This window comes from Calliphora vicina, chromosome 2, assembly GCF_958450345.1.
Source record: "Calliphora vicina chromosome 2, idCalVici1.1, whole genome shotgun sequence".
In the NCBI taxonomy this organism is placed as follows: domain Eukaryota; kingdom Metazoa; phylum Arthropoda; class Insecta; order Diptera; family Calliphoridae; genus Calliphora; species Calliphora vicina.
The window spans coordinates 8,805,353-8,877,441 of NC_088781.1; the positions used below are offsets into that span (position 1 = coordinate 8,805,353).

Sequence of the window (72,089 nt, forward strand, 5' to 3'; positions counted from 1 at the left end):
TCGCGTGACTTCGGTTGACTTCGGTTGACAAATCATTACCTCGATTTCCGTTGACTGTTAAATACAGAGTCTTCTACGAATGTTCAAAACAATGACTCCATTTGACTATTTAATACGAAGATTTTGATTAATTAATAACTAGAAATTACTTTAATAGAATTATCAATTAAGCGAGTTCCATTTAGTGTTAATACAGCAACTTCGGTTGACTATTTTTTTTCACAGATACTGTTGACTTTACGGTTGAATCAATACAATTCAACCGGCTTTCCCATCCGATTTCAAAGATTTTAATATTTTTGAAAAGCCTTCAGCTAGGTCTTCAAAAAACATGCTTGCGTGTGCTAATTATATCAACTAATTTTCGAGTTATAGGCATTTAAAAATTGAAATTTTAAAATTTGGCTACACCTTGGCCCGCTATTTGAAAAATATAGGGATTTTTGCTCCAATTTTTAGGAATTTGGGATTGCCTTCGACATTTTGACAAGTTTTTTTGCACCTTGTTATTTAGAATGACGAGCTTAAAAAATTTTGAAAATTTCATTGAGTTTCGTTAATAAATAAAGATTTTATTACATATTACATATTCATTGAGTTTCTAAAACTAAAATTTATATCAAGATTTTAATAGGATTGCAAATATTAGGAACAATTTGATCCATATTTATTTTTGGTCTTACAAAAGAAATTTCAAGTCAATATCTCAATTAGATTCAAAAATATTCCACTTTAAAATTAAGTCCTTCAAAAATATTGCACTTTTTCATAGTAAAAAAATTTATACAAATTTTGTATAAATTTTTTTAATATTTTATTCAACACAAGTCATTGGTCCTGACTCAGTCACTATGAAACATTTTCATAATTGATGTGAAATATATTTCATGTGAGATGATAAACATAAATTAACTATAGATAAATTGTTTAAAATTAAACATATCTTCTAATAATATTCTACATATATAAGTCCTCATCTATTACTAATCCAAATTGTATGTAGATCGGACCAGTACTTCAGTCTAATTTCTTGTCATTTACCATGCAATCACTCCCACTGTTTACTAACAAAACTCTGTCATTATTTTTTTTCGTTTTTCTATTTCTTTTGCAATATAAATATCAAAAAAAAAGAAATCTTTCATTTAAAACTGATGTTAGTGGCAGTTTTAAAAACAAACAATTTTGTCTTTAATTTCCACAGACTCTGAGCGGAAGTAATATTTGGCAAAACAGTGTAAATATATAAAACTGCCAAGGAAACATTAACAGGACACAGACATAAAGCTTATTCAAAGGCAATTCAATAGAAGAACAAAAAAAAGACCCATAAAATCTTAGAAATTTTTAAAAAGAATTCTTTTATACACATTTAACCGCATTTTTCGTGAATGTCAGTTAAAGTCTCTGCCGTGAGATGAAATATACTCTATAGCAATTTTTTCTACTTTATTCTAACATCAATTTGGTTTGTTTTTTTTTCCCAGAATTTATTTCATTCTATAGATTTAACAGCGAGTAAAGTATATAGTTTAAACCACAAAAAGGAAGGAAGTATTTCATTTCCGTTACGCGAGCAATTGCAACTACATTATGTACAAACACTTGCTCATACACAAACGACAAATAGACGGATAGACTAGATATACAAATGCACATACCCGGTCTGATCTCTCTCTCTCTGTCTCTCTTTCAAATATAGAGACAAATAATAGATTGCATCATTTCGGCTATAGACTATGCAACAAACAAAAACCAAAAATCCTTTAGTTACTACAACTATTTACCATTCATCCATTTATCCACACATTCATTCTCCATGCTCTCTGCCAGTCCATGGCTTTGAATACCGCATTAGTTTCCGTTAATTTCATTGCTTTTCAAGTTGAAATTAGAGAAGGCGGCAGTGGTGGTTGCTCGTTTTATGCTGCAATTTTTCTGTTATTTTTTTACAACTTTTTTTTTAGTTGGTTAGTTTTGAGGTAGTTTTAGTTTCCTATTTAAGCTTAAAATTCCTCTCTCAAAAAAAAAACCCATCACGAATGCACTTCCATTTTCGGACGTGCATGTCATTCAAACATTAATCTTTAGGCTTTAATGTTAAACATTTAAGCTTAAGTTTTGTTGTGCGTTTTGTTTTTTTTTTGTTGCTGCTTGTAGGTTTCCATGGGGTTAATGGATGCTGGTAGCTGGATAAAGTAGATGGAAGTGCATTAATTTTTAGAAGTTAATATTTTTCTATAATAAAATATTTTATTCAGCTACTTAATCTTTGTAGTGTAGAATGGATTAAAGCAACAACTGATGATGAGCATGAAAATATTAAGTAACAAGAGGTAAAGTTCATTCACTCGAGTAGTCTTCGGCTGATTATTCAATTCAATGGCTTCAGTCGATTAATAAATATAGGGTCATTGCTCGTCTATTCAAAGAAATCAACATCGGTTGACATTTTAATAAAACAACATCGGTCGGTTCAATTCAATGGCTTTAGTCGAATATTCAATACGAGATCGGTATGCTGCTCAAACTAGAAACTTGACTCTTTAAAACAGCAGCTTCGTTCGACTGTTCAATTGAATTTAATATTCAACAATGCATATGCTATTGATGAATATATCAACTTAGCTTGATAGATTGCTCAATATAGCCGATTACTTAGACAACATATTCAAAGTAGTAGCTTTAGTCGACTGTTCAGTTCAATGGCTTCATTTAAATATTCAATAATGCATCTTCATTGCCTTCGATTTACATAGCAAAAGAAGTTGGCTGCTAAATATATAAATATATTGACTTAGGATGACTTCTCAAAGCAGTGGTTTCGGTATGACTGCTCAATACATTGATTTCGATCAACTGCTCAAATTAATGACTTTACTGCTCAATATTTTGTTTCCATTACCTCTCTTGAGAGCATAAGGCTTTCACAAAGCATCTCCATATTACACGATTTGTTGCAGATACTTTCGTGTCTTCCCATGTACTGTCCTAGTCCTTGGAGTATCTGACCATGGCTTCTTGAGCCTAGAGAATTCCACTCTATCACCATCCTTGGGATTCTTTCTGATAATATGACCGATCCACCTCCATTTCCTACGTTTTATTTGGGATGGTATGAGTTCTTCGTTTGTAAGATTCCAGAAATCCGCGTTGTTAGGCAAGAATATTCTGTAGATGAATACCTGAAGCTTTTGCGAGATGATGTTGGATACTAAGCAGCTTTCACTTCCGTAAAACAGAGTAGACTTTACACATGTATTGAATATTCTAAGCTTGGTTCGTCCGGATATTTGTGAGCTTCTCCATACTGAGCCTGCTATATACGTTTGTTTCAGCGTCGCCATTTGTTATTACTTTACTGCATAGATAGCAGAAGCTTATATTCAACTGGTTGACCTTGTCAAGTCCAATATTGCGAGCTTATCTTCGACTTTTGCTTGCATGTTGGAGATTTTGTGCGAAAGTAGGCACATATAATCCGCATAATCCAAATTTACTAATTGGCGTGAAAGACTCTATGTGATTCCCCTTCTCTCTCTCTGAATAGATGTCATCCAGAACTTTAGTAGATAGCAGGAGTGATAGGGCGCATCCAAAAGTCGTGTTTTACTCCAGCGTTTGTGTGAAATAGTTGACTTATATTTCCGTTGTGAAGAACTGAGTGCTACACATCATCGTACATAGTTCTGCTGATTTGAGTTATTCACTGAGGTATTATTTTTCTTCTAATGCTTTCCATATGTCAGTCCGTCTGATGGTATCGAAGTGTTTCTTGAAATCTACGAAAAGCTTGAACTGCGTACTATCCGCCATTCTACAGATTGTTCTATATAATGTGTAAGGTGTTGAACTAGTCTATGCAGCTTCTATTTAGTAAGAAACCTGCCTGTTTATCTCGTAGATTGTTCTCCACATTACTTTGCAGCCTTCCTGTATTATGAGTCATAATTTATGACTACTATTATCTTGTGTTAAGCATAGTAATTCCTCTCTAGTTGTTTCAATCTTTCAAATCGTCAATTTTCGGTAACTTAACGATGATGTCATTCTTCAATGTTGGAGGTAGCCTTTCCTCATCGCATACTGATGTGATGTACCGGTCGTAGAAGTTCTGCTATGGTTTCGATGTCAACCAGAAGAATATCCTGACTTGCTGTCCTGTTATTTCTTAACTTCCATATGGTCCCCTTATCAAACTTATACTGGGGGGGGGGGCTTCTTGATGTTCTTAGAATATTTTCTGCAGGACTATTGCTCAATATAGGGACTAAGATTCACTCTTTAAAAACATAGTTTCTATGCTTCCCTCGACTGTTAAATTCAATGCTTTCAATTTCAACATATCCCATTGACTGTTCTACTTTAACTTCAGAATGATACATTGAGCTGATAGGTGACAGCATTGGTTAACTGTTAAAAACTAGATTTCTAGTGGCTTTAGTCTACCGTCCAATTCAATGGCTTCAGATAAATATTCAACAAACCATTTTCGATTGACTTTTTCAAATCGGCGTAAGTTGAAACAGTTGGATTTACTGTTCAATACATCAACTTTGGTTGGTATAGCGACATCGGTCGACTTCTCAATATTGTGGCTTGAGTCAAATAAATATTCAATACAGCGTCTTTGATTGAATTTGAAAAATATATTAAAATATAGACATCGGTCGACTCTTTACATAGCTGCTGACTATCTAATACATCGACTTCTGTTGAGTCTTCAATACAATGGCTACTCTCGACTATTCAATAAAAATTTTTCGATTGACTGTCCAAGTCTATTGCTTATTTTAGTATTTTATGTTGGCTTCTCAATACAGTTCTATACACTTTCTTCTTTTGATACAGAGACATAGGTCGACTACTCAATATAGAGGCCTTTCAATTCATTGGATTCAAAGGATAATATTTTATTGGCTTTCACACACAATTTGTTTCGATCGATGCAGAACGCTCTCTCTGGAATACGCCTCACTTCAGAACAAAGTATGCGAAATTGTCTTGATTCGTTCTTGGTCTCAAAAGATGGAGCAGTTCTTTTAGCGCGAAATCCATAGGCTGACAGCAAGATGGGGAAATATAATAGCTAACAATAGACGATACTTTGCATAAATTTATATTATACAAATGTTTCAAAATAAAAGCTAAACATTTTAAATATATAATAAATAAAATATAATAAAATCTTAACTTCTGTTTTTTTGCTTATTGGCCAAGTTATTAGCGAATTTAGAAATTTTGAGTTTTTATATAAAAAATCGATTTTTGTTAAGAAATATTAGTCATCACAGATCGAGCTCATTTTTTTAATTGAACGCTTATTGGCCAAGTTATTAGCGAATTTAGATATTTTGAGTTTTTATGTAAAAAAATCGATTTTTGCTCAGAAATATGAGTGATCACAGATCGAGCTCCTTTTCTTGATTAATCGCTTATTGGCCAGGTTATTAGCGAATTTAGATATTTTGAGTTTTTTTGTAAAACAATCGTTTTTTGTTAAGAAATATGAGTGATCACAGATCTAGCTGCTTTTCTTGATTAAACGCTTATTGGCCAAGTTATTAGCGAATTTAGATATTTTAAGTTTTTATATAAAAAAAACGATTTTTGGTCAGAAATATGAGTGATCGCAGATCGAGCTGCTTTTCAATTAAACGCTTATTAGCGAATTTTTATATTTTGAGTTTTTATATAAAAAATCGATTTTTGGTCAGAAATATGAGTGATCACAGATCGAGCTCCTTTTCTCGATTAATCGCTTATTATCCAAGTTATTAGCGAATTTAGATATTTTGAGTTTTTATATAAAAAATAGATTTTTGTTAAAAAATATTAGTGATCGCAGATCGAGCTCGTTTTCTTGATTAAACGCTTATTGGCCAAGTTATTAGCTAATTTAGATATTTTAAGTTTTTATATAAAAAAAAAAGATTTTTGTTCAGAAATATGAGTGATCGCAGATCGAGCTGCTTTCTTGATTAAACGCTTATTGGCCAAGTTATTAGTGAATTTAGAAATTTTGAGTTTTTATATAAAAAATCGATTTTTGGTCAGAAATATGAGTGATCAAGCTGCTTTTCTTGATTAAACGCTTATTGGCCATGTTATTAGCGAATTTAGATATTTTGAGTTTTTATACAAAAAATCCATTTTTGGTCAGAAATATGAGTGATCACAGATCGCGCACTTTTTCTTGATTCAACGCTTATTGGCCAAGTTATTAGCGAATTTAGATATTTTGAGTTTTTATATAAAAAATCAATTTTTCGTCAGAAATATGAGTGATCACAGATCGAACTCCTTTTTTCGATTAAACGCTTATTGGCCAAGTTATTAGCGAATTCAGATATTTGGGTTTTTATATAAAAAAATCGATTTTTGGTCAGAAATATGAGTGATCACAGATCGCGCTCTTTTTCTTGAATAAACGCATATTGGCCAAGTTATTAGCGAATTTAGATATTTTGAGTTTTTATATAAAAAATCCATTTTTGGTCAGAAATATGAGTGATCACAGATCGAACTCCTTTTCTCGATTAAACGCTTATTGGCCAAGTTATTAGCGAATTTAGATATTTTGAGTTTTTATATAAAAAATCGATTTTTGGTCAGAAATATGAGTGATCAAGCTGCTTTTCTTAATTAAACGCTTATTGGCCAGGTTATTAGCGAATTTAGATATTTTGAGTTTTTATATAAAAAATCGATTTTTGGTCAGAAATATGAGTGATCGCAGATCGAGCTGCTTTTCTTGATTAAACACTTATTGGCCAAGTTATTAGCGAATTTAGAAATTTCCAGTTTTTATATAAAAAATCGATTTTTGTTAAGAAATATGAGTGATCACAGATCGAGCTCCTTTTCTTAATTGAACGCTTATTGGTTAATTTTGAGTATTTATAAAAAAATCGTATTTTGGTCAGAAATATGAGTGATCACAGATCGAGCTCCTTTTCTTAATTGAACGCTTATTGGCCAAGTTATTAGCGAATTTAGAAATTTTGAGTTGTTATCGATTTTTGTTAAGAAATATGAGTGATCACAGATCGAGGTGCTTTTCTTGATTAAACGCTTATTGGCCAAGTTATTAGCGAATTTAGAAATTTTGGGTTTTTATATAAAAAATCGATTTTTGGTCAGAAATATGAGTGATCACAGATCGAGCTCCTTTTCTTAATTGAACGCTTATTGGCCAAGTTATTAGCGAATTTAGATATTTTGAGTTTTTATATAAAAAATTCGTTTTTTGGTCAGAAATATTAGTGATCACAGATCGTCTAAATCGTTCCGGGCGTTCTCCACTGATGCAATTACCAACGAACGACATTTGATTTTTATTTATATAGATTCTTTAGTATGGTCACCTTTTTAAAAATCGTATACAATTTGTATTTATTACAAAATCTCTTAATCTCTCTTATTTTATTAAAAGAGAAAAACATTAGCAATAGAATATAGTACAAGTGATAAGGCAGTTGAATTATCATTGCAACACAGATAAATACAATTCTTATCTTATCAATAGATGAGCTACACTATACACTAAATAATTAAAGTTATGCCAAGCATTTAGTTATTAAATCTTACAAAATAGTAATCAAAAGACAAACATTAAAATACTGGGAAATTTGGTTATAAAGAACACCTAATGACTTGATATTTATGCTAACAATTGATCTACGGTATTTGTCATATTATACTAATATTGAATTAAATATTAGAGAAGTAGAGAAGAACACCTTTAATAAGATCGCACATTAAATTAGAGCAAATCTAATTTAAATTTACAAATCTATTTAGCATTACAACTTTGGAAACCAAAAATAAAAAAGTAACCCAATATTAAACAACTTTGTTTAAATATTATTACACTACACAGTTAAAATAACATTGCACTGATTTCAGCCGTAGTATTATTATTATTTATTTTTTCTTCTTATCAATTTTATTTTACCAGATAACGATTACTCACTCTTTTGTTATCACGAAATAGCACCAAATTTCAAACAAATTTCAGTTAACTTTTGTAATTAAACGAGACAATACGAATATTTATAACGAGAAAAACTATGTGAAATTTTATGTGGAATTAAAAAGAATTAATTCTACTTTTTTAATTAAATTACTTTCAATAGATATAAAAAAAATGCAACCAGAACAATGTTTTTAATTAAAACAATTATTATATTTGTGTATTTAACTTTTACAGTTTATGGTGAAACATTAATAAACAATTGCCCACGATTTTGTAAATGTGATTCATATCTGCAGTTAAATAGAGCACAATGCAGGTATGATTATTAAGAGAAAAATAGCAAAGAGAGTGTTTAAAAGAATGAGCTCTTTTTAATTGGAGAAAAGAGAAATTTTGGTGATAACAATGTTTATAAATAAAGTGCATTATTAATTGTGTATAAAGTTCGAGAAAATTTTAAATCTTCAGGTTTAGGTTTTTGTAAAGATTAAGATAGGAAGGATGTGTGAAAAATAAATGTCCAGCCAGATTTTTCAATATAGCAAATTAAAACAAGTAAGAAAGTATGCTGGGTCAAGTCGGACCATATATCATAGCCTACACTGAGTAAATGAGTAAAACATTTTTCTTTCAAAATTTCAATAATTTATTTCTGGAGTTTCGGCTTTATATGGAAGCTATGAGCTCATTTAGACCGATCGCCATGAAATAATTGGGTTTATGACTTAAAAATGCGGGATTTACAATAGATGGCGTATCTTTTGAACGATGTTTTTGTTCTTAGGATATTTGATATAGGGCTGTTGCTCAACATAGGGACTAAACTTGACTCTTTGAAACCATTGCTTCGGTTGACAGTTCCATTGACTGCTAAATTCAATGCCTCAGTTTCAACATTCTCTATTGACTGTTCTACTTTAACTTCAAAATGATGCATTAGCTGATATGTGACAGCGTTGGTTAACTGTTAAAAAAATCGATTTCGGTTGATTGTTATAAAGCGACATTGGTCTACTGTTCAATTCAGTTGCTATTGTCGAATATTGAATAAAACATTTTTGTTTTAATGCAGAGTTAATACAGAAATATCGGTCTACAGCTCAAACTAGGGACTTATGTTGACTCCTCAACACAGTGGCTTCGATCAAACGTTCTATTCAATGGCTTCAGATAAATATTCAACAAACCATTTTCGATTAACTATTCAATATATCGACTTTGCATGCAAAATCGATGTAAGCCAAAGCAGTGTCTTCGACTGTTCAATACATCAACTTTGTGTATTCGATCGACTGTTCAGTGTAAGGGCTTCAGCCGAATATTCAATACAGCGTCTTCGATTGAATTTCAAAAATATATTGAAATAGCGACGTCGCTCGGCTCCTTAATATAGCGGCTTAGGCTGACTCTTCAAAACAGTGGCTTTAGTTTACTATTTAAAATGCGAGATTTACAATAGACGGCGTATCTTTTGAACGCTGCTTTTGTTTTTAATAACTTATATGTCATTTTCAAGGATAAATATCTGTCATTCATTCTCTCTTAGTTAATGAACATTCCAGTGTAATCAATGAAGTTTTTTTTTCTTGACACGGAAGACAAAGATCGCCCAGGCTATCCACAAATTTTTGAAAAGGAAGAATTGGAAGCATTACTCCATGAAGTTTGTTGTAAAACTTAACAAGAGCATTAGGAGCTACAAGGGCAGCAATTTTGAAACATATGCGAGCAGTAAGTTTTGCCCAAAAGCATGTAAATTGAGTACCATGCGAATTGAAGCCGAGAGACCTTTTAAAGATTTTGCAAGTCCGAAATGATGTTCTAGCTACAAAAGAATCATTACTTGCGATGAAAAATAGATCCATTACGATAACCCGAAGCGTAGAAGATCGTACTTGAAGACCGGCCAACCAGCCTGATCGACACCAAAGCCAAATATCCATGGCGCTAAGGTAATTCTCAGTATTTGGTGGGAGAAAAAGACCATCACATCAACTGTACCAGTTGTAACCAGTTGTTTTGGCTCGGAATCCACATGCTGCCAGAAAGATGGGAAAAGTTTATAGCTAACAATGGCCAATATCTACAAATACAATATATAAAAGAGTAACGTTACTGACTGATTCATCATCGCACAGCCCAAACGACTGAAGCTAGAATCATGAAATTTTAACTGTGGATTCCTCCCTCCCGAAAACGATCCGATATGAACGGGTAAATTCGGTAACCTTATATCTTTAAAACTAATAAATATACAAAAAAACTGAAAATTGCATGTTACTCTATTTAAAAAACAAGTTGATAGGTGTTTCGAACTTTTTCGAAATTCGAATCTTTTAGGGGAGAAAACGGGTAAAAACTGTATTTTGGTACTTTTTTGGCACCCTATGTATATTTTAAACCAATAAACATAGAAACAAATTTTAAATTGTATTCTTTACTTATCAAAAAATAAAAAATATAGGTTTGGTACTTTTTGGAAAATCGCACTTGAGGGATAAAAATTGTGTTTATTTTTGGTACTTTTTATAAAATATGTTTTTCTATAATTCAACATAGACATACGAATATTTTATTATGAGCCACCACGATACAGAAATTTATTTGAATAAAATTTTTCCAACGCAATGGGGATAAAAACTGGTACCAAAAAGGGGATAAAATCGGGAAAATACATTATATTTGAAATTATTAAGCCAATTTTAATAACTTTTTTAACATTGGTTCCTGGATTCAACCAAAAATTAACTAAAGGTGTATATTGGTCCAATTCTGGGTAAACAGTTTAGTACTTTTTTTAAAACATATTTTTTCTTGAGCACATTAACACAGATTTTAATCGTTTGAGACATGTCTGTAGCATAAACAATTTTGGAAAAATGGAATATTTTAAAATTTCAAACTTGAGAGGAGTTCAAGGAGGAAAATGGAAATTGGTACTTTTCTCTTAATAGTACTTTTTTAATATTTTAAATTATTTCACTTATCGTCATTAAAGTTAGCTATTATGTATCTGAGTGAAGTTAGTGTTAGCAATAGGGAATAATATTTAGGTACCAAAATGTGTGAACTGAACTATAGGTACTTTTTTTTATTATAATGGTACTTTTTTTAATTTTCTATAATAATGGACTTAGAAACATGAAATTAAGCATATATGGTTCTAAGTAAGTGTGAATTTTAGGGGTAGACTTTTTGGTACTTTTTCTTTAATCGAATGGTACTTTTTGTAATTTCTTCACCAATGAGCATAGAAACATGAAATAAAGCTTACATGGGCCAGAGTGGGTGGGCATCTACAAGTGACTGCTTTTTGGTACTTTTTCTATATTATAATGGTACTTTTTGAATTTTCTATAATAATGGACCTAGAAATATGTAATTAAGCGTATATGGTCCTATGTGAGTGAAAATTCAAGCGGATACTTCATGGTACTTTTTCTTTATTATAATGGTACTTTTTTTTAATTTTCTATAACAATGGACTTAGAAACATGAAATTAAGCATACACGGTCCTAAGTCAGTGAGAATTCTAGGGGGAGACTTTTTGGTACTTTTTCTCTATTCGAATGGTACTTTTTGTAATTTCTTCACCAATGAACCTAGAAACATGAAGTAAAGCTTATATGGACCGGAGTTAGTGGGAATCCACAAGTGCCTGATTTTTGGTACTTTTTATATATTGTAGCGGTACTTTTTGAATTTTCTGTAATAATGGACATAAAAATATGAAATTAATCGTATATATTCTAAAGTGAGTGAGAATTCTAGGGGGAGACTTTTTGGTAATTTTTCTTTATTCTAATGGTACTTTTTAGAATTTTCTATAACAATGAACTTAGAAACATGATATTAAGCATATATGGTCCTAAGTGAGTTAGAATTCTAGGGATAGACTTTTTGGTACTTTTTCTTTATTCGAATGGTACTTTTTGTAATTTCTGCACCAATTAACCTAAAACCATGAAATTAAGCTTATATGGGAGTGAGAGGGAAACCAAAAGTGGGGGCTTTTTGGTACTTTTTATATATTCTAATGGTACTTTTTGAATTTTCTGTCATAATGGACATAGAAATATGAAATTAGGCGTTTATGGTCCCAAGTGAGTGAAAATTCAAAGCCATACTTCTTGGTACTTTTTCTTTGTTCTCATATGTACTTTTGTGAATTTACTATAATAATGGACCTAGCGTTTCCAAAAAACCGAAGAATTTCTAAACCGCAGTTTCGTTTTTTTTTTGGGTTTTGAGATAATTTTTAAATATTAATTGTTATAGAAACAAAATTAGTTGATAATATAGGAAAGGCTTTACAAATTTAAAATTCAAACTTGACGGGTTATGGTTTAGTGAATGCGAATTCAAAAGTGATAATCAATGGTACTATTTGTTTATTGCAATGGTACTTTTTGAATATTTTATAATAATAAACCTAAAAATTCTGAATGAATTTGAATTCACAAAAGGTGAAATTAGACATTTACAATTAAATTCACAAAGGGTGACTTAATAGTACTATTTCATTCTTCTAATTGGGGTGGCGAAGCGCACCGGGTCAGCTAGTTTCATATAAAAAATCACCGTGTAAATGGTCATGATTTTTTGGAAGATTCTCAAAACGGAATTCGAAAAAACAGACGTCTGAAAAGTCTGAATGTAAATTGTGCCTAAGTTAATCGCTGGGTATTTCTTTACCTTTTGAAAATGGAGTTCACAAGATAATGCCGCAAAATTAGAATATAACTTTGCTTTACTGCTTTTGCGTCACTTCCAAAGATATACCATCTCTTTTACGTGAAATACGTCACTTAGTTTATAAGTATTTATGTCCCAGCCATCTATCAGTGATAAACTAATCTATTCGTATTCCAAGTAGTGATTATGTTAAAGAAAACTAATCTACACACATGAAAAATATGAAATGAGTTTGCTAATATTCAATATCAAAACGTTCAGAAAAATTATCAACATAATAACGTATTACAAGTTACAAATGGAATGACAAACTTAAAACCCTCATAAACTAATGTTTTAAACTTTATTTTCGATTCCCTTAATAAAACCAACAAATTTTCTTTGCAGCTCCAAACGACTTATAAGTGCCGAAGTTGAACTACCAAGTCAGGTGCAAATATTAGATTTAAGTTACAATGACATCACAACAGTGGATAAGAAATGTTTTGAGGTAAGTTCTAAAGTAAATTATTTAAAAACTATTTCCTAATTTAATATTAAACTCCCTTTCAGAACTTTTCCCACTTAAAACATCTCAATCTATCCAATAATGCTTTACACACCTTGGACTGGGAAGCATTTTCCAAATTAAGGCGTCTCACCGAAATAGATCTCTCTTACAATAGACTTGAATATCTGGATGAGCGTCTGTTTGCCAGAAATAAATATTTGCTTAAAATAAATTTAGAAGGAAATAAATTGGAGTCCTTGCAACACAAAGCTCTCTTGAACAATCCATTTGTAAATGAGTTAAATTTGAAAAATTCACAATTATTTTCACTGCAACCAGAACTATTTGCTGGCTTGACAAATCTAAAACGCTTGGATTTGAGTAAAAATTTACTAAATAATTTTAATATAGAAGACTTTCAGCATTTAAAGAAATTAGAACAACTAAATTTAAATGAAAATAGTATAAAATGTGATGCAATGATCAAAAATAAAGTAAGGCAGTTGGAGGACAAAGGAATCAATGTCACTTTGGATAATTGCTTTAGTGAGAAAAGTGGAGAATTGAAACAAAGTGCGAAAATGTTTGAGAAAATGGTAATGGCCGAGCCTCTCAAGGAGCCAGAAGAAAACATTTTTTTTAATAACATACAACAATGGCGTTCGAATATTGATTTAGAAGAGGAGTCCAACGAAGACGATGATTTAGATTCTGAACAAGGTTTTGTTAGTGTTAGAAAAAACAATGAATGGCTAAGATTTGCTCCAGATACTATATTGTGTAATAAACAAAACTTGGTTTTATGCCAGGAATATCGTTCATGTTTGCAGGACTTGAATAAAGCCTGGCATGAGCAGCGTATAATTAAGGAACAATGTCCTTTTCATGATATAAAATTTGCCTTTTTTATGGGCATAGCAATTGGTGTATCAGCAATAGTATTTATACTGGCCTGCGCTCTATGCATGAAAATATGTTTAGAAGTGAAAAAGTCAGGTACGATTTAATGAAATCATAATTAAATTATTATATTTATGTTGTATAATACTTGCAGCTCCCCCCGTTGACCATATCGACGACTTAACCACACATCCCTTGGCTCGACCCACTTCTCAGCTACCCCCTCAAGTGAGAAGACAACCACGCAGACGTGCCGCTCCTCCACCACGTTCCATGGTACGCTACGAAGGACCAGTAGGCGAAAATTTCCTATCACGCTTGTTCGGCCGTCCAGCCCGCCATCAATATTATCGCACCATCAATCAAAATACCGCCACTTTGATTAGACGTTTAAGCCGCAGTAATTTATTTAACAATCGTTTAAGTCAACATTTCCTGGATCGTGAAACATCTGGAGAAGCCGGTAGTCCAGAGATACAAGATTTTGGTCCTTCCGCACCCAGACCGGAAACACCACCACCTTCGTATGGTGATGTTGTGATAAATAATTGTAGTGATGCTAAATGAATGTAGTTTGAATTATATATTGAATTGAATATTTATTAATCTAGTATGTAGACAAATATATTAAAATTATTGACAATAATTATTAAAAAATATCTTTATTGTCGACTCATTTACACAAAGATCGTGGAAATATTCTAAAGGAGTCAGGTGGTTGCTCCAAATCTGAATCTACATTAACTAGTCCATTGATCATTAAGTGATCGGTAAACGTGCATGCAGTCTCCTTCCTACTTCCGGGACCGTGAATAACTTCTCATATTCACTGCTAATATTGTGCCCTTCGTGTAATAAGACACACATTTCTAAACGAATATATCTGAGGTATCGAGAGCAGGACTATGTGATTTTATTAGACAACTTTAAGTTGGATTTAATAGTCATTTCACTAGTGTCTAGTCTTAATGTAGTACAGGAAATAATAATCTGAGTTCCAGGGCACCATGGCATCAGGGAAAATGAATAGTATGGCTATTCGATATAAGTTTCATCCTAGATACTGTCGTTCTTTATAATACTAAACAATTCTCGATATATTTCAGATGTCAATGAATATATGAATTAAAGTGACAGGCCTCTTTCATATAAAGAGTCAGAACTTTACTTTTCACTATTTTTGACAACGAAAAACAGTCTCAACTTATGCTCATTAAAAAATATTAAATTTATTTCCTAAATCATTAAAATAGGACATTTATACATCATATTCAATTTGTTAATATCACTAGCACTCAAAGCTCGTCTCTGGCCAATTTCAATATCTTCACCCTGCAAAGGTATAATCGTTTTTTCGCCATTTTTCGAAAAAGCCGTTGAACTATAATGCAAAATACTGCCATAATCATATTCAATATCGAAATCAGTAACGGTTTTATCATCGTATTTGATAAAGTTTCCCAATTTGCCGTCCTTAATGTTTTCCTCCACAACCAAAACATAATCATCACGATTGGTGGCACACTGTTGATGATGGAAGCCCAGGGAATGTAGAATTTCATGCATAATAGTGCCCAATTTAAAGCAACCCTTGTCCAAGCGATCTAGCTGTAAATTAAGGGTTTGTACCTTGCCACGATAACCCACTTTGGTGTGACAGCCAGAAGGTTCACCAATAAAGTGTAAATGGGGAGTTTTTACATCCGAGACGGGTATGAAACGTATACAGCTTACTGATTCAATGTTTTTCATTGCCTTCAGTATATACAAAGTGCGATCGTTGTCTGTATAAAGATTAAAAGTGGTTATTTTTAAATTCTTGTGGTATTTTGTGTTGCTCTTACCGAAAACCTCATCTATTTTATAATGCACAGTGCCATTTGGCCATCTTTTAGATTCAGCTATCTCACCATTACGTGTCATCTCGATTTCCATATCACCTTGAAAAAATCCACCAATTAATTCATGATCTTCCTCCAAGTCTTCTGGTTGCGATTCTACTGGAGCATTGTGAGCACTGTGGGCTAAAAACAACAGCAATATAGCCAAATACAAATGACTTTTCATGGTGATACTTTGAACAGCTATTCAAAACTAATGCTTTATTTATTTATAATTTCAAATTTATAGCAAATACTAGGAATTAACTTAAATCTTAAAGCATTTATCAAGGGGTGTGTGTTAAAATAGCTAACCTTTAAATACTTTCTACAAAAAAAAACGTAAAGTGTTATATTCGGCCGTGCCGAATCTTGTATACCCACCATCAATATGTGACAATAAGATATTTTTGTAATATGGGGGCTATACGGGGGGTACGATCAATTATGGACCGATCCTCACAAAGAATGGTAGAAAAATTTAAGTTCATATAAAATTTGTTTATGTCCAATTTCATCACGATATTAAATAAAATAAGACAATTATGAATATTCAAATCATTTTCTGAGGGGGACCTTGTATGAGGACTATGGTCAAATATTGCAGGGATTTCTCAATATTGTCGCATAATCAATATATGTATTTATGACAAATCCAACAGAATTCCGGGGGGACATTTGTATAGGGTCTAGGTGAAACCATGGGTCGATATTGCCCATTTTTCAATACTAAAAAAACCTTAGCAATAGAGAGCATTTGTGAGGACCCATAATATGTACACTTAAGTGGTTCTGCGACAAATATGCTGATGTGTTACAAACGGAATGACAAAATCAATATACCGCTCATCTTTTTTAATGGTGGGTATAAAAAAGATTAATAAATCTGATCAACCATAAACAACACAACTACTTGAAAATTAGTCAATTAAAGTTTACAAGTTAGAACTAGAAACATTGTTAGACAATAAGAAGCAATACGGTTTTTACCATTGGTATCTTATCAAACTTGCGTTTTTGCACCGAAAAAAGTCGACAATTTGTGACATGTATTCACAAACGAGGGTGGTTGAAAAAATTAAAGAAAAATGTTTTATTTTGTTGTATTCTATATTACTCTTCCCAATTTGATCTAAACGTAACTCAAATTCCATATCAATTAATTTAGCATTTTGGGTTCTTCCTAAGGTCTTCAAATTTATTGACATTAACGATCTTCGGATCAAATTTGACCCAAATAGAAAACACATATTTTTTTGAAAATTAAATAAAAGTCATAAACAGGGCAACCAAAAATATGCTCTAAAAAAAGTGTTTTATGCGCATAAAATATGCACTTATAAACGAAAAATATCATCTTAAAATATAAAAAATATGCACTTAAAAATAGTTGGTTACTTTTTGACTTCAACGTTTTATTAAAAAATATATAAGAAGTAAATAAAATATTGAGCTGATTAATTAAAACTGTTTATTATAGGATTAAATTTCGATTTTCCTGTCTTTTGCACTACATGAAAGTTTGACTCAATTCATTTTATTATATTTAGCAATAAATTACTATATGTTTTCTTAAGTTTTAAATGTTCAAACTAAATCTTTTTTTAGGTTTCCGTAGAGTTGATTTGTCTCATCTTTTAAACTGCCTTATACTTCAAACTTTGTTTTTGGAAGTAGTGGTATATTTTACTTGCTCAATCCATGTGCCCATGTTCCGGATGTTTCGGATAAATTTCTTTTATATCATTTGAATATGCTTCAAAAACTCTATGGAGAACGTGTGTAAGTTGTTGGTAAAAATGGCAATCGATTTTTTTTTAATTCGGCTTCCAAAATTTAAATAGAATTTTAAAAAAGCCTTACAATAGTGGAATGATTTGTTCTAGTTAAAATTGTGACAATTAAAGAAATATTTTTGTTGGAATTTTATGATTGGGACTCAAAATACCATGACATTTCCTATTTTTCTTCCTTTCTCATCCATTGTTTCGTCTATCGATATCCATGTATATTTTTCTTTTTTTCTGATTTCTTAATATCTTTGTTACAATTTGTCTTAATATATCAACGTGCTATGAACGCAAGATTTTCGGTATATCTTAATATTCTGAAGTTTTGTCATTTAAGTTAACGAAAATTCATTTAAGATAAGTCGATTATGGATACTCTAATTTTTTCTTTAAGTAGTCATTGTACCTTAACAACATAATAAAATATAAAAATAAAAAATTACAATACAAACAATAAAATTGTATTAAGAAAACAAACTAATGAAAAAAAAAGAAAATATGCAACAAAAATATGCAGTTATGAGTCACATATGCAAAAATATGCTAAAATATGCAGTAAAGAGTAAAATATGCAAAAATATACACTAACAAATCGATGCCAAAATTCTTAAAATTGTCTGAAACGGATAAATAATTAACTCATATGCTTATACAACACACAGCAAAAAATATGATACTGCATATTTTTGGTTGCTCTGGTCATAAAATATCAAAAATATCAATTTCAAATTCAAAACTGTTCAAATTTGACCCGAAGACCTTATAAAGGTTAAATTTAGCAGAAACATGTAAGAGAGCTATTTTGGGCTGCGCCGAATCTTTTATATCCTTCACCAAATTATACTTTAAAATAAAAATTTTATTTATTTTCGATATTACGCTACTTTTTCCATCTTTCTGGCAACATATGGCTTCTGCGCCAAAAGAACTGCACATCTTATGAGGCCATGAAAGAATCAAGAAAATTTCGGAAGTGAAACGTATCTCAGAGAGAGAGCGTTCCGCATCGATCTAAACAAATAGTTGTTGGATGGCTAAAGCTCTGGACTATTAGGCGGAAATAGTTTTTAACAGTTATTTTACCACGTGGAATTGCGGTGTCATAGTACAATATTACAGTTTCATGTTTGGCCGTATATTCTGGGAGTTTTCGGCCAATGGTCGCTTAAAACAAATCAGTTACATTTGGTACAAGTTCCCAGTGATGGTCTTTTAGCAGCTAATAACATTATGCAACAAATGAAGACTTATGGAAAAACACAAGATCATGACAGTATAGGTTCGACTCTACTACCAAAGTGTAGTAAAACCCCATACTCAGTTTTTCCAGTTTGGTGACCGATTTTTTTTTATGGGCCCCCAAGTTTCTGCAAATCAGTGGGGCCCTTTAAAAAAGGTGTCATCAGTTTTTGGTTAACAGCTAATTCAGACTTTGTGATACGGCTTAACTTTATATGGCAATAATATAGCTAAGAGTCCGCCAAATAAATTCTGTTAAATAATTTTTTCCAAAAAATAGCTTTTTCGTGCACTTTTGTTGAAATAATATAGAAAGAAAATTTTTTTTTTACTTTTTTTAGAATAACTTCCAGGGACTCCTAATTTTTTACTAATAATATTTAGCAAAGTTGTAGCTACGGTAAATCTAAATAACTTTTTTTGGCGGCCTCTTAGCTATATTATTGCCATATAAAGTTAAGCCGTATCACAAAGTCTGAATTTGCAGTTAACCAAAAACTGATGACACCTTTTTTAGAGGCCCCAGTGATTTTCAGAAACTTTGGGGGCCCATAAAAAAAAATTGGTCACCAAAATGGACGAACTGAGTATAGGGTTTTACTACCCTTTGGTAGTAGAGTCGAACCTATACAGGCACTGTTGCACAGTGTAATAGATAGGACCCTTTTGCTCCCACCAAATACAGATAACTACCATAGGGCCATGGATATTTGGTTTGGTGTCGATTCGGCTGGTTTGTCGGGCATCACATACGCTTCGGATTATCATAATGGATCCATTTTTCATCGATTTGGTGCAAAAATGATTTTATTTTTAAACAGCACTTAGGACAAGCAAAATCGTGTTTCAAGGTACCCAATTTTCTTGCTTTTGGATAAATCCTACTACTTGTAAAAGTTTTGAAATTACTAATTGTGAAGCTTCCAATGATTTTGAAAGCTATTGTTGAGTTTGACAACAATCAGCATGGAGTAATGCCTCCATGACCTTCTTGGTCTCAAATTTTTTTTGCTGGTCTGGGCAATCTTTTTCTTCCGTGTCAAAATCACCACTTATGAACCATCTCTCGCACATTGAAACCGATGGAACACATTCACCATAGACTTTGGTGTGCAATCGGTTTACTTCAGCGGCACTTTTTTCAAGTTAAAGCAGTAAAGCTAAACTTCCAGCATATGACGCTTTGTTGGCACAAAATTCGTAATTTTCGAAAAAAAAGTTAAAATAAATGACAGATAAGTACCCTCCAAAATGACAAATATAAGTTATTAAAAGCAAAAACCACAATCAAAAGATACGCCATCTATTGTACATCCCACATTTTCAAACACCCAATAAATTGCTGAATTTATCGATTACGAATAAACTCTTCAATTTTATTAATATAGATTGACTATGAAAATATTATTATTTAATAATTTTAGCTAAAAAAAACACATTAAACATTTTTCCATATCCATTAACAATTATACATTTTATTCAATCTTAGCACATCACTATCACTTAAAGCCAAACGCTGGCCCATTGTTGCATCTGTACTTTTCAAGGCCACTATAGTTTTCTCACCGTTTTTGGAGAATGCAGTTTCACGATAATGCATAACACTGCCATAATCATATGGAACACCAAAATTGGTAACAATATTCGCACCATACTTGACGAAATTAATATCCCTGCCGTCTTCAACATTTGCCCAGTTAATTTTGACATAGTTATCACGATCTGAGGAACTATGTTGATGATAAAAGCCCAAAGCATGTAACAATTCATGCATAATACTGCCAATTCTAAAACAGCCCTGATCCAAAAAATCAAGTTCTAAATTCAGAAATTGCTCTGTGTCGCTATAGCCGACTTTGGCATTGCAACCGTTAGGTTCGCCCTTGATACGTATAAAAGCCTTGGCAAGATCGGTGGCATGAAGGAAACGTATACAGCTTTTTTCTTCAATGATTTGCATGGCTTTTAATATATATATAGAGCGGTTTACATCTGTGTATATATAAAACAAATATAACGTATTAGTTTCAAAATATCTGTTAAACAAATTTTTTAAATTGTTATTACTTACTAAAAGCCTGGTCAATTCTGTAGCGCACCACACCATTTGGCCATCTTTTTGTGGGATCTATTAGACCATTACGTTTGATATCTATATCCATATCACCTTCAAAAAAGCCACCTATCAATTCAGGATCTCTCTCCGATTTTTCTAATTCAACTGGCACTGTTTGGCAGTGGGCCAGAAACAAGGCAACCAAAATAAAACAACTGAACTTATGCATTTTAACTGTATGTTAAATAATTCAATACTAATAATGCTTTTCTTAAAAGTATTCTTATTTATATAAAAAAAAATTCACACAAAATTAAAAATGTTTGCAAACATTTGGTTCTTAATCTAACTAGAGGTCAATGTACCTTAAAATTTCACCTAACATTGTTATTAGATCCATAAAATCTAGTATAATATTAAACAATCGTCTTTAATTAAGGTAATTAAAAAGTATTTTGCTTATCAAATAAACAGAAAAAAAGTGAAAGTAAATGCAATGGGGTTTTATAGCAAGATAACTTATCACAGTATTTTTTTCAAATTAAAATAAATTGCACTCTAGTATGACTAATGTCAGTGACTTCAGCACAGTGCATTAAAAGTTAAGAACAATTCATGTAATCAATAGAATAAAAAAAAATCATAAATAAAGTAGAATAATAAAGGTTTTATTAATGGCAAGTTATCAAATAAATTTCAAATGGAAAATTATTATGAAATTGTATTTCTAAAGACCAGACACATGTATCACACTGCGTCTACGAACACGCAATGAAAAAATATAGTTGGAAATGTTTACAACATTTTAGCAAGTGTAAATATTTATATGATTGAGGTAACCATAATATGACAAGATGTAGTAGTCTTCAGGTATCGGCCATTAGGGGAGCGGGTAACTGGCTCCTTAAATGTGATGGCGAGACATTCATCAGTTGTACTCACTTGGGTAAGTGGAAAGAGGGATAATGAAGGCAATTGTATTACAAATAACTCGAACTTATTCCGCCTGTGGTGGCTGCAAATTCCGCCAGTATAATGAAATGTATGAGTGTTTCAACACCTACCAATAGTCTACAAGCACATCACACCAATTGCCCAAAATTGAAATGCAGTTTTTGTTTCATACTGATGCTTCAGACGAATATTCACACACTAATGAAGAGTATCTTCGAAATTATTTTTTTTATATTAAGAAAAAAACAAATTAGTTTCTCTTCTTGACGTATTGATGTTGCATGTTCTTAATCCATAAATACATGTCATTAACATAATTCATAAAGATTTGTTAATGTGCTCATAAACATAAAATGTAGCATCCTTGGTTTTATCTATATAAATAAAAATTTCGTTTGTTGATAATTGCATCAGTTGAGAACGGCCGGACAGATTTAGACAAATTTTTTTTTAAAATGTTGGTCATAATCCATCTTAGGTTTTTACGGAAAAAGTGGTTGACCACGCCAACTTTTACGGCCAATAAGCGTTTAATCAAGAAAAGGAGCACGATCTGTGATCACTGATATTTCTGAAAAAAAATCAAATTTTTTATATAAAACTCAAAATAAATATAAAAACTCACAATATCTAAAATTGTTAGTAACTTGGTCAATAAGCGTTTAATCAAGAAAACGAGCTCGATCTGTGATCACTCATATTTCTGACAAAAATTCGATTTTTTTATTTAAAAACGCAAAATATCTAAATTCGCTAATAACTTGGCCAATACGCGTTTAATCAAGAAAAAGAGCTCGATCGGTGATCACTCATATTTCTGGCCAAAAATCGATTTTTGATACAAAAACTCAAAATATCTAAAATCGTTAATAACTTGGCCAATAAGCGTTAAATCAAGAAAAAAGCTCGATCTGTGATCACCCATATTTCTGACCAAAAATTTATTTTTTTTTTATAAAAACTCAAAATATCTAAATTCGCTAATAACTTGGCCAATAAGCGTTTAATCAAGAAAAGGAGCTCGATCTGTGATCACTCATATTTCTGACAAAAAATCGATTTTTTTTACGTAAAAACTCAAAATGTCTAAATTCGCTAATAACTTGGTCAATAAGCGTAAAATAAAGAAAAAAAGCCAGAGTTGTGATCACTCATATTTCAAAAACCAAAAATCGATTTTTTTATAAAAACTCGAAATATCTAAAATGGTTAATAATTTGGCCAATAAGCATTAAATCAAGAAAAAGAGCCAGATCTGTTATCACTCATATTTCTGACCAAAAATCGATTTTTTTTACATAAAAACTCAAAATATCTAAATTCGCTAATAACTTGGCCAATAAGCGTTTAATCAAGAAAAGGAGCTCGATCTGTGATCACTCATATTTCTGGTCAAAAATCATTTTTTCTACATAAAAACTCAAAATATCTAAATTCGCCAATAAGCGTTAAATCAAGAAAAAGAGCTCGATCTGTGATCACACATATTTCGGAACAAAAATTGATTTTTTTTTTATAAAAACTCGAAATTTTTAAATCGTTAGTAACTTGGCAAATAAGCGTTAAATCAAGAAAAAGAGCCAGATCTGTGATCACTCATATTTCAAAAATCAAAAATCGATTTTTTTTTACATAAGAACTCAAAATATCTGAATTCGCTAATAACTTGGCCAATAAGCGTTTAATCACGAAAAGAAGATCGATCTGTGATCACTCATATTTCTGACAAAAATTCGATTTTTTTATTTAAAAACTCTAAATTCGTTAATAACTTGGCTATTAAGCGTAAAATCAAGAAAAAGAGCCAAATCTGTGATCACTCATATTTCAAAAACCAAAAATCGATTTTTTTTACATAAACACACAAAATATCTAAGTTCGCTAATAACTTGGCCAATAAGAGTTTAATAACGAAAAGGGGATCGATCTGTGATCACTCATATTTCTGACCAAAAATCGATTTTTTTTATAAAAACTCGAAATATCTAAAATCGTTAGGAACTTGGCAAATAAGCGTTAAATCAAGAAAAAGAGTTCGATCTGTGATCACTCATATTTCTGTCCAAAAATCGATTTGTTTACATAAAAACTCAAAATATCTAAATTAGCTAATAATTTGGCCAATAAGCGTTAAATCAAGATAAAGAGCTTGATCTGTGATCACTCGATTTTTTATGTAAAAACTCAAAATATTTAAAATCGTTAATATCTTGGTCAATAAGCTTTTAATCACGAAAAGGAGATCGATCTGTGATCACTCATATTTCGGACAAAAAATCGATTTTTTTACATAAAAACTCAACATATCTAAAATCGTTAATAAATTGGCCAATTAGCGTTTAATCACGAAAAGGAGCTTGATCTGTGAACACTCATATTTCGGACCAATAATCGATTTTTTTACATAAAAACTCAAAATATCTAAATTAGCTAATAACTTGGCCAATAAGTGTTAAATCAAGAAAAAGAGTTCGATCTGTGATCACTCATATTTCTGACGCTTCTATGTATATTTTGTTCTATGACCATAATTGTACATATTTTAAAATCAAATGTAATCAAACATAACCCAAACCTATACGAATAATAGTTATTATTCAAACAATACGTATTTTTCCTTTTTAACTATTTTTACATATTTCAAACCGCTTCTCACAAATTCACAAATCGAACACAAGCATTTTTTAATTTGGACAGGACAACGTCTGTCGGGTCAGCTAGTATGTAAATAAATTAAAGCAATGCTTTTTATCTTCAATACAAATATCTTATTTGCGTCATTGCAGTTGTAGCAAAAACGAAGTAATATTTTATACTACATAATATATAGATTAGAAAATCGTATATACACACAGAAAAAGGATTGGTTGGAAAACGGTTACAACTATGAAAATTTAGTAGAATAAATCAATATTGTGTTGTAGTCATTGAAAATTTATAAATTCAACAGATTATCTTTATTTATAAGTGAAAAATCATAATTATAATAGAATAGAGGTTCCTATAATTGTATTATTAGTTAGCATAATCAATTTGCGTCTGGTAAACATTAAATTAAGGAATTCGGCAGAGAGGACTGAAGTTTTCAGTTACAATAACCAATAAATTCGGTCATAAAATAAAAAAAACAAATTCGGTGATTACAACCGACAAATAATGATTATAAAAACTATAAAATTTGTTTGACAGTTTTCGAAAAATAAATAATAAATTAATTAGAAATTAAACAAAAATTGTGTACACACACTTAAAAGTAAAATATTAATTAAAATACATAAATAAAAGTTATCACAACAGAGCGCAGTAACACTCGGTCTTAGGACGGTAAGTAAGCCACTCGTGGTTAATTTATGTAATATGAATTTCACTTTTTTCACTGCATTTTTTACAGACGATTTTATAGACTAACACAAAATTGGCCAATTTTTGACCTGGGGTAATGTAAACTTAATCGTACTCTTTCTTGTAAATAATAAATCATCCAGTTGGAGAATTCTTCATTAAAGCAGATCGTTATACATACTTCCAAGTGCTTCTTCATGTTTTAATGAATGTTAGTTAAATGTCTGACTGGTACTCAATTGATGAAAGAACGATTAACGGTAAGGAAGTTGTGAATTTGCTATATTTCAACCTTTTTGTTACAATCATTCACTTATTTAATGATTTTGTAAATTCTCTTTAGCATTATCATCAATTATTTCTTTCGTAAAGATCAATATCGTTATTGTACGTCCCCATTTTTCGTCAAGCCTCAATGGTGATACGTGGTATAAACTGAATTATTTGGTAATATGTGTACCGGTGTCCATGTAGCTTTTGAAAATATATATTTTGTTATCAGAAGCATGTATGTATGAACTGCAGCATTCAAGTAAATCAAATTTATCTGAATTACGACATAAAGATAAATTTGAACGTTTTTTCATCTCACAGGAATAATAAATTATTGTATATAATTATTTATATTAATGTATGTTAAAGAAATTGCAATAAATAAATTATAACATATATTTAGTAATAATAAAAAATATATTTATTTTTAATTGGGCCATTCTAATGTAATTATATAAAAATTGCTGGTTATTCCTACCGAATTATTTTTTAAATAACAGTTGTGAATATCATATAAACAGTAGTCAGAATCGAATTATGTGATAGTACACGCAACCGACAAAATTCGATTGGCGCCAAATTCGGTTGTGAATACGAATCTGTTTTCTCTGTGTACCTACTCTTCTTCATAATAAGTATTGCAAGGAAAATATGCTAATTATGAATCTAAAGAAGCAACGTATGCAAGAAGTGATCATCTCAAGGCTATATGTACAGCCACTATGTGAATTATCATCAGTTTAAAGTCACCTAAGTCTCCATGATCTATCTAAATCAATTGATGAATACCTTACAAATACGGAAAAACTATTCAACACAGATGAAAACACATTTTTCTTTTGTTTAGCGATTTAACTTCCTATATATTTTACAACATCCTTAACACTTATACATTTTATTCAATTTCTTAATATCACCATCACTTAATGCAAGTCGTTGACCAATCTTTGTGTTTTCACCCTTCAAAGGAATGATGGTATCTTTACCATTTTTCGAAAATGCCTTAGGTCCATAATGCAAAACACTACCATAATCATATGCTACACCAAAATCGGTAACAACTGAAGATTTAAACTTGTTAAAATTTTGCTTTTTATCTTCTAAAATATTGTTCCAGACAATGCGAATGTAATTGTCACGATCGGCAGCTCTTTGTTGATGATAAAACCCCAGAGAATGTAACAATTCGTGCATAATACTGCCTTTTCTAAAGCAACCCTTGTCCAGAGGACCAATACGTAAATTTAAATTTTGCTCTGCTCCAGTATAACCGACCCTGGCACTACAGCCGTTTGTATTGCCATTAATTCTGACAAAGGCCTTTGTGGTAGCTGTGGCATGACGAAAACGTATACAGCTGACAGATTCTATAGTTTTCATGCCTTGCAGGATATATAATGTGTGGTTGACATCTGTGAAGCATAGAATCCCCATAAGAATTTATTAAAGTCCCTGAAATCTGGTATTATTCTAACTTACCAAACCCTGGCTGAATTTTAAAGCGCACCACTCCATTAGGCCATCTTTTTGCAGTATCCACAGCACCATTACGTGTGAAATCTACTTCCATATCACCTTCGTAGAAACCACTGGTTAATTCAGGATCATCCTCCACTCGTTCAATTTCAACCGGTCCCGCCAGGCATCTAGCCATATATAAGACGAGTAGTAGAAAGAATCCCATGAACTTGTTCATACTTCAATGAATTTTTGTTACAATAATGCATCTCCCAAATGTTGTCTACTTTATATAAAAATTTCAAAAATTCTTCAAATAAAAAACTGGCCAATGACCTCTTAAAATTTTATATAACAATGTTATTAAATCCATTAAAATTTAACTAAGTTAAATCTAATTTTATACTAATTATATAATAAAAATAATACACAAATTTGTATGTAAGCCAGTTATTTTAGATGATAACTTATCATATTGTATAATTTACAAATGTAGTAATAATTGCAACATGCAAGGCAGAACAAAAAGATCATAAAATGAAATAAATTGCAGAATAATGTTGGAATAATGGAAAAATATTCAAGTACGTTGCTGCTGGAGTTATTGAACTAATACACTGTACATCAAAATAAAATACAAATAATAGATAACCTATCTTCAGCTGAAGCAATGATCTCCAAAGATAGATTTGATCTTATCAACACGAAGTGATATTGACTCCACTTGATTGCTTGCATGTAGAGATCTACCATGTTAGGGAATCACATTACAATCACAGAACAATTATGGGTTTTGCTTCAAAAATGTCGAATTTTATACCAACGACGAATCGTCATATGCGGGGAATTTAGCTTTACTACTTTAATTTGAAAAAAAGTACCGCTGAAGCCCACTGATTGCTCACCAAAGCTTTTGATGAATGTTGTGCGTTTCAGAAGGGGTGACTTTGACACAGAAGACAAAAATCGACCAGGCCTGCTAAAAATGTTTGAAGACAAAGAATTAGAGGCATTACTCTATGAAGATTGTTGCAAACTCAATAAGAGCTTGCAAACTCATTGGGAGCTACTCCAGCCGCAGCATTTCAAAACGTTTTCGAGCAGCAGGATTGATCCAAAAGCAGGAAAATTGGATGCCATTGACATATTGAATTGAAGCCAAGAGACCCAAGAGATCAAAGCCAAATATCCATGGCGCTAAGGTAATTCTACATTTTTGGTGGCAGAAATACAGAGAACTGCTAAAATCTGACCAGATCATCACAGGGAACCTGTACCGAACGCCACTGATTCGTTTGAAGCGAGCATTGGCCGAAAAATTCCAAGAATATGCGGCCAGACATGAAACCGTACTATTTCATCATGACAACGCTCGGCCGCATGTTGTAATACATGGTTAAAAGTATTTAGAATGAAGTGGTTGGGATGTTTGGCCTCAGCCGCTTTATAGTCCAAGCGTTACCCCGTTCGAATACTATTTTTTTTTGATACTTTAAATAAATTTATATTGTACAAATGTTTCAAAATAAAAGCTAAAAATTTTAAAAAATCCTGTAGTTTTAAGTCATACCCAATATATAAGTTCCAAATTATATTACGATAACTTAATCGGGTCGAATTTTACACAAATTAAAATTTATGATAAATGTTATTCTGAAAATTAATAGGATACATTGTTTTCTTAAAAATGTTAACCCTCTAGTAAGTAACTTTCAGAAATTTTTTAAAAAAATAAATTTGTAAACATTGAGATAAGAACTGAGGTTTTGGTGTTTTTTAAATTTTGTATGCCCGAGTTGGGAATTTTGGGAACTACTACTCAAAAACATTTCAACACTGACTGTTAAATTTCATTAGAATATCTCAAAAATCTAAAGGTAGCTTTACTGTCAGTAAATATTTCCGGTGATACTGGATATGTTGTGTGGCTACCGTATCGGACAGTCACAAGTTTAACCCTAGGATGTTCAACTGGGCTTTTCGAGGCCCATTTTGATTTTGAGTAGTCGCCAAGTTTTTACATTAGCTCTGAGCGAAGAAATATTTTATGTCAACTACCGCTAATGCTAATGCTAATGCCTTCTGAACATAATGAATTCAGTAAAATATTTTAACTATTGATTTCGTAGAACAACCTTGACTGTTTATGTAAAAATGTGGTAAGTGTACCTACTGAGCCTCATGAAGACCATATGGAAAATTAATGACAGCTGATCCACATTCAACACAGTTGATCTTCTGATTGACGTAAGTTGTAAAAATATGTGTTTGTGTAAGCTCTTGCGAACACGTTGCAAAGCTGTACAATCAAGTGTATTGTGTATCGGTTTCTAGAATTTATCATTTCGGTTGGCTTATTAGTTTCTTGTGCTCATCGGGTTTATTGAATTCAACTTTTTCAAATGTTTGGAATAAGTTATGAGGTGTGGGAAGACCTCGACATGGTTCTAAATCGGAGGCAGCGATTTTGCAGACTTACAACAGCTCACTGAGAGCCGACTGGCCGCATTTCTTGCAAGTGAGAACATCGAAGATGAAGAGGACGTTCCTCTTGAATGTGAAGATGGTGATGATGTAGATTATATCCCAACTGAAGAAGCAGCTTCGGACGCTGAAGAAGGCTCTATGAAGAAAGTTTGCCTATGCCATGAATGTGCTGCTGCTTTCTAATTTAACTTTAAACTCAAAAGCTATCAAAAATATCTATCTCATTGCTAATTGATAAACATTTTATAAGCGATTTAATAAATAAGCTAAAATTTTACTTTTACTTAAAAAATTATTTTTAAGGCATCATTAACAATAGAGCATTTCATTTACATACATCTTATTTAATCAACGAACCTTCCCAGAGTTCAGCAGAAAGGAAAAAAACTGATAAGTTCTTAGATTTAAATTGGGATGTTGTTATGTCCAATTTCATCACGATATGAATTATTATAAGACAATTATGAATGTTCAAGGGGTACCTTATATAGGGACTAGGCACAAATGTTGACTGATTATCACCATAATTTACTGTATAATTTTAGAGTACTTAGGACTAATTTCTGTAAAATTTTATAAAATTGAATTTATATTTATAATGTTAAGTCAGGAAATTTCCCCTTACTCACACTTTAATACACTGAAAGGATGACTGTTTACAAAGTACATTATTCATATAAATAGTTGGTGAAATTTAAACATTTTTTATTTCACAAAAAAAAATCCATTTTTGTCTTCATCATTAACAATTATACATTTTATTTAATTTCTTAATATCTGTATCACTTAATTCCAATCGTTGACCCATCACGGCGTTACTTTCCTTTAAAGGAACTATGGTTTTTTCGCCATTTTTCGAGAATGCTATGGGGCCGTAATGCATAACACTGCCGTAATCATATACAACGCCAAAATCGGTAACAGTATTCGAATTATATTTGTTAAAGTTGTACTTCTTGTCTTCGGTAATATTGTCCCAGGCAATCTTTACATACTCATCACGATCCGAGGAATTTTGTTGATGATGAAAACCCAAAGCATGTAACAACTCGTGCATAATGGTGCCAATTCTAAAGCAGCCCTTGTCCAAAGCATCAATGCGTAAATTTAAATTTTGAATAACGCCACTATAACCGACCCTGGCACTACATCCAGTAGATTGGCCAGTAATTTGGATGTAGGCCTTTGTAGTAGCAGTAGCATGACGGAAACGTATGCAGCTAACTGATTCGATGATTTGCATGCCCTGAAGAATATAAATAGAGTGGTCCATATCTAGGGAGAATATAATTGCAGTTACTTAAAAGCCTTTTAAATATTATTGTCCTCTCTTACCAAATGCCGGTCCAATTTTATAGCGCACAATACCATTAGGCCACCTTTTGGAAGTGTCAACCAAGCCGTTACGTGATAAATCTAATTCCATATCACCTTCAAATAATCCTGCGATCAATTCAGGATCATCCTCCACTCTTTCGCTCTCAACTGGTACTGAATGGCAGTTGACCAAAATTAAGAAAAGTGTAACTAAAAGCAGGATGTTTTTCATTGTGATACGAATACTTTGAAAATTATAATTAAACTAATAATGCTAATTTAAAACATTGTCTAATTTATACAAATAATTTTTAAGAAGATGTGTATTGAATAATTTATTTTTAGAAATGTATGTTTTTCGTTTAATGTTTAATTAGATTAATTGCATTATCTTTTTTAAGGAAAGTGACGATAATATGTCTGTTTAATTGCCACGCAATAAAATAAAAATGTAAGAATATCTAAGACAAAAGAAAGTTAATAAATGGGAATAATAATTATATTTAATACAATAGAATCCCATGATAACTTATCTTAATGATTTTTTAATTAAAAAAGCAAGATATTGAGCTTGAAGTCATTGCTAGATATGTCAGGAATTGCATTAACATTGCTGTCTTCACATGCAGTATTTGTGTCAATTTCATCTATTATAATTATTATTTTACATTAAAAAATTGTATAATATTTAATGTTAAATAATTTTATTAACAGCCGAATCTTCTGTAGTTTTTTTTGGTGATCACTATGAAACCTGTTAAAAAACCTGCAAACGCCTACTTTTAAAAAAGTTTGAAAAACTTGCCCTCTTTATTATTATTTAATGCTAAATTTCTTTGTATTCTGCTAAAAAAAATATAGTTTTTTTGTTTGTAGAAAACACTGTATATTTCAATGATTATTACATCGACAACAAAATTGAATTCTGTGATCAGAAGGACCGCTCATAAATTAAGCAAAATTTAACTACATCCGTTTTGGTGTAAAAACGGAAACATTTATTTTATTATTAGTAAGTAAGCTTTAAAGCTTCTTTTTATCAAATGCCTAAAAATATTACAAATTTCTTTAAAAATCTTTGAGAAAAATGTTAAACAATTAAGCTTAATTTTTTCCAAAATGTTCATATTCATTTTTAAATATTGAAATTGATTATTTTTCACGTTGTCCAAATTGTTTGGACAACTATAAATAGGTAAATTGTTTTTCTTCAAAATTTTAACTAATATTCTTTGCCAAATTGACAAAAACGTTAAAATTTCATCAATATTTGAAAATTTTACAACAAAAAATCTACAATCCAAACGACCAATGTCTATTTCTTCTACTGTTTAGAAAAAGTAGTATTTCATTTCGCATAATAAATAGACTTTAAATTTCATTGTCATGCAAAAAACATACAGTTTTTCTACAATAGTTAACATAAAATAAACAAAAACTGTAAATCTACTCCTTTTTTTAAAAATTATTTTAAAGAAGTAATAAAAATACTACTTCTTTAAAAAAAAGTAGTAGAAATAATACTTTTTTCAAAAAAAAGGTAGTAGAAATACTACATTTTTAAAAAAAGGAAGTAGAAATACTACATTTTTAAAAAAAGGAAGTAGAAATACTACTTTTTTTAAAAAAGGTAGTAGAAAACTACTTTTTTTCTAAAAAAAATGTAGTATTTTTGAAAAAGGTAGTAGAAATACTACTTTTTTATAAAAGGTAGTAAAAATACTACTTTTTTAAAAAAGGTAGTAAAAATACTACTTTTTTAAATAAGGTAGTAGAAATACTACTTTTTTAAAAAAGGTTGTAGAAATACTACTTTTTTAAAAAGGTAGTAGAAATACTACTTTTTTTATAAAAAGGTTGTAGAAATACCACCTTTTTAAAAATACTACTTTTTTTAAAAAGGTAGTAAAAATACTACTTTTTTAAAAAAGGTAGTAGAAATGCCACTTTTTAAAAAATGCGGTAGAAAAACTACTAATTTTAAAAAAGGTGTAAAAATATTCCTTTTTTTTAAAAAAGGTAGTAGAAATACTATTTTTTTTTTGAAAAAGTAGTAGAACTACTAGTTCTTTTTTGAAAGGGAAATAGTTATACTACTTTTTTTTAAAAGAGGCAGTAGAAATACTATTTGGTTTAAGAAAGGTAGTAGAAATGCTACTTTTTTTAAAAAAAAAGGTAGTAGATATACTACTTCTTTTAAAAAATGTGGTGGAAATACTGCTTTTTTAAAAAAAGGTAGTAGAAATACTACTTTTTTTGAAAAGGTAGTAGAAATACTACTTTTTTTTGGAAGGGTACTTGTTTCAAAAAGTAAAAGCAGTAAAAGTACTATTTTTTTTTAAAAAAAAGTAGTAGAAACAAAACTTTTTTTAAAAATGTAGTAGAAATACCCTTTTTTAAAAAAGTAGTAAAAAATATTACTTTTTTAAGAAAAAGTAGTAGAAATACTACTTCTTTTAAAAAAGATAGTAGAAATACCGTTTTTTAAAAAAGGTAGTAGAAATACTAATACTTTTTTAAAAACAGGTAGTAAAAATACTACTTTTTTAAAAGAAGGTAGTAGAAATACCACATTTTTAAAAAAGGTAGTAAAAATACTACCCTTTTAAAGAAGGTATTTTTACTTTTTTCAAAAAAATGTAGTAGAAATACTATTTTTTTCAAAATAGGTAGTAGAAGTACAACTCTTTTTTAAAAAGGTAGTAGAAATTCAACTTTTTTTTAAAAAATGTAGCAGAAATACAAGTAGAAATGGTAGTAGAAATACTAAAAAAATGTAGTAGAAATTGTATTTTTTAAAGGTAGTATTTCTAGAAGTTTTTACTACTTTTTCTAAAAAGTTATAGAAATACTACTTTTTTAAGAATATAAGACATTTAAATTTATTTATTATATTATGTGAATACTTCCAGCAAAATAATATTTGTTTTGGTGCCGCTTATGTTAGCCCCTCAACAACGGACCATGGCAGCGTCGTAACTTTTGAGAATAAATAGTATTATAGGTCTTGAAATATTGAGTAAATAATACTTAATTTTATCATCGCAACTAGAGTAATGGTAACAAAGCAACAAATATGAAGACTTTCAAATATTCGAACTTTTACTTTTTATGCCAGGTGCTCTTCACCCACTATTTGTGTCCAGCATATATTTACACAACTACGTCCGATCTAATAAGTTGTGAGACTATCACTTTAATAGTTCGGTATAACCTTTGTTTGCGATTGGACATGTCATCTTGAAATTGCCAAAAAAAATCTTATTTAAATAACAATTTCACTTAAAATCAAAACTTCATGAAAAAAACTAAATTGTTCTCATTAACAGTTATACATTTTATTAAATTTTAGTATATCACCCTCACTTAAAGTCAGCCGCTGGCCCATCACGGCATTATTTTCCTTCAAAGGAACTATGGTTGCTTCGCCATTTTTCGAGAATGCCTTAGAGCTGTAATGCAAAACGCTGCCATAATCATATTCAACGCCAAAATTAGTAGAAACTATCGAATCAAACTTTTTAAAGTTTTTCTCCTTGTCTTTGGTAATATTGTCCCAGTCAATGCGGATATACTTATCACGATTGGAGGCACTGTGTTGATGATAGAAGCCCAGAGCATGTAACAATTCATGCATAATGCTGCCAATTCTAAAGCAGCCCTGGTCCAAAGCATCAACGCGTAAATTTAGATTTTGCTTAATGCCGCTATAACCAACTCTGGCACTACAGCCAGTAGATTCACCATTAATTTTAACATAGCCCTTGGTGGTATCAGAGGCATGACGAAAACGTATACAGCTAAGAGATTCAATTGTTTTCATGCCTTGTAAGATATATAGAGAGTGTTTGGTATCTGTGAACGAAGAGAAGAGGGAATCATGAAGAGTTTTCCAAGTTTTTTTAAAATATCTCTCCTCTCTTACCAAATACTGGGTCAATCCTAAAGAGCACTACACCATTAGGCCATCTTTGTGTAGTATCTTTTAAACCATTACGTTTGAAATCTAATTCAATATCACCTTCGAAAAACCCTGCCGTCAATTCAGGATCATCTTCCACTCGTTCTTTTTCGGCTGGTACTGCAAGGCAGTTGGCAAAATAAAATGAAAGTAAAATTAAGCTTTTTAACTTTCTCATTGTGCTACTTTATTAAATAATGTTAGACTAACTATGCTGTTTTCTAATGTGATCTAATTTATATAGAATCCTTAACAAAATGTAACTCTTCGGATAGCCAAAGTACATATCTGAGATCTAAAGCCTTTTTATCTACTGTAGATTTAGTAAAAGTTCAGTCAATACAATTTAAGATAAAGAGAAAGTGTATGTAGAAATATTCAATACTCCAAAACAAAAGAAATTAATTATATAGTATAAAAAGACAAATATAAAATGCAGTAGAATGTGATAACTTATCTAAGTTTATACTTTCAAATGTCATAATTATCATTTCAATGAAGTCATTCACTTACTCGTCTTAGTAGAACGAGAGTTAATCAAACAGTTATAACTAAATGGCCCAGTTAAATGATGACTGAGCATTACGTTTTGGCATTAACATATCTAATAAAATTATTAACTTGTATGTGAGTGGCATTTGAAATAGATTTGCAATTTCTATCTTTGGAAGGATTAGGGAGTAAAAACGGGTAAATTCGGTAACCTTATATCTTCTAAAATAATATAGATACAAGCTAATTTTAAAATGCATTTTTATCTACTTAAAAAATTAGCATAAACGTGTTTGGTACTTTTATGAAAATCGAACCTTTTAGGGGAGAAAACGGTTAAAAACTATATTTGGTACTTTTTTGCTACCCCAGATATATTTATACCCTACACCACCATAGTGGGGTCGATTAAACGATGTCCGTCCGTCCGTCTGGTCGGCTGGCTGTCCATGTAAACCTTGTGCGCAGAGTACAGGTCGCAAGTTTGAAGATATTTCGATGAAATTTGGTACATATTCTTTTTTCGGACCAAGGACCAAGCCTATTGAAACTGGCTGAAATCGGTACATTATTTCACCTAGCACCCATACAAATGTCCCTCCGAAATTGGACTTTATCGGTCATAAATGTTTAATTTATATATGTATCTCCACAAATTCCGCTCCAAATAAGTTTTATATACATAAAATTCATGTCACCAAATTTTGTTACGATCGGTCCATAATTAGTCATAGCTCCCATATAGACCCGCTTCCGAAAATCACTTTAACGTGCATAAATCGCTTAAAAATGTTGGTATACACACAAAATTTAACATAGTAAACTTTAATATAGACATAAATCACACGACCTAATTTCATGGTGATCGGTCCATAATTGGTCATAGCCCCCATATAAGGCCCACTTCCGAAAATCACTCAAAAATATAAATTAATGAAATTTTAAAAGAAAAATGTTTTTGCTCTTTTACTTATTGTAGGGTATTATATGGTCGGGCTTGACCCACCATACTTCCTTACTTGTTTTAACATGTAATGATTTAAATTTCAAATCGTATTTTTTACTTATTAAAAAATAACAACTACAAGCTTGGTACTTTTTGGAAAATCAAACCATTAAGGGGTAAATCTTTTATATATTTCTGGTACTTTTTTCATAAAATGTTTGCCATATACATACATATGAATAATTCATTATGACCTCTCATTACTATACTGAAATTTATTTAAAAAAATGAGGTAAAAAGAGAAAACAAGACTCACACATAATTTATACCAAACTTAAATATCTTAAATCGTTAATAGCTTCGTAATTACAGCAATTTAAAGGAAAACAAGCTCAACCTGTGATCACTCTTATTTTATAACAAAAATCAATTTTAAGGAAAACAAGTAAGAGAGCTATATTCGGCTGTGCCGAATCTTATATACCCTTCACCAAATTATACTTAAAAATATTTTTTTGTTTTAAATATTTTTATTTAAACAAAATCAAAATTTTTTTTTTAATGTTTTAAAATTTTTTTTTTTTCAAAATTGTTTTTTAATTTTTTTTAAAAAAAGTTTTTTCAACATTTTTTTTTTAAATTTCTTTAATTATTTTTTTTGGAAAAAGAATTTATGAAAAAAAAAAATTTTTATTAAAAAAAAATTCGAGTTAAAAAATATTTTTTTCCGATTTTGACCCATTGTATGTCCAACTTACTATGGTCTTATATCGTTGCAAAGGCCTTTGGAATATCTATCATTAGATATCCATATTGTCTATATTAATGACTTAGTAATCCAGATATAGGTCAAAAATAGGTCAAAAATCGAGGTTGTCCTAGTTTTTTCCTTATATCTCAGCCATTTGTGGACCGATTTTCTCGATTTTAAATAGCGACCGAGCCGGAAGAATTTCGGAGATACTGATGTATGAATCGTGTATGTAAATTATTTGGGGGAAAGTTGATTTCAACACAGACGGACAGACGGACATGGCTATATCGATTCCGCTATCTATAACGATCCAGAATATATATACTTTATGGGGTCGCAAATGAAAAATTACAAACGGAATGACAAACTTATATATACCCTTCTCACTAAGGTGAAGGGTATAACAAGCTCAGTCTGTGATCACTCATATTTTATATAAAAATTCGATCTTTAGTACAAAGAAACTCATATATCTTAAATCGTAAACAAATTATAAACCAGGTATAAATATGATCACTCATATTTATACCCTAAATCGTAAATACTGCGATTTTAAGGCAAATAAGATCAATCTATGATCACTCGTATTTTATACCAAAAATAGATTTTTAATAAAAAATTCCAAATCATTAATATCTTCGTAAACACAGCGATTTTCAGGAAAACAAGCTCAATCTGTGATCACTCATATTTAATAACAAATATCAATTTTTGAAAAAAAATATTCAATATCATAAATTTTTGGGCGTTACAAACATCTGCACAAAAGCATAATACCCTCCCCACTATGGTGGTGCATAAAAACTCAAATATCTTAAATCGACTTCGTAAATACAGTGATTTTAAGGAAAACAAACTAAATTTTTTAATAAAAAAAATCCAATATCTTAAATCGTTAATAATTTCGAAAATATAGCGATTTTCAAGAAAACAATCTCATATTTTATACCAAAATTCGATTTTTAGTACAAAAAAACTCAAATATCTTAAATCGTTAATAACTTTGTAAATACTGCAATTTTATGGAAAACAAGCTCAATCTGTGATCACCAGGGAAACCAAAATATGCAAATGCATGCTTTTTTCTGGTGAGTCTAATGAGCACATGGATAAGATATTTACACGTTTCAGAACTATTTAAGAATTTTGGCATCGATTTGTTAGTGCTTATTTAAATGCATATTTTTGCATATATTTGTTTTAAGAACATATTTATGTCATATTTTTGCGTTTTTAGAGCATATTTTACTATTTAATAGCATATTTTGACTTTATCAAAAACACATTTTGTCTTACTTATTTTTCGCTGTTGTGTTACAGGTTTTTACTTCCTTTGTTAAAAATTCCAAATGATGGCTTTTCACCAAAAAAAATTTTAAAAAACAATCCGTAATTTTTTTTCCAAAAAATTAAAAAACAGAATAAAATGTTTGTTCACCTACCTAAAAATATTAAAATTTTTTATTTTGAAGTATAATTTGGTGAAGGGTATATAAGATTCGGCACAGCCGAATATAGCTCTCTTACTTGTTTTAATATAAAATAAGCACTATTTTAATAATAGCGCCATCTAAATATCAAATTTTAGTTCTAATTCAAACTTAACCGTTCTAACCCAGCAAAACCTTTACTTACCTATTAAGCCAGCAAGTATAATTGGAGCAAAGCGATAACTACTTATTATTTGACTGAAACACTACTTACCGTTGTTCGAGATTTTTAAAAAATTCAGGGGTCAAGCTTACAAATGTACTTACAATCAGTTGAGAAATAAGTAGTAAATTCACAACAAGAATATGTAGCTAAAAAAAAAACACAAAAAATATTGCCTTGTGTGGGAATCGAACAGTCACATTATTTGCTTGTGTTTGATAGTCAAGCTGTACGAGTACGAGTTATTTTATTGTAAGTTAACAATAGTTTTAACATCAACATATAAATGAATATGATATGAACAAAAAAATTAATGGCTTTGACAGGTGGCGAACCACTAACCTCCCGTTTTCCAGTCAAACACACTAGATAGCTGTGCTAAATGCAAAAGTTCATTACCAGCCTGTGTAAAAATAAGTACTTATTCTAGTAAATAAAATAATGTGCTGGGTAACCACCACTCCTTACAAAAGAATGCATGAAATAACTAGTTGTCATTACAAAAATTCACAAAATTTTTGCTGGGAAGTGTTAAAGAAATATTGTCTTTTAAATTTGCTCCTATAACATTAGTTGATGTCGAAAGAATATTTTCTATGTATAAAAATGTTTTCAGATCCAATAGACAACGATTTTTATTTGAAAATTTAAGTCAATATTTTGTAATTATAACCTTAATTGAAGAAGTGACTTTATATTTACATAAAATATCATCAAAATACCTCTCGAGGCCTTTTCATAGCTTAAGTTCCAATAGTTTTTATGTTGTATATATTATATCCTTCACCTTCGTGAGAAGGGTATATATAAGTTTGTCATTCCGTTTGTAATTTCTACATTTTTCATTTCCGACCCTATAAAGTATATATATTCTGGATCCTTATAGATAGCGGAGTCGATTAAACAATGTCCGTCTGTCTGTCTGTTGATATCTTCGGGATCCAAATCTTCAATACATGCTTTCGAGAAGTTTGCTATTTAAAATTAGCAAAATCGTTCCATAAATAACGGAGATATGAGCAAAAAACCGGGACAACCTCGATTTTTGACCTGTTTTTGATCTATATCTGGATTACTATGTCATTAATATAGACATCTAATGATAGATATTTCAAAGTCCATTGCAACGATGTAGATAAGGCTATAGTAAGTTGGACCTACAATGGGTCAAAATCGGGAAAAATATTTTTTAACCCGAATTTTTTTTCATTAAAAAATTTTTTTTGTCATACATTTTTTTTTCCAAAAAAAAAAATTTTTTTAAAAATTTGGAAAAAACTTTTTTAAAAAAAAATTAAAAAAAATTTTGAAAAACAATCAAAAAAAAAATTAAATTTTGTTTACCTAAAAATATTTAAAAAAATTTATTTTAAAGTATAATTTGGTGAAGGGTATATAAGATTCGGCACAGCCGAATATAGCTCTCTTACTTGTTTTTTGTTATACTTGTTTTGTTCATGTTATTTTTGTTTATTTTATGTTACTTTACCTTTTTAGAAATGAATTGTATTGATTTTTTTTAAATAAAAGTATATTTTTCGGTTAAAAATTATGTAAAAGTTTGTTTTTTTAAGAGCATATTTTAAAGTTTTTACTGCATATTTAAAGTGCTTATAAACAAATAATAGAGTGTATACAAAAATTATCGTTTTCCTTTGTACCGTATTTTTGCACATAACAATGGATTACAAATTAATATTACGCACTTAACCAGAAATAAGACCCAGCTAATTACATTATTTTTCTCCACTTTAAACACAATAAAGATATCTTTTCTATTTAAAATCTACAATCCAAAAACGTGCCTGTCTTAAATTTGTTTCTATTTACATTCTTTTGTGCATAAAACAGACAAATTTTCAAAAATGTGAAATTATTATTAAAATTTTGAACAAAGTGAATGCATCTCAGTATGAAACAATACCTGAATTTTGTATTATTATACTTTTTGGTGGCCAACTGTGATGCAGTGCCGGTTAACAATGCTGAAATGGAGAAGGAGGATCCTGAATTAACTGCTGGCTTTTTTGAAGGTGATATGGTCTTAGATTTAACTCGCAATGGTGTAAAGAACCCGCTAAGAACATGGCCTTTAGCGATTGTAAGATATAAAATAGATAGTGTTTTCGGTAAGTAAGAGTTATATTTTTATAGCTGCTATTTATTATTGTATTTTATATAGATGCAGATCACAAACTTTATATAGAGCAAGCTATGGATACCATTGCATCAGTGACTTGTGTACGTTTCATACCAGCCACATTTCTAACATTTGCCTATGTCCATATTTATGGTAATCCCAATGGCTGTTTTGCCACAGTCGGTTATCTGGGCTATAAGCAGGATCTCAATTTACAAATATTTGACTTGGATACTGGGTGCTTTAGGATGGGCAGTATTATACATGAACTTTTGCACATTATGGGTTTCTTTCACCAGCAAAGTGCATCCGATCGTGATGATTATGTGGTGATTCTCGAGGAAAATATTATCGAAGGAAGAGAGCATAATTTTATTAAATATGACAACGACACAGTCACCGCCTTTGGTACTGAATACGATTATGGCAGTATAATGCATTATGGAGCTAAGGCGTTTTCGAAAAATGGTAATAATACGATTGAGACTTTGCAGCCAAATGTGTTAATTGGCCAGCGTGTGGGTTTAAGTGAGACTGACATTGATAAAATCAATTCAATGTATAATTGTCATGTATAAAAATTTAAAAATAAAATGTATTATAGTATTAAGTATTTGGTGGATAAAGTTAATAAAATTAAGTTCATTTTTATTAAAATGTATTTCAAATTAGGGCTATTTTATATAACTGGACGATCAAACTAGATAATTTAAATAAAGAGAATCAAGATATTAAAAAAATATCCCCTGAATCGTAAAAATCTAGGCTGATTGGCACTCCTGAAATAAATACAATTCATTTATTCATTTAATATTCTCTATAGAAAATGATTCGATTAAAAGGATTTTTTATTAAAAATTAATCGAATCAAAGGATTTTCTATAGACAATTTTATTTATCAAGTTTGTTTTTTTTCACTATAAACTTCAGAATATAATTAAATGCACTTAATGAATTCTTGTATAGCACACAATTTATTACTTAATTAAAAGACAACTTTTAAATTATTTTTTAAACACTTAAAATAACTCTTTATTGTATTAATAAATATTAAAATTATTCGTTTTTTTATAGTTCTAAAATACAGCCCTCTTATCATCACAATTATACATGGCATTCAATTTTTCAATATCTCCATCACTCAGACCACGACGTTGACCAATTGCTATGTTTTCATCCTTCAAGGGCACTATGGTCTTTTTACCATTATTCGAATTTGCTGTTGCATGATAATGCATAATACTATCATAATCATATTCAACACCAAAATCTGTGATATCCTCCTCTTTGTATTTATTATAGAATTTCAAATTGCTCTCGTTCATATTTTCCTCTACTATGCGGATATAATCATCACGATTTGGTACATTATGTTGATGGTAGAAAGCGAGAGTATGTAACATTTCATGGATAATAGTACCGTTCTGGAAGCAGGCAGTTCCCAAACGAGTGGCTCGTAAATTTAAATACTGTCTTCTGCCAATATAACCAACAGTGGCAGAACAACCAGGTTTATTACCATTTATATCTAGAAAAGCAGTCATGTTGTCCTTAGCAGGACGGAATTTTACACAACTGGCTGATTCAATGGCCTGCATGGCACCCTTGATGTACTCAACATGGTCATCATCTGGGGGATTTATAAAATATTATTATTTGTTATGATATAACGAAAATTAGGTTTGAATAAGTACTTACCATAATCATCACTGATTTTATAGTATACTATGCCATCGGGCCACCTTTTTGATTCAGAAATGTCACCATTGCGAGTCAATTCTATGTCCATGTCACCTTCAAAATAGCCAGACATTACTTCAGGATATTCATAAACATCTTCTAAAACCACAGGCAGGGCATAACAGTTGGCTATTAAAACACCGATTAGTAGAAATGTTGGGTAATATTTCATGTTGATGTTTAGGATACTATTTCGAAACTAGTTAGTGAATTTGGGAAAATTTCGGAATTTATATAAAATGTTGAAGGTTACTAGAGCTAATGTTAAAGAAATTCGCATGAGTTGTTTCAATAACACAAGTATATTTATATGTAATCTAATATCTTAACCTTTAAAGTTTAGGCTGTAAACATATGTTAATGGAACTATAAATTTAAAAAACATAAACTTAAATGTAAGACTCATAAAATATCAAGGAAATGTTACATATTTTATTATATGTATTGTCAAATCTTATCACTTAAAAACACAAAATTGTTATACACAGAATTATTTTGTCTTACTAAATTATTCTTCTTTGTAGAACAGTTAAGAAATTCGCATAAATTGGCATAATTTTAAAATATGGAAATAAGATTACAATATAATTAAAACTTATATTCATATTAAACACTGTCTCTGGAGGGAATCGAACCTGCAACCCCCAGATTGATGGACTATTAGCACCAAAAATTTAATGATTTTCGATTCAATCGGTAAAAAGATTTTCAATAGAAAATATTTTTAGTCGAATAATTTTCTACAGGAAACCTTTTTAATCGAATGATTTTCTAATGAATCATTCTATTAAGATGATTTTTATAGAAAATCTTTTTAATCGAATAATTTTCTATTAAAAATGTTTTTAGTCGAATATTTTTCTTTTTAACGAATAATTTTCTATAAAACATCTTTTCAATCAAAGAATTTTCTATAGAAAATCATTTTAGTCGAATAATTTTTTTATATAAAATCATTTTAATCCAATGATTTTCTACAGAAAATATTAATAAAATGAATTTCTATAGAAAATCTTTTTAATCGAATAATTTTCATAGAAAATATTTTTAGTTGAATAATTTTCAAAAGAAAATCATTTTAATAGAATAATTTTATATAGAAAATCAATTTAATCGAATAATTTTCACAGAAAATATTTTTAATCATACAATTTTTTAGAGTAAATCTTTTAATCGAATAATTTTCTATACAAAATCTTTTTATCCGACTAGTTTTCTATAGAAAATCTTTTTAATTGAACAATTTTCTATAGAATATCTTTTTAATCGAACAATTTTCTATAGAAAATCTTTTTAATCGAACAATTTTCTATAGAAAATCATTTTAATCGAACAATTTTCTATAGAAAATCATTTTAATCGAATAATTTTCTACAGAAAATGATTTTAATCGAATAATTTTCTATATAAAATCATTTTAATTGAATAAATTTCTATATAAAATCATTTTATTCGAATAATTTTATACAGAAAATCTTTTTAATCGAATAATTTTCTAAAGAAAATCATTTTAATAAAATAATTTTATATAGAAAACCATTTTAATTGAATCATTTTCTATAGACAATCTTTTTAATCGAAAAATTTTCTATAGGAAATCATTTTAATCGAATCATTTTATAAAGAAAATCATTTTAATCGAATAAATTTCTATATAAAATCATTTTTATCGAATAATTTTCTATAGAAAATCTTTTTAATCGAATCATTTTCGATAGAAAATTTTTTAGTCGAATGATTTTCGATAAAATATCTTTTTAGTCGAATAATTTTCTATAAAAAATCGCTCTTAGAAAATATTTTTAATCAAATAATTTTCTATAGAAATTCGTTTTAATCGAATAATTTTTCATAAATTTCTTTAGAAAATCTTTTTAGTCGAATAATTTTCTAAAGAAAATCTTTTTAATTATATAGAAAATTTTCTATATAAACCCTTTATAATCTAATAATTTTCTATAGAAAATATTTTTAATCGAATAATTTTCTATAGAAATCATTTTAATCGATTAATTTTCATAGAAAACCTTTTTAATCGAATAATTATCTATAGAAAATCTTTTTATTCGATAATTTTCTATAGAAATTTTTTTTAATCGAATAAATTTCTATATAAAATCTTTTTAATCGAATAATTTTCTACAGAAAATCATTTTAATCGAATAATTTTCTAAATAAAATAATTTTAATCGAATAATTTTATATAGAAAATCATTTTAATTGAATAATTTTCTATAATTTTCTATAGAAAATCTTTTTAGTGGAACAATTTTCTATAGAAAATAATTTTAATCGAAAAATTTTCTACAGAAAACCATTTTAATCGAATAATTTTCTATAGAAATCATTTTAATCGAATAATTTTACATAGAAAATCATTTTAATTGAATAATTTCCTATAAAAAATCATTTTAATCGAATAATTTTCTAAAGAATAACATTATAATCGAATAATCTTCTAAAGAAAATCATATTAATCGATTAATTTTCTATAGAAAATCATTTTAATCGATTAATTTTTCTGTAGACGATCTTTTTAATCGAATCATTTGCTATAGAAAATATTTTTAGTCGAACAATTTTCGATAAAATATCTTTTTAATCAAATAATTTTGTGTAAAAAATCGTTCTTAGAAAATATTTTTAATCAAATAATTTTCTATAGAAATTCGTTTTAATCGAATAATTTTCCTTAATTTTCTTTAGAAAATCTTTATTGTCATATAAAAATCTTTTTAATAGATAAATTTTCTATTGAAACCCTTTAAAATCTACTAATTATCTATAGAAAATATTTTTAATCGAATAATTTTCTACAGAAATCATTTTAATCGATTAATTTTGATAGAAAACCTTTTTGATCGAATAATTGTCTATAGAAAATCTTTTTATTCGAATAATTTTCTATAGACATTTTTTCAATCGAATAAATTTCTATATAAAATCAATTTAATCGAATAATTTTCTACAGAAAATTATTTTAATCGAATAATTTTATATAGAAAAATCATTTTAATTGAATAATTTTCTAGAATTTTTTGTAGAAACTCTTTTTAATCGAAAAATTTTCTATAGAAAATCATTTTAATCGAATAATTTATTACAGAAAATCATATTAATCGAATAATTTTCTAAAGAAAATCATTTTAAGCGAATAATTTTATATAGAAAATCATTTTAATTGAATAATTTTCTATAAAAAATAATTTTAAACGAATAATTTTCCTAAGAATATCATTTTATCGAATAATTATCTAAAGAAAATCATTTTAATCGAATAATTTTCTATAGAAAATCATTTTAGTCGATTAATTTTCTATAGAAAATCTTTTTAATCGAATCATTTTCTATAGAAAATCATTTTCGTCGAATGATTTTCGATAAAATATCTTTTTAATCCAATAATTTTCTATAAAAAATCGTTCTTAGAAAATATTTTTAATCAAATAATTTTATATAGAAATTCGTTTTAATCGAAAAATTTTCTTTAGAAAATCTAGTCTAATAATTTTCTAAAGAAAATCTTTTTTATCGATAAATTGTGTATATAATCCAATAATTTTCTATAGAAAATATTTTTAATCGAATAATTTTCTATAGAAATATTTTTAATCGATTAATTTTCATAGAAATCCTTTTTAATTGAATAATTGTCTTTAAAAAATCTTTTTATTTGAGTAATAATTGATTATAATCTAGTAAGACAAAATTATTTTCTGTATAATAACAATATTGTGTTTGAAGTGATAAATATGATAAAAATTTACGAGTCTTACATTTCAGTTTATGTTGTTTTTTAATTTATAGTTCTGTTAACATAACTTTACAGCCTAAACTTTAAAGGTTAAGATATTAGATTACATGAATAATATACTTGTGTTATTGAAACAACTTCCACCTCATGCGAATTTCTTTAGCATTAGCTCTTGTAACCTTCAACATTTTGTATAAATTACGAAATTTTCCCAAATTCACTAACTAGTTTTGAAATAGTATCCTAAACATCAACATGAAACATTACCAAACATTTATACTAATCGGTGTATTAATAGCCAATTGTTATGCCCTGCCTGTGGTCTTAGAAGATGTTTATGAATATCCTGAAGTAATGTCTGGCTATTTTGAAGGTGACATGGACATAGAATTGACTCGCAATGGTGACATTTCTGAATCAAAAAGGTGGCCCGATGGCATAGTATACTATAAAATCAGTGATGATTATGGTAAGTACTTATTCAAACCTCATTTTCGTTATATCATAACTAATAATAATATTTGGTATATTCCCCAGATGATGACCATGTTGAGTACATCAAGGGTGCCATGCAGGCCATTGAATCAGCCAGTTGTGTAAAATTCCGTCCTGCTAAGGACAACATGACTGCTTTTCTAGATATAAATGGTAATAAACCTGGTTGTTCTGCCACTGTTGGTTATATTGGCAGAAGACAGTATTTAAATTTACGAGCCACTAAATTGGGAACTGCCTGCTTCCAGAATGGTGCTATTATCCATGAAATGTTACATACTCTCGCTTTCTACCATCAACATAATGTACCAAATCGTGATGATTATATTCGCATAGTAGAGGAAAATATGAACGAGAGCAATTTGAAATTCTATAATAAATACAAAGAGGAGGATATCACAGATTTTGGTGTTGAATATGATTATGATAGTATTATGCATTATCATGCTACAGCAAATTCTAATAATGGTAAAAAGACCATAGTGCCTTTGAAGGATGAAAACATAGCAATTGGTCAACGTCGTGGTCTGAGTGATGGAGATATTGAAAAATTGAATGCCATGTATAATTGTTAGGATTAAAGGGCTGTAAATATTTTAGAAAATTACAAAAAAAACGAATAATTTTAATATTTATGAATACAATAATAAAGAGTTTAATTTAAGTTGTTGAAAATAATATAAAGGTTGTTTTTTAATTAAGTAATAAAGTGATTGAGGAAAAATGTGATTGACGAAAAACAAATGCATTACAACGATTAACTTTATTGAATCAAAATTTTTTGGAAATAAATCTGGCATTTCTAAACGCCGACTTGGTCCGCTTTTTTTTAAATATAGGGCGTAATTTTGGACCGAATGGGCTCAATTTTTTTTTTGTAAATTTCCAATAATACACAAAAGCTTTCAGAGCAATATCAATTATGGATGCGAAAATAATAAAAAATAGTAGACTTTTGCTGGTTTTTGAGCGAAAAGGTGAAAAAACTTTCTTTAAATACATATAAGTAGAATATTTTCGTATAAAAAACATGTCCTGTGTCACCCCTACGACCTTCGGAATTTGACCTATTTTTATCAAAATTTCAATATTGGGCGACATGTTCTAAAATCCCAAAGCTGGGATCAGAAAACTGAAAGCAGCTTTGGAAACATTGATGTGTTTCCTATTTATCCCAAAGTATTTTCCCAGCCGCAAATTAAATGCGAACTTTATAAGCAAAATTGTAAAAATACTATTTTTGCAATTTTCGCTCCAATTTTTAGGAATTTCGGGATTCCCTTTGACCTTTGGACAAGATTTTTATACATTGTTATTTAGAATAACAAATTTAAAAAACTTTGAAAATTTCATTGAAATAGGGATTTTATTTCGTATTAAATATTTATTGAGTTTCTAAAACTAAAATTTGTATCAAAATTTTAATAGAATTGCAAGTATTAGAAACAATTTGATCCACATTTATTCCGAACTAAATTTTTTTGTTGAGATAAGTTACTTTTTGGTCTTACAAAAAAATTTCAAGTCAATATCTCAATTAGATTCAAAAAGATGCCACTTTAAATCTCCGCCTTTCAAAAATATTGCACTTTTTAAATCGGATGGGAATCAAAAAAATAGCATTTTATATATCGAAGGCACTTTACTTTGAGCACCCATACCGCCGCCCCTGGATCATTTGTAGGACCATTTTTAATAACTTAAACTCGAATATTCCTTGCCTACGCCCGCGTAAAATTTTATCCCAATCGCAGCAGTCATTTAGAATTACCAGATTTGTTTCCAAAAAAAATTTGATTCTGCCCCACTGTGCATCGTTGGACAATAGTTCTTCTATAATTATGCTGGTCAAGCAGTGACTGTTACTGGTGATCGATATCACATGATAGCAAAGTTCTTTCTGTATAAATTGGATGATATTGTTGAGGACAGCATTTGGTCGTAACATTGTTTAGTTTTGTAGTTTTGCTGAGCTTGTTCTTCAAGCTTTTATTAAAGATCGATTCGCTAGTATTACTACATTTTTAGCTACAGGGAATTGCTAGATATCTTGTTAATAATTTGAATCAGTATAAAATCTTATTAGCCACTGCACAGTGGTATGAGAATAAAAAAAGATGGAAATAAATCTGTAACTTCTAAACCCTTACGCCGATTTGAATGAAATTTCACATGCGCAAAGAGAAAGTGTAGTCGAGTTTAAGTTTTGAATTTGGACCTCATGACCCCACCAGGAGCGGGACCAGGGGTTCCCAAAGTAGGACACCTCGGGTATGTTCAATTTTTAAAATGATCCTAATTCTTCGTTTGTGTTCCGATTTAAAAAAAATTACACATACAGAATCTCATCGTCATAAAACCTCGTCGTAGCTATCAATTATCTCGTATAGCTTAGGAGATATTAAACTCGACTACGCTTCCTCTTTGCGCATGTGAAATTTCATTCAAATCGGCGTAAGGGTTTAGAAGTTACAGATTTATTTCCCTCTTTTTTTATTCTCATACCACTGTGCACTGTATGAAGCGTTGGTTTCAGCTCACGTTGAGACTGCTATATGGATTAGATTGGAAAATTAAAAACGAGATTTTGGGAAAACTAATTATATCATCGGAAAGTTAACACTTTTACAACTACATCACTGATCATTATAAAGGGTATAACCAGAGAATTCTGTTCATATTTGTACAAGTTACAAGCTGTACAAAGTATTCCTAACAAGAGGTGGCTTTCCTTGTATTCTAACAGGGTGGTCACAAATTTACGATTTGTTCACACATTATTTTGCAAGATGTTCAGTTGTTTAGAAAATTCAGATCGACAACACTGTGATTTGGACGAATTAATTCCGAAAGTACTTATATATCAGACTATACATATGTCAGCCATTACCAAATTTCTTCTGAGTAATGCATATGGTATGAAGTAGTTATTGAAAATTGAGATGTTCTGTAATAACAAGCCATTACCAAGTATTTGCTGCGTTTAGTCTTATTTTCTGCTTTTAATTATAACGAAACTAATTGGTCCTGTGTCCAGAGCACACAGGATTTCTAAAAAGACATGCCACGGAAATGTATTGGGTTTTGGTTTGTAGAGTGATCATACAGTAACATTGAGGAGTGATCATATAGTAACAAAAATATCATGATTCTAACAAAACTCTGAAATGATAAGATATCAGTATATAAAAGTCTAATCATGTAATGTTTTATGTTTATTATTTTATGGGTTTTCATGTAATATCAAGAAAATATTTCCCCAGACTAAAGATTTCTTAATAGTGTAAATTTCCAAAGATTTATATAAATTTAGGTTGTAAACATTTCAAGAACACAAAAACATATTTTTATAAATTAAACCGAATTACAGAATTTGTAAATTAGTTTTCAAAAAACATTCAAACCATCAACATGAAACTCTACGTGATATTAATTTTATTAAGCAACTTTCTAGTACCAAGTTTTACAGCTCCCATTGATTCAGTAATTTTAGAAGAAGATCCTGAGTTAACAGCTGGTTATTATGAAGGTGATATGATAATGCAGACCAACAGAAATGGTGTAGTGAATGTATTAAAAAAATGGCCTTTGGGTATGGTCTACTATAAACTAGATGAGGTGTTTAGTAAGTAAAACTTTAATAGATTATAATGGTTAGACAATTTTTCACTTTTTTTATATCTTACAGATGAAGATCACATTTCGTACATTCAACAAGCTATGGCTGCTATTGAATCAGTAAGCTGTGTACGTTTCCTGCCCGCTGCAAATGATACAGAGGATTATATTATGATTACTGGCAATCCAGGTGGCTGTTATGCCGCTGTTGGTTATACGGGTCATAAGCAGACTTTAAACTTGCATGTTTACGATTTGGACAAGGGCTGCTTTATAAAGGGCAAGATTATGCATGAACTTTTACATGCTTTGGGTTTTTATCATCAACACAGTGCCCCTACGCGTGATGGGTACATCTTGGTTATGCTGGAAAATGTTAAGGACGACTATCGACAGTTCTTTAGGAAACAGAGTGACAAATTTGTTACCGACTTTGGCATAGAGTACGATTATGATAGTGTTATGCACTATAGCTCGATGGCTTTTTCGAAAAATGGCCAGAAAACTATAATACCTTTGCAGAGTGATGTACAGATTGGTCAACGGCGAGGTTTAAGCATAAAAGATGTTTTAAAATTAAATTTAATGTATAATTGCTATATGGGGGAACAATGATGTAGTTTGTTTTTAAGTTGAAAATTAAATATTCGAATATGTTTTTTTATTAATTGGAAATTAACAAACTCAACAGATAGTTAATATTACTTTAAAACATATACAGCCCAGGGGATCAAACATTAATTGTCTTTTTATACATAGAATACAAATAGTGCAATAGCTGGCTGATCAGAAATAGTCCACACATTGGATTCACATAGTACATGATACATAGAGTTAGTTACTATCTACCTAACTGGTTACTTGATTAGCTACATTGACCTAAAATTGTCAGTTGAAAAGTCATAGACAGTACAATAACCGATAGCTTGTAAACAAACCTTCCACCTACAACTCTCTAATATATTACTCCTGCACAGTGGGGCAGAATCAAAATATTTTGGAAATAAATCTGGCATATCTAAACGGCAAATTTATATAAATTTTTTAGTATGAAAAAGTGCAAAATTTTTGATGGACTTAATTTTAAAGTGGTTTTTGAATCTAAGTGAGATATTGAGTTGAAATTTTTTTTGTGAGAACAAAAATTAACTTAGCTAAACAAAAAAATATAGCTCGGAATAAATGTGGATCAAATTGTTCATAATATTAGCAATTCCTAAAAATTGGAGCAAAAATCCCAAAAATGGTATTTTTTACAATTTTGCTTATAGGGTCCACATTTCCTTCGGGGCTGGGAAAATACTCTGGTGATGAATAGGGAACACATCAGGGTTTCCAAATCTGCTTTTTGTTTTCTGATCCCAGCTTTGGGATTTCAGAACATGTGGCCCAATACTGAATTTTTGATAAAAAAGGTAAAATTTCGAAGGACGTTGGGGCGACATATTCTAAGAATAGGACATGTTATTGATATCAAAATGTTCTCCGTAAAGATATCTTTTAGAAAAACACAACACTGTTATATGTTCTTAAAAAGAGTTTTTTTTTAATTAAAAAAGAGTTATGTCACCTTTTCGCCCAAAAACAGCAAAAATCAACTATTTTTGGAATATTTAAATTGGATCCATAATAGATATTGACCTCAAGTCTTTTGTATATTATAGCTAATTTAGTTGTCTAACTAACAAAAGAAATTCGAGTCCATTCGGTCCAAAATTACTACGCTATATTTTTAAAATAGCGGTCCAAGGTATGGCCAAATTTTAATTTTTAAGTGCCTATAACTCGAAAATAAAAAGATATAAATAGCACACGCTAGCCCAGCTCTTCTCAAAAATATTTAAATCTTTCCAATCGGATGGGAAACAAAAAAATGGCACATGTTTAAAAATGTTACATGTCGAAGGTACCCTACTTTCGACGCCCCTGGAGCATTTTTATGGCCCATTTTAATAACTCAAATGCTCCTAGGCTACGTAAAATTTTATCCCGATCGGACCAACCGTTTAGAAATGCCAGATTTATTTCCAAAAAAAAATCGATTCTGCCCAACTGTGTCCTGGTGGATAAAATAAATACTTTCCAAAGTGCAGTACAAAATAAACTTTTAAAATGACTACACTCTAGATTCCTTAGAGACATTTAAGGGACAATTGACTTCATGCTAGATTACCTGGGATATATAAAGTAACCAATTTACAAAGAGCTGATTTAAATAAATAAGAAATTCAGCCTTGAAGATCAGACTTTTATGTGAATGTTTAAAAGCACGTGAAATTTCTAAAAACTTAAAACTTGTTAGCAAAATTCAATTTGCGTCTTATTTTATTGCATTTTAGATTACGGTGCAGTACGAATTTTGTTGGTTTTAACAAAATTAAAAACAACTATGTTTATTATCTTATCAAGTATAAAATAGTCACGATTTTCTATGCTTTATTATAATAAAACATTTTCAAAATATGTATGTATGTAGTTAATTCTTTATCTGAACCCCTCCAATATTTTACAGCTGCTATATATGCCCAATTCACAATTGATGTCGTAGTGTTGTAGCATTGTATGTCATAAATATTTTTCAAACAAATTTTTCGAAACAAAAACAAAACATTAATAAAAAAAATTACGACATACAACGATACAACGCTACGACACCAATTGTGAATTGGGCAATAGTTTTTTATATAGTTGTGTATTAAATTCAAGTAGGCTATAGTAAAGTTGAAGTTAAGTAAATAATTAAGTAAATCTTATATATAAATGGGCCACACGTATTTTTGTGGTACACTTTTAAGTATGTTATTGTTTTAAGTATGTTATCTAGAGATATGCACAATATAAAAAACACTTGCAATAAAAGAGAAAAAAGCCTTTTAAAATTTGTCGAATTTTGGGCGATCCTAGTAATATTGAATTGAAATACATACTATACATTTGTCTGCCAATTCATACTCTAGACATGTTATGAATTACCAACTGTTCAAATCTAAATTTTAAATAGTCTAAAACGGATGTCACCAATGTAACCAACACTGTAACTCAGCAGTTAGTTTATAATAACAAAACTGGCATTTGGATGATAAACAAAATCCAAAACTAGGAAAACCTACAATATATTTACGTATTTTAAGGAATGTAACAATTGAGAATAGTTGTGATAGTGATAGTATTTTTGTCAATAACTAAGTAGAAGTAGTAGCCATGACATGCTACTTGTGTAGCTGATTAATTACTTCGTTCGAATTGCACACAGTCATTTATGAGAAAATTTAATTTTAAAACCAATACTATCAGAAATTATTAAGAACCAATTCATTTTACTTTGATCTCATACATAACACGACAACTTCTGATTACTCTATAAAGCATTGTCTGCTCAATCTGATGTACAGTTCATTTGATCATTCATGGACTCAGACCGACGCACAGTGATCATAAATTTTGACCCAAATGAGATAATCAAAAAATTGAAATGAGTGTTTAAAAATGGTTCTACGCCTTTCAGGTGCCTACTTATGGGTTAGCAAAGTTGAAATTTGTGGAAAATTGTATGTGAAGTAAAATAAAATATTTTTTAATTTTTTTTTTATTTTTTATGTTTCTAATTAAAGAATTTTATGATTTAAAATTATTCCAGAAAAGATTAAAAAAAAAAATTTTTAGTTGATTTTTCACGGTCATATGGACAATTCCATATCAACGTACGTGACATTTATACGCCTATAGAGTGGAATAGATTTTGCAAAAAGAAGAGTATCTGAAAAATAATTTGGTCTTTATGTTCCATTTAGAGGATACTATATTTTAAAATAATAAAAAGTTCTTTCGAAATATTGTTGTCCAAAATATTGAGCGAAATAATAATAATCATTTTGAGGTACATGTAGAAATATGCGAATATATTCGAATCGTGAGAGGCGTTATGTTTTATTTTAATTTCTTACACGAAACGAAATATTTTTCGTTTACAATCCGTCATATTTAAATAAAAACAATCTTTGGATGATTTTATAATAAACAAAATTTTATATCGTACGTGACATACCGTACGTGAAAGATTTGTCTTTTATAATAAAACAATATATATTCTGTAAATATATTTACACAAAAACTAAAAAAATTAATAGAAAATATACATTCGGTTTCAATAAACAATTTGACAATAGCAAACAAACAGAGTCAAATTCGTTTCATACTACAAGCTAATTGGGAGCCTAGTTTTCGCCGCAATTTTAGCCTAAAACATTAAAAAATTAATTATAATCAGTTTAAACTATTATTTTTGTCTTTAAAATGTTGTAATATGATCTAAATACGTTTACATAGTAAGATTTTATTATTTTCTTTTATTCAAATCATCTTAAAAAAACGTTTCAAGAGTTTTTGTTTTTTCAATCGTGGTAGCGATTCTCGTGGAATTGCCCATATGTAATTTTTGAAACCATGTATTTTTTCAAAATTTTAACTCTAGCAAAAAATGGGGCAAGAACGGACAGCTGTAAATTTTTGCATTAGGTAAAGGAATAATCAAAGAACTTATTTTGAAAATATGGCAAATATAGAAATTTATAGTTTTTTTTTATTTTCCTTCAAAGTTGAGAAATATTGAAAAAATGGATAATAGGTAAATATCGATTTACCTGGACAAATACAAGCCAAACAGTACAATTTTTGTGTATTCTTTTCCTAATAGATATATCTATCAAAAGAATCGAAAATAATGACGATCCAAATTACCTAAAAATTGTCTGTTTTTCGAAATCTGAAAATCAGTCAACTTTGAAGGGCTATATCTTCTAAACCAATATTTATTCAATATTTGTTAGGGGCACATGAAATTTTGATTTTCACTTGTTCTACGGGCGCCACTGTGCGACGACAACTCACAAATTGAATGAAATCAGTCAGAATCTCTTCAACATTCACAACGCATTGTCCACATTTGCACAAGTTACAAGCTCTACAAACTTTTGTAAATCAGAGGTGATCCACTTTTACACCTAATATTCTCAACATTTATTCTAACAGGTTATTCGCAAATTACATCTCAACTTCTTGGTCATTTATTTAAAACTAAATTGAGTTTAAATATATACGATTTTACTCTATAAGCTATTTCAGTCTTAACCCTTAAATGCATGATTTTTACTTTTATTTTTCTATAAATTACACTATACAACAAAATCAATTTTTTTCCAAAATTACAAGGTCCGACCAATAAATTTTGATAGAGGAGACAAAAAAAAGACACGTGTATCGGCGTTTTGAAAGTTTACATCTGAATTTCATTTGAGGAGGGGTTAAAGTTTCCCAACTTTGGCACATTCTTATTGTTAATCGTCATAAGAAACCATGTGGTCCTTACATTTTAGGTATAAAATGTGTTTAGCATATTTATGTAAAATGTTACGGAGAACATTTTTGTTAACCCTCTAAATCCTCAAGGCATGTTGAACATTGTATGATAATGAAGTGGAATTGCCTAGTAATTAATGAATACTTCCTACAAATTTGCTATCGTATATAAAATAATAGAGATATTAGTGATTTTTAGTTAAATGTTAACTATTTTTTTCATGCTAAATTTTTGGGGTACTTTAAAATAAAATTCTTAATAAATGCGAAATTAACCCTAAGCTCTCTTTTGTTAGTCTTATTTCTGACTTTCTGGTTGAATTTTCCGTTTTGGTGTATTCAGGGACTTATAGTAAAATTTCACTGATAATATTTTTGCGGAACATTTTAACCCCTTAAATCCCTGTTTTAATGGTGTTTTTTGCTCTTTTTAAAAGAAGGATAAAAAAGACCCATGCCAGGGTTAACATATTCTACAAAAATGTTCTCCGTAACATTTTACATAAATTTGCTGAACACATTTTATACCTAAAATGTAAGGATCACATAGTTTCTTATGCCGATTAACAATAGGAATGTGCCAGAGTTGGGAAACGTTACACATGTCTTTTTTTTGTCTCCTCTATCAAAATTTATTGGTGTTATTTATTGAATTTCAAACACCGATTAAAGATTTTCCCTAGTAAATATCATTAAAAAAAACTCCAACCAACCAATGTGTATTTTTATCAAAATGTCAATATTTTACACAATTCTTCCAGAGCGCCACTAAGTCTGCCGAATATTAAACAATATGAAGCAACTGACTAAAGAGTCTGCTGTTTTTTATGATTACCACTTCAATTTGAGTGGAAAATTAAGATAAGATTTAGTAGTTTATTTGTACATACCTAAACTTTGAATGTTTATTTGTTATCTGAAAAAAAGCAAGAAAAAATAGTAGAATTTTTAGTTTATTCGCTTATTTCAGTGCATAGTTCAAAAATTAACTACATACGTAAATAACACAGTGATAGAAACAAAAATATTCAGGGGGTTCTCATATAGTAATTCTGCTAAAAAAACTTAAGTTTACTCTGTTTTTATGATTAAATGTTGAATTATATGATAAGAAGACATTAAGTCTGTAACTCCTGATAGATGTTTCTCTTGGTTTAATGAATCCAAATATTAAATATTACAAACAAAGATTTCCAAACAAATAATGGACATTACACATGGGTCACAATTAACATTGTCAAGTCATATCACGGTCTTCAAAGAGACTATTCTACATGGTGGTTTAGTGTTGAACTTATGAATTGGATATTTAGCTTCTCTGTTATGTTTCTGAGGCAAAGAAGGCTGTGTTAGTTATGGGGCACTTATATTGTCACAGGAGTTTCAGGACTCATCAAAACTACAAATCCTAGATTTTGAGCCTACACCGAATCATGAGAATATCCATTGGACAAAATATCATATATAACAGCATTAAGCGAGAAATAATAGAGACGCCATCAATTCCGCATCTCTGTTTCAACAACAAATACCAAATAATAACATGGCAGAGACGTGGTAAGAAGCCAACCTGCCACAGAATGACAGACTACCAACATTACTACAGGTCATAAATGACAACTAGATAGGTAACTGAGACCCAAATACCTTATTCATGAGAATGTATTGTCATGTGTTTTGTTATTGTATCTCAAGAGATCAATTTTGTTAGGTTTTTTCATTGGCAATTCCCTCTCCTTCCGTTCTACGTATTTATTCTATGCTTAAGGTATTTTACAACATTTTTAATCACTATTTATATCTTAGATCCCAGTAACTGATTTTAATGATTCTAGTAGCAATAGTTTTTCACAATGTGATTTAATGTTTAATAAAGTTCCACACAGTCGACTTAAATCTGCTACATACCAGGTTGTTTTTCTAAAATAAAAACAAAATATACAATAAAATATAGGAAAAACGCCAAGGAAGAAAAAATCAAATGTCTTTTTAGTTTTCGACCAACTTTAAAATCCTGCATGACATTGCTATACAAACTCTCTGGCAGGGATGGAAAAGACAGTACTATAGTAATTTGTTCTAACTATTCAATTGATCACAGGAATTTTTTTGCATGATACAAGTTCACTAATATGGGAGAAAAGTTCACTTATATGGGAGAAAAATCTGTCACGTACGATATCAAATTTTAATTAATATAAAATCACCCACAGATTATTTTTATTTAAATATGACTGATTGTAAAGGAAAATTATTTGGTTTAGTGTAAGAAAAACGCCTCTCACTATTCGCAAATCTTCGCATATTTCTACATGTACCTCAAAATTATTTCCGTTTTATGTCACGTGCGATATACCCTTATTTTGGACAACAATATTTCGAATGAACTTATAAATATTGTCCCTCTGAATGGAACATATAGACCAAATTATTTTTCAGATACTCTTATTATTGCAAAATTTATTCCACTCTATAGGCGTACAAATGTCACGTACCATGACATGGAATTGCCCATATGTTAGTGTCCAAATAAAATTCAACACAAAGAAGTTTCATATATAGGCAAATCAAATATTGTGACGATTGGTCTATAACACAGTGCAATACATAAAATGCAGACTCCTTCTCATGTGGAATTTCTCGAAGTAATTATCGAAACTAACCAAACCACATTGGGATTTTATTAGTTTAGCTGCTGTTCAAATATTATGGCCTCATGTATATTTTGGCTAAAATTGGATTTTTCCCAAGAACACATCTCAGAAACCAATTGGAATTTTGTTAACCTGTCTTCGGCACAATTGTAGCTATTGAACTGAAAGACAAAAAGTGTAATACAAACGAATCCGAATAAACTGCAAAATTGGTAAAATGTTAAAAAAAATTTGTATATTTTATAAATTATTTCACAATTTTTGGTCCATAGCTGCGAAACTCTGAGTAATTCAATATTTGGTTACAAATATTATCACTTCAGAGACATGAAAATATGTCGCGTGCTAAATCATACTAAAGGTTTTTAAAATATGCAAAAATTTCATGACAACTATCTCCAGAAAGCCTTATTATTCAACTTTAGATTATTAAAAAATGCTTTAAAAAATCATGTTTCAATTCTTAGATTATCGCACTATTTACTTTACTTTAGTTTAATATTCTGTCTAATGCTGTCAAAAACGAGTTTGTGGCGTTCTGAATCTCAGATTTATTGCTAATATATTAGAAACAAAAATAATGAGTAATCCTGGAACTTCAACTAAATAAGTGCTACTAAAATGCTATCAAAAAAGTAAGTATTCACAAGAAAACTGTTAGAAATTAAATTTTTTGTTACAAATAATATCACTTCAGCGACGTGAAAACATGTCGCGTTCTAAATCATACAATAAAGATTTAAAAAAAGCCTTATTATTCTACTTTTAACGCTTTAAAAAAATATTTTCAAATTCATAGATTATCTATCAAAAACGAGTTCTATTTTTTGTCGCGTTCCGGATCTCAGATTTATCTATATATATAAAAATGAAATGGTCATTGTATGTAATGGCATCACGTGAGAACGGCTGGAGCGATTTGGCTTATTTTTATACCCATCACCTTCGTGAGAAGGGTATATATAAGTTTGTCATTCCGTTTGCAATTTCTAGATTTTTCATTTCCGATCCCATTAAGTATATATATTCTGGATTCTTATAGATAGCGGAGTCGATTAAGCCATGTCCGTCTGTTGAAATCTGGATTACTAAGTCATTAATATGGGCAATATGGATATCTAATGATAGATATTTCAATGTCCATTGCAACGATGTAGATACCTACAATGGGTCAAAATCGGAAAAATATTTTTTAACCCGAATTTTTTTTTTCATCAAAAAATTTTTTATGTCATACATTTTTTTTCCAAAAAAAAAAATTAAAAAATAAAAAAAAAAAAAAATTAAAAAATTTGGAAGAAACTTTTTTTAAAAACAATTTCAAAAAAAACAATTAAAAAAAAATTAAATTTTGTTTACCAAAAAATATTTAAAAAAAATTATTTTAAAGTATAATTTGGTGAAGGGTATATAAGATTCAGCACAGCCGAATATAGCGCTCTTACTTGTTTTTTATTATATTCGAAATTTTCAGGAGATGGTTTGTAAAGAGAAAAAAATTCAAAAATTCCGGGTCAAACTCGGAATTTTTTTTTTTAGTCCAGTCTACTGTTATAAAAAAGCTCCCTAAAGTATGCAGTACAAATTTAGATATTTTATTTGCAAATAAATAAGAATAGCCAGGAGTATGCGGGTTGGAGAAACTTGAAGAACTAACATTAGTAAATGCTGCCGGGCGAAGCCGGTGCGGTCAACTAGTTGCTAATAGTATATTAGAAGCAACAAAGCGAAAAACATATTATTTGAATTAAACACATTGCTACTAAAACCTATAAAACTTTTTTTAAGATTTCTTATTTTTATTTATTTCAAAGGCAAAAAATGTCGCGTTCTTAACCCTAGAAATTACCATATATTATTAAAACTACTAAAATGCTATTGGCAAATGGCAACAAGAAAAATTATTGTTAAGATTTCTTTATTTATTTTTCAATTCAAAGGCGTACGATTTATCCAGCCCAGTTTGTTCTGTACCACTTTTTAGCCACTCTATCCAACTCTCTGTATCTCCACTGTTTTTAGTTGAAAAACAAAATGCTTCGATGGTTGGTTGGTGGCTTGACTAACACTTTACTGGGTTTGACTTTGCGATAGTTTGTGGTTTTGAGTAACGAAAACAACAATAAAAAAACGAGCAAAACAACTGAAACTTTTTTTTTGGTTACAAATAATATCACTTTAGTAATTTTTTATTTTTTGTTCACAATTTACATTTTATATACTATACAGTTGCTTTTTATATTATTGTTGTTTTTGTAAGTTATTTTTGTTTCATTTTATTGTAACAAAAGATTATGCAAAAAAGTTTTTCATTAATTTTTGAATTTTTTCGCGTGTAAAGCAAGTTGCATGCAGTAAAAGTAAAGTTTGTCATTTTGTTAATTCTGGAACCAAAAAAGCAACAAAAAAAAAAGTGCCCTACACTACAAACAGCAGAGTTAAAATGTTTGAAGGTTATTTAGAGCCACTTTAAACAATAGCAGACATAATTTATTAAGGTAATTAATAAGCAGCAAGGTCTAAAAAAGATTTCCCTCATAAGTAGCCACCATAATTTAAGGTTATAGTAAAAAATCATGCGTATTCTAGCAGTTGTAAGGAAAACTTTTAATATTTGACAGTATTCACATTCTAGTATGCCTGACATTCTTTGTTTCCAAAATATTGGATAAAAACCAAGTAGCTGTATTACCACTGTTTTGTTTTCTTCTTTTTTTTTGTGTATTTTTCAAGTTTAACTTTGTATTATTTTTTTGTGTTAGTTTTTGTTATAGAATTTTTGCTGCAATCATAGAACTTTTTTCCTGGGTGTCACAATTTTTATTTTGTTTTACTTTTTTTTTTAGCAATATTATCCTTTTTTGTTGTCGTTTGTAATGTGTGAAATCTTTATATTAGTTTTTTGTCGCAATAAGAAACTTTGATAGTTTTTGGGAATTTTTGTGTACGTTTTTAATGTTCGTTGTGGGAAAAGTTTGTTTGTTTTTTTTGCGTTTAAAAATAATTTAAAACAACAAGAGTTAGTTTTATTTTATTAATATGTAGCTTGTTTTATTTCAAAGTTTTTTTTTGAAGATGAATATATTGAAATTAAAAAATGCAAATACAAACTGTCTACTGTAATAGAATAGCCACCTGAATAAAATAACTATTCTCTAAAGTGCAGTACAAAAAACAAAATCAAAAGTGGTTACACCATAGATTACTTTGAGACACTACAGTGACTATTGACTTCATTATTACATGGGACGTACAAAGGAATCAATTGACTTCTCTCTGCCTTACAAAGAGCATATACGTGTGAAAATATATAAATTGAAGTCAGCCAAGTAATTAGACATTATGAAAATTAAAAGCGATACATTGGCATCGTTTCCTAAATCCTAAAGCAGAATATTTACAACAGCAAAAACATGTTCCAGGATTGCCTATATCTCAGCCATTGATAAACCGATTTTGCTGATTTTCAACAGCATCTATTATCTGTCGTGATGTTTTCGAGATGAGCCGCATAAAAGAAATAAGTTTTGCATCTAATATTAAAATCGCAAAAGACTCTAATACATTACTGCATTTATATATGCTTTTCATTTTACTTCCAAAATTTCTAAGGATGCAGAGTTTTTTAGCTGGAAAGCGTTCCTAACCCTAGAAATTCCCATATATTATTAAAACTATGGAAATATGAAAAAAAAAAAAGATTTTTTCACACATTTTCAACTTTTATTTTGAAACATTTTTACAATATAAATTTATTCAAAGTCATTGCTAGTTCCCTTCATTCTGGGAACTCATGAATTCAGAGCCAAAAGAACTGCTCATCTTTTAAGGCTAAGGATACTCTGTTCTGAAGTGAAGCTTATCACAGAGAGAGCATTCTGCATCGATCAAAACAACTGAAATCGGCGGGGTAAGGTCTGGACTATAAAGCAGGTGAGGTAAAACTTCCCAACCACTTCATTCTTAATACTTTTCAATAGGTATTGCATCATGTGGAAGGGCATTGTCATGATGCAATATTACGTTTTCATGTCTGGCCCCATATTCTGGCCGTTTTACGGCCAATGATCGCTTCAGATTTCAGCAGCTCATAATAGATAGGACCCTTTTGCTCTCACCAAATACAAAGAATTAGCTAAGCGCCAGGGATATTTGGGTTTGATGTCCGGCTGGTTGACCAAGCTTCAAATACGATCTCTTACGCTTCGGATTTCATCGGCAAAATCGTTTTTCAAGGTCTCTCGGCTTCAATTCGTATGGTACCCAATTTACATGCTTTTATATGAATTGTGCTGCTCGCAAACGTTTTTAAATCTTCATGGAGTAATGCCTCTAATTCATAGGCTGGTCTGGGCGATCTTATTTGAATTCAAAAGTCTAGGCTAGCTAACTCATAACCACCCGTTCATTGAAGGAGGAAATTAAACGCTGAATCAACGAAATTTAGCCACATTAATGAAAAAACATCATGGAACAATTCGCCAAAAAATTGCTTCTGTTCCAGTATGGCCATATGGAGGCCATTTCCCCGACAGACGTTGTCCAGTCCAAATTAAAAAAATGCTTGTGTTCGATTTGTGAATTTGTGAGAATCGGTTTGAAATATGTAGGTAAAAATAGTTAAAAAGAAACAAAAGTATTGTTGAATGATAATTTTTATGCATATAGGTTTGGCTTATGTTTGATTTACATTTGATTTTAAAATATGTACAATGAAACTTATGGTCATAGAATAAAATATACATAGAAGCGTTACTGAGAGACAAAGTCTGTTTTCAAAAACCTAAGACTTGCAACAACAAAATACAGGTAAGCCTCCATTTACGCGGTACTTTATTTACACGAATTCAATATAACGCGAACTCAAATTAGCAACCATTTTTTAAATACGCGACTTTTTACACGATTTTTATATAACGCGGCAACAATGATGAGTCTACCGAAGATGAAAGCTCTTTTTTGAAAACTAATTGAATTTTTTTATTATTTTTAAATTACTTTGTTAATTTTCATGAATTTTTTGTTATGTTTTGATCTTTTTTATGTATTGGAATAATATTTTGTTTTCTTAATAGACATTTTTTTCTTAATTTTCGATAAGAAATAATTTTTTGGATGAGTTTTTTAATTTACTTTTGTTTTAAGTTTTTAAAAGTTCAAATAAAATAAGTTTACTTATTTACTATCTTACGATATTTAGGTCCCAAAAAATTATTGGCCCACACAAGCTTTATGCGAATTTGATTTGCACGCAACTTTTTTGGGCCCAACAAACCGCGTAAATGGAGGCTTACCTGTATGAGTAAATCAATGTACATATTTTGAGTTTTTATATAAAAATCGGGTTTTGGCCAGAAAAATTAGTGATCACAGATCCAGCACTTTTTCTTGATTAAAAGCTTATTGGGCAAGTTATTAGCGAATTTAGATATTTTGAGTTTTTATGGCTTATTGGCCAAGTTATTAACGATTATAGATATTTCGAGTTTTTATAAAAAAATCGATTTTTGGTCAGAAATATGAGTGATCACAGATCGAGCTCTTTTTCTTGATTAAACGCTTATTGGCCAATCTATTAGCGAATTTAAATATTTTGAGTTTTTATGTAAAAAATTGATTTTTGATCAGAAATATGAGTGATCACAGATCGAGCTCCTTTTCTTGATTAAACGCTTATTGGCCAAGCTATTAGCGAATTTAGATATTTTGAGTTTATATGTATATGACTCATCACAGATCGATTTGCTTTTCTTGATTAAACGCTTGTTGGCCAATTTATTAACGGTTTTAGACATTTTGAGTTCTTGTATAAAAAATCGATTTTTGGCAGAAATATGAGTGATCACAGATCGAACTCCTTTTCTTAATTCAACGCTTATTGACCAAGTTATTAGCGAATTTATATATTTTGAGTTTTTATGTAAAAAAATAGATTTTTGGTCAGAAATATGAGTGATCACAGATCGAGCTCTTTTTCTTGATTTAACGCTTATTGGCCAAGATATTAACGATTTTAGATATTTTGAGTTTTTATATAAAAAATCGATTTTTGTTCAGTATATGAGTCATCACAGATCGATTTGCTTTTCTTGATTAAACGCTTGTTGGCCAATTTATTAACGGTTTTAGACATTTTGAGTTTTTGTATAAAAAATCGATTTTTGGCAGAAATATGAGTGATCACAGATCGAGCTCCTTTTCTTGTTTAAACGCTTATTGACCAAGTTATTAGCGAATTTAGATATTTTGAGTTTATCTGTAAAAAAATTGATTTTTTACTTTTCGATTAGTTTGCTGTGATATCATAATTGTGATATCATAAGTGGGCGTAAAAGTTGGCGTGGTTAACCACTTTTTTCCGTAAAAACATAAGTTGGATTATGACCCACGTTTAAAAAAAAAAATTGTATAAATCGGCCGTTCTCAACTGATTGCATCCAACGATACCAACGAACGACATTTGATTTTTATTTATATAGATATATCCCTAGCTTGTTCACTTCATTCAATAAAAAACATATAATCTGAAAAAAATCTGATTCTTCTATTTAATTCATATTTTTGGGACAATCTTTATTATTACAAAACCAGTGACTTATAAATTTACAATATTCTTTGAAATTCACCGCAGTACTGCACAAATCTGCATTGACCACCACTGAAAAGGGATTTGTACTATAAATTTTTATGTTCTATATATCAATATGAAATTGTTTCAATAAATCTGAAGAAAAAAAAAACGTAAACACAATTCTCTTCATCTGTCTATCTAAATGACAATTACAATTATAAAACTTTCAACAACTAAAGTTTTAAAGAATAGTATAAACGAAGAAAAATCTGTGTAGGAAAAAATAATAAAAAATTAAAAAATATGTCAATTTCTTTGTTGTTTTGGTTTTTGTTTCATTCCAGTTGCTTCATATATAAATATGTATGTATGTTACAACGTCTGTCTGTCTATCTCTATTCCTGTAATCATCATCATCATGCCATTCCTTCCCTCTTAATTGTGCAACAGGATTATGTCTGTTAATTCTTTTAAAGAAGAAATGTTACTATTGCTTTTGCTCTTGTTCCTAACTACTCGTATCTTAATATTTTTCATTGCATTTTTTTATTTTTATTTTTATTTTTTTGTCCTTTCTGGCAGCAGCAGTATTGGTTGGTTATTGTCGTTGCAGTCATCGTTGTTGTCAACGTTGATGTGGTTGCTGGTGTTGCTTTTGTTGTTTTTATTGCTGTTGTTTTCATATCATGGTTTCCAGCTCGCAACGTTTACAATATCCTGTTGTTCAATTTCAATTTTATTTCTGGATTTTTTCTATTTTTCTGTTTTTTTCTCTCTAGCATACATTTTAATTGCATTTGTAATTCATTTCTATGCAATTATAACAATTTTCCAAGTAAAAGATGATGTTTTAGAAGAGAAGGAGGAGTTAGGAAAAAGGAACTAAAAGCTGTTTTGAAGGAAACAGAAATACGTTTATAGAGTACAGAGTTTTTTTTACATTTTTTTTGTTACGAATGAATATGCTTGAATATATTTCTTCTAACCCAAAAAGGTATTTTCATTTTTCTTTTCTATTATATTCCCGAGAACTAGAATTTGTTTTGTTTTTCTGTATTTCCATCCGCTAACATAAAGTTTATAAAGCAATTAGTATGTCTTCGTTATTAAAACAAACACACAACAACAAAAAAAATAGTAAAGACTGAAACTATTTTAAATTTATAATGAGCGCCAGGGAAAATTGATAGTAAAAAATTAATTTGCAATTGAATCGAATGCATACATAAAGAGATTTACACCGAACTGAAGTGTAAAAAAAAAAATGTTTAGTTTTAACTATGGTCAAGGAGGAAATACTGCAAAATGAAATGAATTTCTAATAAATAGAATAAATTTATTCATAAATAATATCATTTTTAAAACGTATTAAGAAAAACTAAATATGATTGAAATTAATTTGTTGACTTGAATTTGTAAATCATATTGAATTTATGCTTGAACCAATATCAAATATCATTACCAATATCATTAAACAAAAAAAATAAAGCCTTTAGTTGTTAAAATTCAATAGGAATATTATATTGAAAGTAACAAAAATAAATGTGTCATGAAAATAAAAATTAAAGAAAAATACATATGTATACACATTTTATTTGTTTCATAACAAATATGTTTTCTCTTGTCAATGTGATCATCACTCATATTTCTGGCCAAAAATCGATTTTTGATACAAAAACTCAAAATATCTAAAATCGTTAATAACTTGGCCAATAAGCGTTTAATCACGAAAAGGAGCTCCATCTGTGATCACTCATAATTCTGGCAAAAATCAGTTTTTTATGTAAAAACTCACAATATCTAAAATTGTTAGTAATTTGGCCGATTAGCGTTTAATCAAGAAAAAGAGCTCGATCTGGGATCACTCATATTTCTGACCAAAAATCGTTTTTTTATATAAAAACTCAAAATATATAAATTCGCTAATAACTTGGCCAATAAGCCTTAAATCAAAAAAAAGAGCTCGATCTGTGATCACACTTATTTCTGGTCAAAAATCGATTTTAATCACTCATATTTCTGGCCAAAAATCGATTTTTTTACATAAAAACTCAAAATATCTAAATTCGCTAATAACTTGGCCAATAAGCCTTAAATCAAGAAAAAGAGCTCGATCTGTGATCACTCATATTTCTGACCAAAAATCGATTTTTTTATATAAAAACTCAAAATATCTAAAATCGTTAATAACTTGGCCAATAAGCGTTTAATCAAGAAAAGGAGCTCGATCTGTGATCACTCATATTTCTGACCAATAATCGATTTTTTTATATAAAAACTCAAAATATCTAAAATCGTTAATAACTTGGCCAATAAGCGTTTAATCAAGAAAAGGAGCTCCATCTGTGATCACTCATATTTCTGAACAAAAATCGATTTTTTTTACATAAAAACTCAAAATATCTAAAATCGTTAATAACTTGGCCAATATGCGTTTATTCGAGAAAAGGAGCTCGATCTGTGATCACTCATATTTCTGACCAAAAATCGATTTTTGATATAAAAACTCAAAATATCTAAATTCGCTAATAACTTGGCCAATAAGTGTTTAATCAACAAAAGGAGCTGGATCTGTGATCACACATCATTTTGAAAACTCAAAATATGTACATTGTGTTGTTGCAAGTCTTAGGTTTTTGAAAACAGACTTAGGTTCTTTGTCTCTCAGTAACGCTTCTATGCATATTTTATTCTATGACCATAATATTCATTGTACATATTTTAAAATCAAATGTAAATCAAACATAACCCTAACCATAACCTATTTGAATAAAAATTATCATTCAACAATACGTTTCTTTTTTCTTTTTAACTATTTTGTCCTTTTCAAACCGCTTCTCACAAATTTACAAATCGAACACAAGCATTTTTTTAATTTGGAAGGGACATCGTCTGTCGGGTCAGCTAGTAATATGATAAATATGAAGATATTTCGGCCCTGATTTTGGAAATCACATCTCCAAAAATTTGTTTTTGTTTTATATACTTACATAGACAAGGCAAATCTATTGGCGTTTTCTTTTCTGACACAATATGTTGTCAACATATTTCCGTTTATTAAAGGATGAGCAACCTCATAATGTGTTAGAATTGATGGTGAAACCTTTATTATATTTTCTGCATTTTAGGGCAGCATTATTGGAAAATGCATTTTTTCGGAAAAGAAAACAAACAAAAAGGCAGAATAAATGCATCATTTACACTAGAAAAGAAAACGCCATAAGATATGCTACAAGGTGGCATGTCTATTTTCTTATACAATTTTGATTTACTGAAGTATTTTTGGACCACATATTTTTGGAAACAAATTAACAAAACCAAATTTTTCTGAAAAGAATTTTTCATTAAGCCTCCAAAGTACACCATTTTGTGAAAACCAATGTTTGAACAAAAACTAAATTGCTAACAAGGTTTGAAGAGACCAAATAAATGTCTATTAAAAGAGCACATTTATTAATTAATTATTTAAATGCATTTATTTAATCAATTTAACTTTTCACCTTAAATTTTATGGACTGAAATTAAATAACCGAGTGGCTAACTGACAAGTGTTAAGTGAATCAAAAAGAGTGCGGGAGGAAGAGTATTAAAAAAACATATACTGCTTCTTCCAACAGTTATAACGTGTGTACTTAATATGTCTTCTCCAGCCATTAGAAATACATAGATATTTAAACCCTTCCAATTTGCCTAAATAACGTTCACCTTTCAAACACTTACTTGAGCTGTGTAATGGCTTTTTGATTGTTTTTTATTTCTATTTTTTTTTGTTTGTTCAAGAACGATATAAAAACAAAAATATCGTAATCGTTCTCATCATCATCAACATCACTCCCCAGACACAAATTTAAGTTTATTTGTTTTACAGCTCTGACACTTTTTTCTAAGCTAAAATTGGAACTAAATTCATACTTACTTTTATGTTTTAACCCAGCAGCTAGGGAGGTAGTCAATGTATCCTTTATAGACAGTAATTGTCACTAATGTCTATTCGCTTGGCTGATTCCAATTTATATATTTTGGATCATTTGACAGGGCAGAAAGAAGTCTGTTGGTTACTTTATACATCCCAGGTAATCTAGGGTGAAGAAAATTCTCACTTAAGTGTCTCTGAGTAATCTAGAGTGTAGTTACTTTAAACGCTTATTTTGTACTGCACTTTAGAAAGTATTTATATTGGAGAGATGCCGGTGGAAGGTTTGTTTACAAGCAATCGGTTATTGGACTGTATATGAGATGTCTTTTTAACTGACTATTTCAGGTCAATTAGCATCCGTACATGTTAAACTAGTTTTGTAGCTGAGTAACCAGTTAAGTAGCTGGTAAGGTAACTGACTCTATGTAACCAGTATGTGAATCCAGCTCGTTGACTTTTTTGGACCAGCTATCGGACAGTCTCATTGTAATCCAAAAGGGTCAAGGCAACTAGTTGTCACCCTAAGTGCTAGGTAAAATCACTAGTTCGGGACAGTCACCAAGAACTGCTGGGATGTTGTGAATAAATGAAAATGTAGGTATGAGTCAGTTTCTAAGTGTATGTGAAGTGTTTTTCAGTTTGTGTGTGATTTTGTTTGTATTAGAGTTTACTTTCTATTTAGAGGATACAACACCACCTGTAAATGGTTTGAATATTCAATTTCCACCAAAAAAAGAAAAGAATCCAAAAAAAGTTCCAAAAAAACATGTGTAATTTGAAAGATTCCATTTAGACATTACGATACATTAGAAAGGGAAAGAGAAAGAGAGAGAGCGAAGCAAAGAGAACCCAAAAAATATATTTAGAAATATAAAAACAAAATACCAAGGTGTTGTAAATATACATGTTTACCCAAAAGCTTTAGCCCTGGTAAATAAAAAGTTGTTAAAGAACGAATTGTACGTATCAACCATATGCTGCATGCTGTTTGCTGTGATGTTGGTGATATTGCTGCCAAACAAGTAGCAGCAAGTATTGGCAATGGCAGCAAGCAACTAACGAACGAACGACAGCATCATAAAATAATGACATTCAACAAATTTGCCTTAAGGGACGTTTATATTAATGAAAATATTCAGTTGAATGGACAGACAGGAAAACAGACAGACAGACTTTGACAGTCAAACTCACATAAAAACATATAGAAGGACCCAGTGACCAGACGAACTGGAAAATGGACTCTTTAGTGTAAAAAATAAAAAAAGATATTTGCTGTTGTCGTTATCACACCATGATCTTTATCTTCCCCATAATGTTTTACATGATGGTGGCGAAGATGTTGGCGTTGACAATAATGGCGCTGTGGCTGGATGGCTGGCTGGTTGATGATGGTAGTGGTGGTGGTGATTATGATTATTATGAGGCCACTAATAAATGTTAATGGTTTTAAATGAGAAATGTTTTGCTGGCCTGTGTAAACAGTTTTTCAATAACAAACAAATTTGATATAAAAGTTGGGGAACAAAAGTAATGAAGACAAGAATTGTATAAAATATAAGCAGGGACTGAACAAAATACAAAAGTTATTATTTTAGGAAGATAACATACAAGTTATATTTAAGTAGATCATCGGAATGAAATACTAAACTATGCTGTACAGCATTATTCGCGAAATTAAGGAGCTAAACTCGGAGTACATCATCACCTAAATACAAAATAATGTAACATAACTTTTCATAAGTTTACAAGAGAAACAAAAAACGATATAAAATGGAAACTACTTGAGATTTTGAAACAAAATTTTACAATAAAACCAGAAATATATAACCAATATCTATTGGGTTTATGACTTAAAAATTAAGGATTTACAATAGATGGCGCACAGAGGGATTTTGGTGTCAAAAAGTCAATTTTTGAAACACTTAATTACAGAAATCAAATGATGCAGATTTGTAGAGAAATGTTTAAAGATGAAATGTACAGTGAAAGTTTTAAGAAAAATTTTATTTTTTTTTAAAAAAATTGAAGTAAAGTCCATGCAAGGGTGTTAAGCAAAAATTTACTTATATTGTTACGCAATTCAGTGGTTTATATATGTATAAATTTCCTAATAATACCATTTACCTTTAACATATTTGAAAAAATAAATATAAAAAAAAATATTTATAAGCCTCTAAAAATTATTTTATTTTGATTTTCCATGGAGAAAAAAAAATATAGCCCCACTTTCCCCCAAGCTGTTTTTTTTAATAAAATGAAAGGTGGGATTGTCTTGTTTCGATTTAAAAAAAAATAGTTTTCGGAATTTTTCGGAACAGGATGAAAACTTTAAATTTTTTGTCGAATAATAAACGAAATATCAAAAAAATTCTTATCTATGTATGGGTTTTGTGGGCGGTGGGCGTGACGGATTTTATTGAAACTCGATATGCGTTCTTCTTTTGTTTCAAAAAATATATGTACCAAATTCCTAGACTTTTACATGGATAGGAAAAATTTTATGAGAAAAAATCTATTTGGATTGTATGGGCAGTGGGCGTTGGGCATGGTCGATTTTGATAAAATTTTACTTTTTCTTAATTTAGTCCATATAATTCTCGGTGCCGAATTTCAATGCTCTACGACCACTCCATTTAATTTTTTTGTACAAAAATGTATTGCATTTGGATTACATGGGCGGTATGCGGTGGACATGGCCGATTTTATTGAAACTCGGCATATGTTCTTCTTTTGTTTAAGAAAATATATGTACCAAATATCTAGACTTTTACTTGGATAGACAAAATGTTATGCGAAGAAATCTATTTGGATTGTATGGGCAGTGGGCGTTGGGCGTGGTCGATTTTGATAAAATTTATTTTTTTTCTTAGTTTGGTCCATATAATTCTCGGTGCTACATTTCAGTCTACGACCACTCCTTATAATTTTTTGCAAAAAAATGTATGAAGCCATCACTCTGTGTGGCGTATTTGTTTTTGTTTTTAATAAATTATGTGTCATTTTGAAGGATAAATATCTGTCATTTATACTCACTTAGTTATTGAACATTATAGTGTAAACAACACAGTGTTTTTATGCTTATAAAATGACTAATTTTGTGCCAACAAAGCGTATTGTGAATATATTCCATCGGTTTCAACATACAAGAGATGGTTTGTGTGGTTCAGAAGTGGTGATTTT

At 29.9% G+C, this 72,089-nt stretch overlaps 8 protein-coding genes across 8 annotated transcripts; 2 read left to right on the plus strand and 6 right to left on the minus strand.

The window, feature by feature from the left end:
• Positions 1-8,079: 8,079 nt before the first annotated feature.
• Positions 8,080-14,721, plus strand: LOC135950244 (leucine-rich repeat-containing protein 15). Its single transcript, XM_065499781.1, has 4 exons — positions 8,080-8,294; positions 13,062-13,164; positions 13,227-14,160; positions 14,219-14,721. The coding sequence occupies exons 1-4, from the start codon at positions 8,164-8,166 to the stop codon at positions 14,629-14,631; spliced, it is 1,581 nt and encodes a 526-aa protein (XP_065355853.1). The 5' UTR covers positions 8,080-8,163; the 3' UTR covers positions 14,632-14,721.
• Positions 14,722-15,300: 579 nt separating this feature from the next.
• On the minus strand, positions 15,301-16,131 carry LOC135949846 (seminal metalloprotease 1-like). The gene is made up of 2 exons (XM_065499293.1): positions 15,909-16,131; positions 15,301-15,848 (listed from the first exon to the last, which is right to left on the minus strand). The coding sequence occupies exons 1-2, from the start codon at positions 16,129-16,131 to the stop codon at positions 15,301-15,303; spliced, it is 771 nt and encodes a 256-aa protein (XP_065355365.1).
• Positions 16,132-20,432: 4,301 nt separating this feature from the next.
• LOC135949847 (seminal metalloprotease 1-like) lies at positions 20,433-21,258 on the minus strand. The gene is made up of 2 exons (XM_065499294.1): positions 21,045-21,258; positions 20,433-20,965 (listed from the first exon to the last, which is right to left on the minus strand). Exons 1-2 carry the CDS (start codon positions 21,256-21,258, stop codon positions 20,433-20,435), a joined length of 747 nt encoding a protein of 248 aa, XP_065355366.1.
• Positions 21,259-26,450: 5,192 nt separating this feature from the next.
• Positions 26,451-27,304, minus strand: LOC135952354 (seminal metalloprotease 1-like). The gene is made up of 2 exons (XM_065502244.1): positions 27,078-27,304; positions 26,451-27,010 (listed from the first exon to the last, which is right to left on the minus strand). Exons 1-2 carry the CDS (start codon positions 27,292-27,294, stop codon positions 26,478-26,480), a joined length of 750 nt encoding a protein of 249 aa, XP_065358316.1. The 5' UTR covers positions 27,295-27,304; the 3' UTR covers positions 26,451-26,477.
• Positions 27,305-30,281: 2,977 nt separating this feature from the next.
• On the minus strand, positions 30,282-31,107 carry LOC135952077 (seminal metalloprotease 1-like). The gene is made up of 2 exons (XM_065501871.1): positions 30,879-31,107; positions 30,282-30,818 (listed from the first exon to the last, which is right to left on the minus strand). Exons 1-2 carry the CDS (start codon positions 31,090-31,092, stop codon positions 30,286-30,288), a joined length of 747 nt encoding a protein of 248 aa, XP_065357943.1. The 5' UTR covers positions 31,093-31,107; the 3' UTR covers positions 30,282-30,285.
• A 3,075-nt stretch (positions 31,108-34,182) lies between these two features.
• LOC135952332 (seminal metalloprotease 1-like) lies at positions 34,183-35,015 on the minus strand. Its single transcript, XM_065502221.1, has 2 exons — positions 34,786-35,015; positions 34,183-34,715 (listed from the first exon to the last, which is right to left on the minus strand). The coding sequence occupies exons 1-2, from the start codon at positions 34,997-34,999 to the stop codon at positions 34,183-34,185; spliced, it is 747 nt and encodes a 248-aa protein (XP_065358293.1). The 5' UTR covers positions 35,000-35,015.
• Positions 35,016-40,578: 5,563 nt separating this feature from the next.
• Positions 40,579-41,384, plus strand: LOC135949849 (zinc metalloproteinase nas-15-like). Its single transcript, XM_065499297.1, has 2 exons — positions 40,579-40,795; positions 40,849-41,384. Exons 1-2 carry the CDS (start codon positions 40,579-40,581, stop codon positions 41,382-41,384), a joined length of 753 nt encoding a protein of 250 aa, XP_065355369.1.
• Positions 41,385-41,882: 498 nt separating this feature from the next.
• Positions 41,883-42,718, minus strand: LOC135949854 (seminal metalloprotease 1-like). Its single transcript, XM_065499303.1, has 2 exons — positions 42,505-42,718; positions 41,883-42,436 (listed from the first exon to the last, which is right to left on the minus strand). The coding sequence occupies exons 1-2, from the start codon at positions 42,716-42,718 to the stop codon at positions 41,883-41,885; spliced, it is 768 nt and encodes a 255-aa protein (XP_065355375.1).
• Between the last annotated feature and the right edge of the window lie 29,371 nt (positions 42,719-72,089).

Bases quoted from the DNA above. Each gene is read 5' to 3' on its own strand.
- LOC135949846 (XM_065499293.1), bottom strand. From the start codon at position 16,131: ATGAAAAGTCATTTGTATTTGGCTATATTGCTGTTGTTTTTAGCCCAC. The intron at 15,849-15,908 runs GTAAGAGCAACA...ATCTTTATACAG, and splicing joins TAAAATAGATGAGGTTTTCG to ACAACGATCGCACTTTGTAT.
- LOC135952332 (XM_065502221.1), bottom strand. From the start codon at position 34,999: ATGAGAAAGTTAAAAAGCTTAATTTTACTTTCATTTTATTTTGCCAAC. The intron at 34,716-34,785 runs GTAAGAGAGGAG...CTTCGTTCACAG, and splicing joins TAGGATTGACCCAGTATTTG to ATACCAAACACTCTCTATAT.
- LOC135949849 (XM_065499297.1), top strand. From the start codon at position 40,579: ATGAAACAATACCTGAATTTTGTATTATTATACTTTTTGGTGGCCAAC. The intron at 40,796-40,848 runs GTAAGTAAGAGT...TATTTTATATAG, and splicing joins TAAAATAGATAGTGTTTTCG to ATGCAGATCACAAACTTTAT.
- LOC135952077 (XM_065501871.1), bottom strand. From the start codon at position 31,092: ATGAAAAACATCCTGCTTTTAGTTACACTTTTCTTAATTTTGGTCAAC. The intron at 30,819-30,878 runs GTAAGAGAGGAC...TATTCTCCCTAG, and splicing joins TAAAATTGGACCGGCATTTG to ATATGGACCACTCTATTTAT.
- LOC135950244 (XM_065499781.1), top strand. From the start codon at position 8,164: ATGTTTTTAATTAAAACAATTATTATATTTGTGTATTTAACTTTTACA. The intron at 8,295-13,061 runs GTATGATTATTA...TTTTCTTTGCAG, and splicing joins TTAAATAGAGCACAATGCAG to CTCCAAACGACTTATAAGTG. The intron at 13,165-13,226 runs GTAAGTTCTAAA...ACTCCCTTTCAG, and splicing joins TGGATAAGAAATGTTTTGAG to AACTTTTCCCACTTAAAACA.
- LOC135952354 (XM_065502244.1), bottom strand. From the start codon at position 27,294: ATGAACAAGTTCATGGGATTCTTTCTACTACTCGTCTTATATATGGCT. The intron at 27,011-27,077 runs GTAAGTTAGAAT...TATGCTTCACAG, and splicing joins TAAAATTCAGCCAGGGTTTG to ATGTCAACCACACATTATAT.
- LOC135949854 (XM_065499303.1), bottom strand. From the start codon at position 42,718: ATGAAATATTACCCAACATTTCTACTAATCGGTGTTTTAATAGCCAAC. The intron at 42,437-42,504 runs GTAAGTACTTAT...TAAATCCCCCAG, and splicing joins TAAAATCAGTGATGATTATG to ATGATGACCATGTTGAGTAC.
- LOC135949847 (XM_065499294.1), bottom strand. From the start codon at position 21,258: ATGCATAAGTTCAGTTGTTTTATTTTGGTTGCCTTGTTTCTGGCCCAC. The intron at 20,966-21,044 runs GTAAGTAATAAC...ATATATACACAG, and splicing joins CAGAATTGACCAGGCTTTTA to ATGTAAACCGCTCTATATAT.